Below are 72,089 nucleotides of genomic sequence, written 5' to 3'. Positions count from 1 at the left end.
TTTGCTTGCTTACTTGCTTCACGAATTTTGAAACTCAATTATTATGTGTGTATGTAATTGTATTATTATTTTATGATGGATTGAACCTTTTATCATTAAAACAATTTCTCTTTGTCACTTATAGCACACAGGTATTGTCTATTTTGATATTGAAATGGCCATACTAATTTTTTTATGTTTACTCTTTGCTTGCTGCATATTTTTTTTCCATCCACAAACTTTAACCTATTTGTGTCCCTATATTTAAATTGTATAGATAGCAAATAAGGAAATGTGGGGAGGGAGGAGAGAGTAGGATTACAAAGGGTCACAAGGAAACTTTTGGGGATAATGGTATGTTCACTACCTTGAGTGTGGTAATAGTTTTACAGATATATACTTATATCAAAATTTTACCAATTTTCCTTTCTTCCTTCCTCCCTTCCCTCCTTCTTCCCTTCTTCCAATCATCTGTCCCTCCCTTCTTCCTTTCTTCCTTCCTGCCTTCTTTGTCTCTTTCTTTCCTAACTTGTTATTCTCCTCAAGGATTAATTTTCCTTTTTTGTTATCATTTATAAATTTTTTCAGCTTTATTGAGATAAAACTGACAAATTTGTAATATATTTAAAGTGTATGACATGATGATTAATACATGGACACATTGCGGAAGGATTCCACAATTGACTCAATACATCTATCATCTCACATATTTACCTTTTTTGTGAGAACACTTAAATTCTACTTTCTTAGCAAATTTCAGTTATATAATATCATATTATCAACTAGCCACCATGTTTTACATTAGATCCTTAGTACTTATTCATCTTATAATTAAAAGTTTGTAACCTTTACCAACCTCTATTTACCTAACCCTTCAGACTCTGGACCCTGCTTCTATGAGCTCAACATTTTTTTTCTCACATTCCACATATAAGCGATACCATGTACTATTTTATCTTTTTCTGTCTGGCTTATTTCTCTTAGCATAATGTCCCTGAGGTTCATCCATGTTGTTGCAAATGACAGAATTTCCTTCTTTTTTGAGGCTTAGTAATATTCCACTGTATACCACATCTTACTTATCCATTCATCCATTAACAGACACTTACATTGTTTTTATATATTGACTATTGTGAATCATGTTTCAGAGAACATGGAGTGCAGATATCTCTTCAAGATAGTGATTTTGTTTCCTTTGGATATATACTCAGAAGTGGGATTGCTAAATCATGTAGTACTTTTATTTTTATTTTTTGTTTTTCATTTTTGTATTTAAATTCAATTAACCAACATATAGTACATCATTAATTTCAGATGTAGAATTCAATAATTCATCAGTTGCATATAACAACCAGTGCTCATCATATCACGTGCCCTCCTTAATGCCCATCACCCAGCTACCCCATCCCCCCCCCAGCAACTCTGTTTCTTTCCTATAGTTAAGAGTCTTTTATGGTTTTTCTCCCTCTCTGATTACTTCTCATTCAGTTTTCCCTTCCTACCCCTATGATCCTCTGTGCTGTTTCTTATATTCCACATATGAGTGAAACCATATGATAATTGTCTTTCTCTAATTGACTTATTTCTTTTTTTTTTTTTTTTAAAGATTTTATTTATTTATTTGAGAGAGAGAGAATGAGAGAGAGTGAGTACATGAGGGGGGGAGGGTCAGAGGGAGAAGCAGACTCCCTGCCGAGCAGGGAGCCCGATGCGGGACTCAATCCAGGGACTCCAGGATCATGACCTGAGCCGAAGGCAGTCGCTTAACCAACTGAGCCACCCAGGCGCCCTCTAATTGACTTATTTCACTCAGCATAATACCCTCCAGTTCCTTTCATGTTGATGTAAATGGTAAGTATTTATCCTTTCTGATAGCTGAGTGAGTAATATTCCATTTTATATATACATATATACATATACCACATCTTCTTTATCCATTCATCTGTTAATGAACATCTCAGCTCTTTCCATAGTTTGGCTATTGTGGACATTGCTGCTATAAACATTGGCATGCATGTGCCCCTTCAGATCATTACATTGGTATCTTTGGGGTAAATGCCTAGTAGTACAATTGCTGGGCCATAGAGTAGCTCTATTTTTAACTTCTCGAGGAACCTCCCTACTGTTTTTGAGAGGGTTCCCCTTTCTCCACATCCTCGCTACCATTTGTTGTTTCCTGACTTGTTAATTTTAGCCATTCTGACTGGTGTGAGGTGATATCTCATTGTGGTTTTGATTTTTATTTCCTGGTGTTGAGTGATGTAGAGCATTTTTTCATGTGCCTGTTGGCCATTTGTATGTCTTCTTTGGAGAAATGTCTGTTCATGTCTTCTGCCCATTTCTTGATTGGATTATTGGTTTTTTGGGTGTTGAGTTTGATAAGTTCTTTATAGAGTTTGGATACTAGACCTTTATCTGATATGCTTTTTGCAAATATCATCTCCCATTCTATAGGTTGTCTTTTAGTTTTGTTGACTGTTTCCTTTGCTGTGCAGAAGCTTTTTATCTTGATGAAGTCCCAATAGTTCATTTTTGCCTTTGTTTCCCTTGCCTTTGGAAACACTTCTAGCAAGAAGTTGCTGTGGCTGAGGTCACAGAAGTTGCTGTCTGTGTTCTCCTCTAGGATTTTGATGGATTCCTGTCTTACATTGAGTTCTTTCATCCATTTTGAGTTTATCTTTGTGTGTGCTATAAGAAATGGTCCAGTATCATTCTTCTACATGTATCTGAACAATTTTCCCAACACCATTTGTTGAAGAGACTGTCCTTTTTCCATTGGATATTTTTTCCTGCTTTGTCGAAGATTAGTTACCATAGAGTTGAAGGTCCATTTCTGGGTTCTCTATTCTGTTACATTGCTCTATATGTCTGTTTTTGTGCCAGTAACCATACTGCCTTGATGATTACAGCTTTGTAATATAGCTTGAAGTCTGGCATTGTGATGCCACCACCTTTGGGTTTCTTTTTCAACATTCCTCTGGCTATTTGGGGTCTTTTCTGGTTCCATACACATTTTAGGATTATTTGTTCCAGCTCTGTGAAAAAAGTTGATGGTATTTTCATAAGGATTGCATTGAATGTCTAGATTGCTCTGGGTAGCATAGACATTTTAACAATATGTATTCTTCCAATCCATGCGCATGGAATGTTTTTCCATCCCTTTATGTCTTCCTCAATTTCTTTCATAAATGTTCTGTAGCTTTTAGAGTACAGATCCTTTACCTCTTTGGTTAGGTATCTTACGGTTTTTGGTGCTATTATAAAGGGGATCAATCCCTTAATTTCTCTTTCTTCTGACTCATTGTTAGTGTATAGAAATGCAACTGATTTCTGTGCATTGATTTTATATCTTGCCATGTTGCTGAATTCCTGTATGAGTTGTGGGAATTTGGGGGTGGAGTCTCTTGGGTTTTCCACATAATGTATCACGTCATCTGAGAAGAGAGAGAGTTTGAATTCTTCTTTGTTAATTTGAAGACCTTTTATTTCTTTTTGTTGTCTGATTGCTGAAGCTAGGACTTTTAGTATTATACTGAACAACAGTGGTGAGAGTGGGCATCCCTGTCATGTTCCTGACCTTAGGGGAAAAGTTCTTAGTTTTTCCCCATTGAGAGTGATATTCACTCTCAACCAACTTTTCATACATGTTTTTCATACATGTTTTTTGGGCTTTTCATACATGTTTTTTGTGATATTGAGGTATGTTTCCTCTATTCCTACACTGTGGAGAGTTTTAATCAAGAAAGGATGCTGTATTTTGTCAAATGCTTTTTCTGCATCAATTGAGAGGATCTTACGGTTCTTGTCCTTTCTTTTATTAATGTGATGTATCACTTTGATCAATTTGCAAATGTTGAACCATCCTTGCAGCTCAGCAATAAATCCCACTTGGTAGTGTTGAATAATCTCTTTGATGTTGGATCCTATTGGCATCCATGTTCATCAGGGATATTGGCTATAATTCTCCTTTTTGATGGGGTCTTTGTATAGAATTCTCCTGGGGAGCCATCCAGCCCTAGGTTCTTCTTTGTTGGGAGATTTTTTTTTTTTTTTTACTTTTGTAGTTTTTTTTTTTTTTATGTTATGTTAATCACCATACATTACATCATTAGTTTTTGATGTAGTGTTCCATGATTCATTGTTTGCGTATAACACCCAGTGCTCCATTCAATATGTGCCCTCTTTAATACCCATCACCAGGCTAACCCATCCCCCCACCCCCCTCTCCTCTAGAACCCTCAGTTTGTTTCTCAGAGTCCATAGTCTCTCATGGTTCATCTCCCCCTCTGATAACCCCCCCTTTATTTTTCCCTTCCTACTATCTTCTTTTTTGTAACATATAATGTATTATTTGTTTCAGAGGTACAGGTCTGTGATTCAATAGTCTTACACAATTCACAGCGCTCACCATAGCACATACCCTCCCCAATGTCTATCACCCAGCCACCCCATCCCTCCCACCTCCCACCACTCCAGCAACCCTCAGTTTCTTTCCTGAGATTAAGAATTCCTCATATCAGTGAGATCATATGATACATATCTTTCTCTGATTGACTTATTTCGCTCAGCATAATACCCTCCAGTTCCATCCAAGTTGTTGCAAATGGCAAGATCTCATTCCTTTTGATGGCTACATAATATTCCATTGTATATATATACCACATCTTCTTTATCCACTCATCTGTCGATGGACATCTTGGCTCTTTCCATAGTTTGGCTATTGTGGACATTGTTGCTATAAACATTGGGGTGCACGTACCCCTTCAGAGCACTACATTTGTATCTTTGGGGTAAATACCCAGTAGTGCAATTGCTGGGTCATACGGTAGCTCTATTTTCAACTTTTTGAAGAACCTCCATGCTGTTTTCCAGAGTGGCTGCACCAGCTTGCATTCCCACCAACAGTGTAGGATGGGTTCCCCTTTCTCCACATCCCTGCCAACATCTGTCTTTTCCTGACTTGTTAATTTTAACCATTCTGACTGGTGTGAGGTGGTATCTCATTGAGGTTTTGATTTGGATTTCCCTGATGCCAAGCAATGTTGAGCACTTTTTCATGTGTCTGTTGGCCATTTGGATGTCTTCTTTGGAAAAATGTCTGTTCATGTCATCTGCCCATTTCTTGATTGGATCAACTCTTCTTTGGGTGTTGAGTTTGAGAAGTTCTTTATAGATTTTGGATACTAGCCCTTTATCTGATATGACATTTGCAAATATCTTCTCCCATTCTGTTGGTTGTCTTTTGGTTTTGTTGACTGTTTCTTTTGCTGTGCAAAAGCTTTTTATCTTGATTAAGTCCCAATAGTTCATGTTTGCCCTTGCTTCCCTTGCCTTTGGCGATGTTTCTAGGAAGAAGTTGCTGTGGCTGAGGTCAAAGAGGTTGCTGCCTGTGTTCTCCTTTAGGATTTTGATGGACTCCTGTCTCACGTTTAGGTCTTTCAACCATTTGGAGTCTATTTTTGTGTGTGGTGTAAGGAAATGGTCCAGTTTCATTCTTCTGCATGTGGCTGTCCAATTTTCCCAACACCATTTGTTGAAGAGAGTGTCTTTTTTCCATTGGACATTCTTTCCTGCTTTGTCGAAGATTAGTTGACCATAGAGTTGAGCATCCATTTCTGGGTTCTCTATTCCGTTTCATTGATCTATGTATCTGTTTTTGTGCCAGTACCATACTGCCTTGATGATTACAGCTTTGTAATAGAGCTTCAAGTCCAGAATTGTGATGCCACCAGCTTTGCTTTTCTTTTTCAATATTCCTCTGGCTCTTCGGGGTCTTTTCTGGTTCCATACAAATTTTAGGATTATTTGTTCCATTTCTTTGAAAAAAGTTGATGGTATTTTGATAGGGATTGCATTAAATGTGTAGATTGCTCTCAGTAGCATTGACATCTTCACAATATTTATTCTTCCAGTCCATGAGCATGGAACGTTTTTCCATTTCTTTGTGTCTTCCTCAATTTCTTTCATGAGTATTTTATAGTTTTCTGAGTACAGATTCTTTGCCTCTTTGGTTAGATTTATTCCCAGGTATCTTATGGTTTTGGGTGCGATTGTAAATGGGATCGACTCCTTAATTTCTCTTTCTTCTGTCTTGTTGTTGGTGTATAGGAACACCAACAACAAGACAGAAGAAAGAGAAATGTTGGGAGATTTTTGATTACTGCTTCAATCTCCCTATTGAAGGAGATTGTGGACATTGTTGCTATAAACATTGGGGTGCGGTTTATATAATAATATAATATAAACGGTTTTCTATTTCTGCCTGTTTCAGTTTTAGTAGTTTATAAGTTTCTAGAAATGCCTCTATTTCATCCAAATTGACTAATTTGTTGGCACATAGTTGCTCATAATATATTCTTAAAATTGTTTGTATTTCCCTGGTGTTGGTTCGTGATCTCTCCTCTTTCATTCATGATTTTATTAATTTGGGTGTTAAGGAGGGCATGTGTGGTGATGAGCACCGGGTGTTACATGCAACAAATGAATCATTGAACACTACATCAAAAACTAATGATGTACTATATGCTGGCTAATTAAACATGATCACAAAAAGATTATACAATATAAAAAAACTTAGAAACTATAAATAAAAAAACTTTTCTTTTTGATAAGTCTGGCTAGGAGTTTATCAATCTTATTAATTCTTTCAGAGAACCAGCTTCTAGTTTTGTTGATCTGTTCTACTGTTCTTTTGATTTCTATTTCATTGATTTCTGCTCTAATCTTTATTATTTCTTTTCTCCTGCTGGGTTTAGTTTTTGTTGTTGTTGTTGTTTGTTTGTTTGTTTGTTTTTTAATGTTCTTTTTCCAGCTCCTTTAGGTGTAAGGTTAGCTTGTGTGCTTGACACTTTTCTAGTTTCTTGAGTAAGTCTTGTATTGCTATGTACTTCCCTCTTAGGACTGCCTTTGCTGCATCCCAAAGGTTTTGAACAGTTGTGCTTTCCATTTTCATTTGCTTCCACAAATTTTTAAATTATTCTTTAATTTCCTGGTTGATCCATTCATTCTTTAGTAGGATGCTCTTTACCCTCCAAGTGTTTAAGTTCCTTCCAAATTTCCTCTTCTGATTGAGTTCAAGTTTCAAAGCATTGTGGTCTGAAAATATGCAGGGAATAATCCCAATCTTTTGGTACCAGTTGAAACCTGATTTGTGACCCAGTATGTGATCTATTTGGGAGTATGTGCCATGTGCACTCAAGCAGAATGTGTATTCTGTTGCTTTAGGATGGAATGCTCTGTATGTATCTGTGAAGTCCATCTGGTCCAGTGTGTCTTTCAAAACACTTGGTTCCTTGTTGATCTTCTGCTTAGATGATTTGTCCATTGTTGTGAGTGGGGTGTTGAAGTCCCCTACAATTATTGTATTATTATCAATGTGTTTCTTTAATTTTGTTATTAATTGATTTAATAATTGGCTGCCCTCAAGTTAGGAATATAAATATTTATAATTATTAGATCTTCTCGTTGGATAGACCCTTTAAGTGTGATATAGTTTCCCTCTTCATCCATTAGTACAGTCTTTGGTTTACAATCTAATTTGTCTGATATAAGGATTGCTACCCCAGATTTCTTTTGACGTCCATTAGCATGGTAAATTGTTCTCCACCCCGTCACTTTCAATCTGGAGGTGTCTTTGGGTCTAAAATGAGTCTCTTGTAGACATAATACAGATGGGTCTTGCTTTTTTTATCAAATCTGATACCCTGTGTATTTTGATTGGAGCATTTATCTCATTTACATTCAGACTAACTATTGAAAGATATGAATTTAGTGTTAATATTACCTGTAAAGTCACTGCTTCTGTATATTGTCTCTATTCCTTTCTGGTCTATATTGCTTTTGGGCTCTCTTCCCTTACAAGATGCCCTTTAATATTTCTTGCAGGACTGGTTTAATAATCACAAATTCTTTTAGTTTCTGTTTGTCAAGGAAGCTTTTTTTTTTTAAGATTTTATTTATTTATTTGAGGGATAGAGTGAGCGAGAGAGAGAGAGAGAGCACATGAGCAGAGGCAGAGGGAGAAGCAGACTCCCTGCTAAGCAGGGAGCCCAATGTGGGGCTCAATCTCAGGACCTTGGGATGATGATTGTAGCTGAAGACAGACGCTTAACTGACTGAGCCACCCAGGGGCCCCCAGGAAGCTCTTTATCTCTCCTTCCATTCTGAGTGACAACCTTGCTGCATAAAGTATTCTTGGCTGCATGTTTTTCTCATTTAGTACCCTGAATATATCATGTCAGCCCTTTATGGCCTGCCAGGTCTCTGTGGATAGGTCTTCTGCCAGTCTAATACTTCTACTCTTATAGGTTAAGGACCTCTTGTTTCGAGCTGCTTCCAGGATTTTCTCATTACCTCTGAGATTCACAAACCTCACTATTATCTGTCAGGGTGTTGATCTAATTTTAATGATGGGGGAGGGGTTCTCTGTGCCTCCTGGACTTGAATGCCTGTTTCCTTCCCCAGATTAGGGAAGTTCTCAGCTATGATTTACTCAAATATACCTTCTGTCTCTCTCTTTCTTCTTCTTCTGGAACCCCAATAATTCTAATATTGTTTTGCTTTATGGTATTACTGATTTCTCGAAGTCTTCCCTCATGATCCATTAACTGTTTTTCTCTCTTTTCCTCAGCTTCCTTAATTTTCATCATTTTTTCTCCTATGTCACTGACTCTTCTGCCTCATTTACCCTAGCCATCATCAGAGTGTCCATTTTAGACTGCATCTCAATTAGAACATTTTTATGTTTGGCCTGATTAGATTTTAGTTCTTTTATTTCTGCACTAAGGGATTCTCTAATGTCTTTTATGCTCTTTTTGTTGTTTAGGTTTTTTTTTGTTTTTTTGTTTTGTTTTTTTGTTGTTGTTGTTGTTATTGAGTTGTATGTGTCCCTTATATATTTTGGGTATTAATCTCTCATCAAATAGGTGGTCTGTAAATATTTTCTCCCATTCCATATGTTGCTTCTTCACTTTGTTGGTGGTTTGCTTGGCTATGCACAGCTGTTTTGTTTGACAGAGTCCCATTTGTTTATTTCTGCTTCTGTTGCTTTTGCTTTTGGGGCAAAAGCCAAAAAATCATTGCCAAGTCTCATGTCAAGGAGGGTTTCCTTATATTTTCTTCTAAGATTTTTACAGTTTCAGATTTTATGTTCAAGATTTTTTTCATTTTTAGTTGATTTTTGTGTATGATGTAAGATCAAGACCTAGTTTCATTATTTTGCATGTGGATATCCAGTTTTCCCAACACTACTGAAGAGACTATTCATTCCCCATTGAGTACTCTTGGCTCTTCTGTCAAGAATTAATTGGCCATATATGCATGGGTTTATTTCTGGGCTGTCTAATTTGTTCCATTCATCTATGTGACTGTTTTTTTTTTTTTTTTTTTTTAAGATTTTATTTATTTATTTATTTATTTGAGAGAGAGAGAAACAGCATGAGAGGGGATAGGGTCAGAGGGAGAAGCAGGCTCCCCACTGAGCCGGGAGCCAGATGTGGGACTCGATCCCAGGATTCTGGGATCATGACCTGAGCCGAAGGCAGTCGCTTAACCAACTGAGCCACCCAGGCACCCTCTATGTGACTGTTTTTATTCCAATACCACATTGCTTTGATTACTATAGTTTATAATACAGTTTGAAATGAAGAAGTATGATGCTTGTAGATTTGTTCTCCTTTCGCAAGACTGTTTTGACTATTTGGGGTCCTTTGTAGTTATATACAAATTTTAAGATTGCTTTTCTATTTCCATAAAAATGCCATTGAGGTTTTGATAAGGATTGCATTGAATCTGTATATCACTTTGGATAATATGGACATTTTAACACTTTCATTCTTCCAGTCCATGAAGATGAATACTTCTCCATGTGTTTCTGTCTCCTTCAATTTATTTTATCAATGTCTTATAGTTTTCAGTGTAAAGATTTGTTGTTTACTTGGTTAAGTTATTCCCAAGTATTTAATTATTTTTGATTCTATTGTAAATAGAATCATTTTCTTTATTTATTTTTCAGATAATTTGTTGTTAGTGTACAGAAATACAACTGATTTTATACATTGATTGTGTATACTGCAACTTTACTGAGTTCATTTATTAGTTTTAATAGTTTGGGGTGGAGTCTTTAGGGTTTTCTACATATAAATCATGTCATCTGGAAATAGAGACAATTTTATTTCTTCCTCTTCAATTATGAGGCCTTTTATTTCTTTTTCTTGCTTAATTGCTCTGGCTAGGACTTTCAGTACTATGATGAATAAAAGTGGCAGGAATGGATATCCTTGTCTTTTTCCTGATCTAAAAGGAAATGTTTTCAGCTTTTGACCATTGAGTATGATGTTTGCAATAATCTTGTCATATGTGACTTTTATTATGTTGAGGTACCTTCCTTTATAACCAATTTGTAAAGAGTTTTTATCATGAGAGGACATTGAATTTTGTCAAGTGCTTTTTCTGCATTTATTGAGATAATCATAATTTTTATACCTTGCTTTGTTAATGTGTTGTGTCATATTTATTGATTGGCATACATTGAACCATCCTCACATCCCAGGAATATATCTCATTTGATTATGGTGTATGATCTTTTTAATGTACTGCTGAATTTGGTTTGCTAATATTTTTTGAGGATTCAAATATTACACTTTAAGTAGTTCTGTTTATTGTATATCAATTATACTTTGAAAAAGCTGTTTAAGGGAAAAAGATTTACCTTCTTACTTACTAGCTTCAATTTGTTTCTGTTTAAACTAGGCACAGTCACCTAGTTTATAGTTTGGCAACTATGGTTAAAGGAAAAATATATGAAAAGTGTGTTGAGTGGTCAATAAATATTTGTTTTATTTTATAAGTATTTTGGAGTTTCTATTATATACATTTCTCTGCTTATGTATACATCATCACTCCAAAATTTTTTAAATGTATTGTAATTTTATACATTCTAAATATATTTGTTAGGTTTCCTTCTCTATTATTATTGATTCCAAAATGCATTTTCTATTCTTGCTTGGAAAGATTCTCTTCATCATCACAAAAAGGATAATTTTGCCATTTATATCGATAGCTATTTTCATTGAAATTGCATTAAACTTTAAATTATCTTTAGGACATATTATTATCATAAATTTATTTTTGCAATTAGAATTGCAATTATTTTTAACCAAAAAACATTAACTTTAATTAAATCATAGAACAATTATTTGTTGATATGTTGCCAAAAAACTGGTTTAACTTAATTTTTACTTAAATTTGTTACTCAAAATTACTATACTAGTTGGGATTTAATATACTGATTAAATATGTGCAATAGAATCACCTGTTTTGAATTTAAAAATTGCTTCTGTTATTGTTTGCCATTTTATAGATCCTGTCATTTTAGCCTTGCTTTGCAAAGATTCTGTGGATAGATGACAAGGATCACCGCATTTAGTTATTAGAAAAGCATTTTTTCCTAGATTCCTACTGAAGTCAAACAAAAGACCTGATCTTTATATCATCGTCCATAGCTAAGAGTTAACATAACAGAAAGAGTTTTTAATGAAGGCCAACTAGTATCTCACTAGAAAATTACAATAAAACTGAGATGTTAAGTGTGTTCATGTAACAAAATAATCAGAATACAGAGACTCAGCTTATTATGGTACCTGCTGTGGCTCAGACTAAAGTCAAGAGGCTGATAGATGAGCTTAGCCTATTCAGGTCTTAAGGGCCTTGAAGTCACTTAGATGGATGACTGCTTAATGAGAACAACATAACATTTTTGTACAGGACAAGAAATCTAACTTGGCGCCAATAGACTGTGATGCTTGCCTAAACTCAATATTCAGATCATGACTATTTAATTTATCTGTCAATGACTTGCTCCTGATTTGCATTACACCTATTTGGCATCTCTATGCAGACAGTACAGCACAGCAGTTTTGTATTCCAGGTAATGTAGAAGGAGGGTTTAGAGCATTTAAGAAACATTATGTTTTTCTAATCCTATTTTTACTTCATTGAGATTTATATATTTTAATTGATGTGGCTGGAAATCGGATATGGTGACATATAAAATGAAACCCATAAATATTCCAATAACTTGGCAGTCTCAAGGTAGTTTAAGTTAAAATATGGGTTTCAAATATTAAGCCAGTACATCAAACAAAAGAGGGTGAGAAAGAGAGATTATCACAAAACACGTCTAATATAATGTAGAGCAAATGTTAAATTTTTATTTAATAGAATCCCATATGTAATTAAATAGAATATGAAGCCATATTCCTACAAACTTGTGGCAAAAATATGCTCCTAAGTTAGTGCAGAACTATGATAAATCATGCATTCATTATGTCAAATAATGTTTATCAAAGACCTGGAGATATAAGAGCACTTTTGATTATAATTAATTTAATAATCTATGTTTAAGATAAATTATTATTAACTTGCTTCCTAGTAAGACCACAGATATATTTAAAGCTTTGAGAAAACAGAACTGGCATATAAAATGATGGTTAAAGACAATAAATGCTGATAAATATATTTATCATTTATCTTCTGGAGCTGCCATAACAAAATACCATAGACTGGAACTTAAACAAAAGTGTGTTTGTGGGGAAAGATAGTCTCTTCGAGAAATGTTTGGAAAACTGGACAGCTACATGCAAAAGAATGAAATTGGATCACTTTCTTAACACCATACACAAAAATAAACTCGAAATTGATTAAAGACCTAAATGCAAGACCTGAAGCCATAAAACTCCTAAAAGAAAACATAAGCAGTAAACTCTTGGACATTGGTCTTAACAATATTTTTTTGGAACTGTCTCCTCGGGAAAGGGGGACAAAATCAAAAATAAACAGATGACATTACATCAAACTAAAAAGTTTTGTCCAGCAAAGAAGACTATCAATAAAACAAAAAAGCAATTTGCTGAATGGGAGATAAGATGTTAATTGCCAAAATACATGAAAAATTCATACAACTCAACACCAAAAGACAATCTAATTAAAAAATTGGCAGATAACCTGAATAGACATTTTTCCAGAGAAGACATACAGATGGCCAACAAACATGTGAAAAACTGCTCTACATCACTAATCATCAGGGAAATGCAAATCAAAACTACAAGGAGATATCACCTCACACCTGTCAGACTGGCTGTATCAAAAGGACAAGAAATAACAAGTGTTGGTGAGGTTGTAGAAAAAAGGAAACCCTTATGCACAGTTGGTAAAAATGTAAATTGGTGCAGCCACTATGGGAAACAGTATGACATTTCCTCCAAAAATTAAAAATAGAACTATTATCTACTTTCAGTTATGTATAGTTCCAGTAATTCCACTTCTAGCTATTTATCTAAGAAAAATGAAAACTCTAATTCAAAAAGATATATGCACTCCTATATATATTGCAGCATTACTTAAAATAGTTAAGGTATAGTAACAACCTAGTGTCCATTGATGGATGAATGGATAAAGATGTGGTATACAGATACAATGGAATATTACTCAGCCATAAAAAAGAATGTAATCTTGCCATTTGTGACAATACGGATGGACTTCAAGGCTACTATGCTAAGTGAAATAAATCAGACACAGAAAGACAAATACCATATGAGTTCACTTATACATGGAATCTAAAAAACAAAACAAATGAACAAACAAAACAAAGCAGAAACAGATTCATAAGTACAGAGAACAAGCTGATGGTTGCCAGAGGGGAGTGGGGTGAGAGGATAGGCAAATATAGATGAAGGAGACTAAGAGGTACAAACTTCCAGGTACAAAATAGATAAGTCACAAGGATGTAATGTACAGCATAGGGAATATAGTCAATAATATTATAATAACTGTATGGTAACAGATGATAACTCGAATTATTGTGGTAATCATTTCTTAATGTATATAAATGTTGTACACCTGATGCTAAAATAATATTGTTTGTGAATTACACTTCAATAAAAATAAATAAATAAACCAAAAAGCACTGCATTTTAACTCCATTTTCAATATGACTCATTACTTTTGCTCTTCTGCAAATTAATCAACATACATACTAGTAGACAGCCACAAGTCAGTTGTGGTCAATAGGAGGGAAAAAAAATTTTTATTACTATTTGTGCTTTTATTCTCTTCTCAATACATATTTAGTAGGATTTTTAAAATGTTTCTCACTGAAACATGTGTTAATATATTGATAAATAAAATAAGGTTGGTTGTATGTTGGTTATCTAATGTGTAGCCATCTTGCACAAATTACTATATCTGTAGAAATTAATAAAAGAATAATGATAGGGGTAAGTGGAAAATGTCCTGTTGACTCTTATATAAAAGTCAGAGATTAACCACCTACTAATTTAATCAACCTTTAAATTTATTTTTTTAAAAAAACATCTGGAAAAAAAGGTTTAGTATCTTATAGAAAGTATGACAGTTTCTGCACCATTTGAACCTTGGTGGTGATTCTTCCAGGATTGGTTTAATATGATTTGAGGTGGTCAATTAAATAATCCCTTCCATTGTTCTGGCTGAATAAAGATTTGATTTTCCAAGTCTTGACAAAACTATTTAGAAGACCTTAAGCTGTGACTATGAGCCTATTGCTCCAAAATGTTAAATCCCTAAATTTAAAATTCTAAAATTAGTGCTATGGTGGCATGAGAAAGCAATGTGTTTTTAAAAGTTCCACTTACCTTCTTGGTTTGTGTATCTGTCAGAGGAAAATTTAGGGACAAATAGAGTTATCTCTCTGGACTAAACCAGTCCATGATATGTGCTGTGTATTTTAAATTTTCCTTCCTTACAAAATAAATGTGTCATCATTGCAAAACTATTTTTAAAAAGTAAAATGAAACAAAAAGAACATGTAAATGCCACTAATCCCATTCAGAGTTGTCATTGTGTATTCTCCAGTTACTTTCTGTGAATGTATATAATGTTTAACACACCAGATACACAGTTTTGTTGCCAGATCTTAAACACCTTTTCCTGTCAATATTTTCTACTGCATAGTTACACAGTTTCATTGTTCCAATGTACCTTAATTTATTTGATTAACTGTATAACAGCTGAACATTTAAAATATTTCTATTTTTTCTCTATTATAAACAACAGTGTGATGAACATTCTTATAATTAAATCTTTTACACACTCTTGTTTAACACCATAACATTGATTTCTGCAAGTGAAGTTGCCGGAAAAATATTAAACACTTTTAGAGACTTTAATATAGTCCACAATTGGCCTCCAAAAAGATTGTTAGTATATGCTGTAAGCACAGCATATAAGTACTTATTTCTCTGAACCTTCACTTGGTTACAGCACACTTCAGGTGGTGTCTATCTGCTGAAAGAGCCAGATGCCAGTATTTTTTTTTTTTTTTTTTAGATTTTATTTATTTATTTGAGAGAGAACGACAGAGAGAGAGAGAGAGAGTGCATGCACACAAGTTGGGGAAGATGCAGAATGAGGAGAAGCAGACTCCCCGCTGAGCAGGGAGCCCAACACAGGGACTCGATTCCAGGACCCTGAGATCATGCCCTGTGCCAAAGGCAGATGCTTAGCCAACTGAGCTACTCAGGCTTCCCAAGATGCCAGTCTTGAAAACAAATCTGATGAGTCAGGTATTTGTTGAACCCCGTTTGGTTTGGTTTGCTCTCCTCAAATCTTTCTAACTTTCCAACACCAAAACATTTAGTCAGTTTATGAAAATCAATAAACATATAAAATCTATTTTTCGTTTGTTGTATGGAAACAGATGTGATTGATATGACTATGAAGAAATATTTATAAAATTACAAGGTTCAAACATGAATTTTATAAGCCATGACAAATATCTTTCTGTTTTATCATTAAATGTCACTACTTTCCTAATAGAAATTTCTGCCCTTCATAATCTTAATCTTGGCAGAACAAATTACGACCATGGCTGGAAACTGAATAATGGCTATGATTCACTTTCACTATAGCCACTTGTGCTGACAAAGAACACAGTGATATTATTAAACCCTACTCTGAATCCTGCTTGATTTCCATACTATCAGTTGAAATTACTGTCTGTAGAAATTAATAAAAGAATAATGATAGGGGTAAGTGGAAAATGTCCTGTTGGCTCTTATATAAAAGTCAGAGATTAACCACCTACTAATTTAATCAACCTTTAAATTTATTTTTTTAAAAAAACATCTGGAAAAAAAGGTTTAGTATCTTATAGAAAGTATGACAGTTTCTGCACCATTTGAACCTTGGTGGTGATTCTTCCAGGATTGGTTTAATATGATTTGAGGTGGTCAATTAAATAATCCCTTCCATTGTTCTGGTTGAATAATGATTTGATTTTCCAAGCCTAGTAACCCATTATTTTAACTAGCATTAAATTCATAAAAAAAGAAAACCTAAATAGGTTTTAAAGGGTCTTAAAAACCCTGAAATAAATACCACAAATGCAATAATCAGAAGGAAAGACAATAATAATTCTCATTTGGGTAATAAAGTAGAACTGCATTTACAGAAAATAATTAAAACAATAAACCCACATTTTAGATGTATTTGGAAGTGTTTGAATTCCACTTCAATTACTGCCACCCTTAGGAAGATCCTTGGAAATGTAGTTGACAAGGAAGGTATTTATTAATTTATTCAGTCCATTCTACAAAAATTCACATACAAGCAGCAATCTAGCATGAATTAGAAAACACCAAAAAGCTCTAGATACTAAAGGGGAAAAACCCACAAAAAACAAAAAACTAAATGTTCATCTATATTTGCAGAAAGGCATTCAGAGGAAATATCTTAATCCAAGGAGTTATTTCAATGTTGGAGGAATATAAGGCACACAGTAGAGTGATGGGATGGTTTATTTACACATTTAACTATATATTACTACAGCTATTCCTTTCCAGAGGAAAGCATAAAATACGGAGAATATGGGGAAGGAGACAAATACAGCCTAGAGCAATGATAAGTAAATAATAACACTATCACTATTTTTGAATGTGTCGTCCACACTTATTATTTCCATTTTCTCATTACCTCTTGACTTTTGGCTCACATCAAACCTTTATTTTAAAGTATTTATTACTTTATCTTGATTTTTCCTATTATAAATAATGTTATAATAAACGTTACTTTCGCTAAATATCTATGCACATTTTAAATGTTTCTTTTATAATAATAAGATAAATTCTTGGGGCACCTGGGTGGTTCAGTTGGCTAAGCGTCGGACTCTTGGTGTCAGCTCAAGTCATGATCTCATGGGTTGTAGGGGGATGGAGCCCTGAGGCAGGCTCAGGGCTCAGCAGGGAGTTTGCTTGAAAGATTCTTTCCCTCTGCCCCTCCCCCACTCACTCTCACACTCCCTCTAAAATAAATAAATCTTTTTTTTAAAAAAAAGATGAATTCTTAGAATGGTTGGGATGACATTAGTGCATCAATACAGGCATAGAAAAGACAGGTGAGCTTATAAAAAGCAACAGACCTCAATTTCACTCTGAATAATTAATAGGGGTTCCATGAATCAAGAAATTGCTGTAGGATGGGTCCCAAATGTAAGAACTGCCTGAATCAGATTGGCCCACAGTCATGTGGAAAAAACCCTGATTAGGTCATTTTCCCCACCAGATGCTGAACTGAAGACCCATGTACAAGAGGTCAACTATGGAACGTTCTCAGTGGTAAAACCTGTGAGGGAGTGGGGCGAGAGGATTGGGCATGGAGAGAAGACCAACTTTCATACAGTTGAAGAGAGGCTGCAGCTTATTTCATAGGGAGTTCTGGAGTAGGTATGGCTCTTAGGAATTGTTCTGAATTGAGGTAAGACAGCTGATCCTTTGTATCTCTGCATGGATCAGTTATGGGAATGGGACATCATCTTAGTCTAGGTAGCTCCTGCCTTTGGTCTGGCTGAAAGGGGGCAACAGCCAAACCTCTAGGCAGCTGGAGGAATGAGCACCTTCATTCTCAAGGGGAGATCTTGAGTGGTCCCACAGCATCCATCATGAATACCAACGCTCAGCCTTCTCTCATCCAATGCACCATCGAAGGCTGATGTTCGTGTCCAGGCATACTTTCTGTATAGGGTACATTTTTCACTCAACATTTTAAATGATAAATGTGTATTATGTTCTTTCTTTCCAATGATCTCCTTCCCTTCCTCCTTCCATCTGCTAGCTCCTGACCTCTGTTTTGTTGAGGATTCCAATATCTTACGGGCCTTTGTTTCTAAATTCAGAGTTCTCCAACATAAAGAATATTAAATTAACTCCTAAGCATTATTATTACACAAGTGTTCCCTTTTTAAGCACCATCTTGATTACTATATCACATCTAGGCACCTCCAAAAAGGGGAAAATTAAATGTATTGTACATTTTGGTGTTAATTGTTACTTTATTTTTTTCTAAGACTCTTACTGCTCTAGTTCATTTGTTTGTTGTGTTTTTTTTTTAACCTAGCCTTGAGTTTTGGAAATGACTATAATGAAAATTAGACATTGTTTGAAAGTTTAACCTTTTCAAATATGTTTAGTGTTTAAAAACAAAACAACACTTGTGAATACAGTGCTATTTGCTAGGCAGTCTTAAAATTAATGAACAGACAAAACTCAGCAACACCTCAATAGGAAAGCAAAAAGGAAATCAAGGAATAGTTAAATATAAATGCCAATTCTTATTAGTATTCTGTTACATTTAAATAATTATTTCACAAATCTTTTCAAACATTTATTAAAAGGATTTCCAAATTATGAGGTCATTAGTATATAATATAATTTTTTAAATATCAGCATTCTTTCTAGAGTCATGCCATATTATGGCATACTAATTTGTATAATAGCAGAAAAAATATCATATTACATTCATGACTTTGAACCTTACACATAAATATTAATGAAGAGTCTCTGTTGCCTTCTATTCAGAGAAAACCAATATTTACTCTAATGCTACTTACTTAGAAAACAGGACACCATCATGTCACCCTCATCAACCAAAGCATTTATTAAACACTCATATAATGCTTTTCTTTGGGGATCATCTGAGCTCAACTTTTTTCACCATGGCACTGCCTGATGCAGGAAAAATAGCAAAACCACAGCCTACCATGCCCATGACAGATACATGCATCCTTATGTAATGGGACTATCTACAATTCAGAGCTTATACCAAGCCCTTCACCATCATTATTATATTAATAACCAGTGACTGTGATTTTTACAAATCTTAAATAGGTCTATGAAAAGCATAAGCTAGGGAATTATCAGTCCCTAGAATAAAATAGCTAGAAGGGGATCGACCAGTATCTGATGAAGTCATCCTAACTCTATGCCCACTGATTCAGTCTTTTTCTTTTGATTGAGATATAATTAACATGTAACATTGTATTAGTTCCAGGTGTACTGCATAATGATTCAGTATTTGTATATATTGCAAAATGATCACCACACTAAGTCTAGTTAACATACATCACCTCACTTAGTTACATTTTTTTCTTGTGATGAGAACTTTTAAGATCTACTTTGTTAGCAATTTTCAAATATACAGTTCAGTATTATTAACTGTAGTCACCATACTGTACATTTCATTCCCAGAGCTTATTTATTTTATAACTGGAAGTTTGTACCTTTTGACTACCTTCTCTCCCTTGTGCCCTTCCCCCCACCTCCATCAACTGACTCAGTCTTTGACTTTATTGAAACCTCTTATTCATTGACCACATTACTTCTCATTATCTTTCAGCTCCTTTCAGGTAACGCCATCTTTCTTATTAACACAAATTTCACAGTCTGTCATCATCTTTAATTTTTTTCAAATACTCTCAATTTCCTTACCCTTTACTACCATTATTTTCTATGGAGAAAGCCCCAAGCTGAGATGATCCCTAATAGCCATCTTTTTGCCAGCTTTGTGGACTTGTTCAAGAAACACCACACAACCACCTCTCTAGCTGACCTCTGATTTAAAGATCATACCCATCAATAGGCATTCAAGACTGTTTTCCCTATTTCTAAATTTCCTAAAAGCCAAATAGTCCTAAGCTCCTTTTTCCACTTTTCTTAAACCATCCACCTATTCTTCAGTCTCACTTTCAACTAATGATCAGTTCTTACCTTATACTTCTTTGAAAAAATAATCATCATCAAATGTGAGTTCCCTCATCTTCTTGCCACCAAATTTAGAAATCTACTTGCATCTCTACTTGTTTCTCTTTTTCCTTTTCTGATAGAATAGTGGTGGTATCCATCATTTTTGTGCCAAATCTTGATCCTTTCTGCTGTACCCAGAGCCCTCCCTTCCCACCCTGACCAAGAATTTTACTACACTATTCTACTCAAAGATTTCTTTTTCTTAAAGCTTATCTTCTTCTGATTATCAATCTCTTACTCTCTTTTGGTTCATTGGCATCATTCTCATAGGCATGTCCCATGCCTTAATGAACTATGTTCATTAATACAACAGCAAAAAAAAAACCCATCCCTTTATCCCTAGTCTCCTTTCAAATACCATTTCATTTTCCAGCTCTGTCTCCAGATAAATCTTCTTAAATGTGTTGTCTTGATTCACTGACATCATTTCCTCACCTCCCATTGACTTTTTGACTTAATCCAACTTAGTTTCTATCCCCATCATATTGTCAAACTGTGGTTTTCAGAATACCAATCACCTCTGTGTTGCCAAACTGAAAGGGACCTTTTCTATCTTTAACTAAATCTCAAATCAAAAATTAAATATTTCCTATTCCTTTTGCTTGAAAGATTCCTTACTCTTTGCTTTTATGACACTGCATTTTTCTGTTTTTCCTCTTTCTTATTCCTCTGTATCTTTCCCTAGTTTCTATTTCTCTAACAGTCATAAATAAATGTATTTCCATGGCCATGGACCTGGGTCCTCTTTTTTTTCTTTCTATATTCTGTATGATTATCTGATATTATTCGATAGTTTTAATGCAATTATATTATGACAGTTCATAAATTTATATTTTTACCCAAAATATCTCTTCTGAGTTCTACATTAATCTACTCAACCTACTATTTAACATTTCCAATTATATATCTCACAGATATCTCATCACCTAGACTGTTCAAAATGGAACACATTATTCACAGCACTGTACCACAATCAATCCACATAGAGATCTTCCTCCACATAAGAAAATGATGAGAATCATAATTTCTCCAGTTGTTGAAGTTAGAAACTTAGCAGTCACACTTCCTCATAATTTACACATCCAGTTAACCAAAATATCTTCCATGCTTCCTTCTCAATATGCCTGAAGTCCATCCACTTCTTTCCATCTAGTCTGCCTCCATCCAAGTATAGTCAACATTAATACTTGCCCCTCTTCCCAAGGATAATCTTTTTGCCACATAAGTTGGATCATGATATTTCCCAGCATAAAGCCCTTCAACAATGTTCCATTGTATTATAAATACAATTTCTTCTGGTTTTTCATAAATACATACTAACGCCTTGAAGACATTTTAGTCTTACCACATGCTGCAAATAGCCTTCATGATTCACCTCCATTTTGATTTTTAGCATCCCCTCTGGGCCCACTCTGCTTCAACCACAGCGACTTTCATTCATTTCCTCAATCTTCTTTCCCACCTCATGGTCTTTTCAAACTGTATTAAAAACATGTCCACACGATCAGCCTGAATTTTTCATAGCTTGCTTCATCTTACACAACCTATCTCAGTTTAAATGTCATTTCTCCATCTAAATATAAATTACCTATCTAAAATACATTCCCTCAGTTTGTGATCTATCTCAAAAACTTGTTCTTTAAAATCTTGTTGAATTTTTTAATTTATTTCATGTTTACTTGAATTTGTTTTATTCCATTTTTATCATTTTTCCACTAACATGTAAGTACTATGAGTGCAACAATTATGTCAGTTGTTTTCAACACAGCAACTCCAGTCCCATAGTTTCTTACCTTATACATACCATGCACTTAGTATTAGTTAAATAAATAATGATTATCTGACTATTATAATTATATATATGATGATAAACTATATACTATGTGTTTTAGTCCATCCTAACCACTTTAACAGAATACCATAGACTGGGTGGATTATAAACAGCAGAAATTAATTTCCCATAGTTCTAGAGGCTCAGAATTCCAAGATCAAGGTGCTGGCAGATTCAGTGTCCGGTGAGAGCCTGCTTCCTGGTTCATAGCTCACATGTCAGAAGGTGGTAGGCAGCTCTCTGGGGACTCGTTTATAAGGTCACTAATCCAATTCAAGAGAGATCTCCCTCAGGACATAATCACCTCCCAAAAGTCTCACATCTAAATACCATCACACTGAGGATTAGGTTTCAATATATGAATTTGAGAGAGACACAACATTCAGTGTAGAGTACTATATACTCCATCATTAGTGTTTGCCATAAGGTAGAATGTTTCCACGGGTGGTATATGATATAATGTTAGATGCACATGAATAACCATTATTTTTCTTATTTTAATAAGTAAATATAAAAATTTTATATAATAACTTAGTTTATGTAATCATGTACATTATATAGTAACTCATTTATTATATAAATAAATTACATAATAAATACAATAAATGAATGTTTATTTTACTATGCTTAGGAAAAAATTTAGATCACTTCTGAAACCCATGATTTTACAGATAAGAGTCATGAGATATCATTGTTCCTCAATCTGAAGGAAAAATATCAGATACGTTATAGTGTAGGTAAAGAGCAGTCAGGCGTAAATTTTGAGAGTAGCATATATATTTTTGAAGTATGAGGAACATGGTCTAAGATAAGATGAAAACTTGATGCTATAGTATAGTAAATCCACTTAGCTGAGGAGAAACTGGGCAATTAAAGGTCTAGTGCATAAGTTTCTAACCTGCTTTCGTAGATTACATTATTTTGCTAGTATTCACTGCCCATTCCATTCAGGTTAGGCTTGGGCCTGTGACTTGCTTTGAAGGATGAAAAGTGAGCATAAGTTATGGGTTTAAAAGAAGCTGTAAAGGCCAAAACATCACTACGATGTTCTCTTTTTACCCTTTGCTACAAGAACGGGCAGCTTTCCAGATGGAGGCTGCTTTATCAGCCGAAGTCCCAAAATGAAGTTAACATGGAGGAGCACTCTAGCTTATGAAACATCTGAAATTTTGCTCTACTTGCAAACTGACAAATTAGCCTACTGGTGTCATGCGTGCTGGCAAAAAACACAGGGCTGTTGGATCAAAGACAAAGGAATTATTTACAATAATAACAACAGCAGCATTATCATCTTTGTTCAAGTTCGTGGCCATCAGTTCTCACAGGGTGACACCAAGACCAGAGATGCCTGCATACCTACTGGGGCATTTGACAGAAGAGGAACCACTAGGTTAGGGAACCCGAATCTTTTTAACAGTCTAACATCTGTGCTGGAGAAAGACATTATCTTTATTGTACTGGACAGTAAACAAGCCTGTCCTTTTCTCTGGATAGATACATACCTCAGTCTTTCAAGATTGTTGAAAAGATATATAAGAACAAAAGCAGTCAGTGCCTATTGCCAGACTTCCAAAAATGCAAGAGGCTTATGGATAATTGTCATTTAGCCTAGTCACATGATAATGGACACGTAGCATGAATGAGAATTAAATCCTTATAATTGTTGGCCCCTGAGATTTGGGGATCATTTCTAACCATTCATAATCTAGACTACTCTGACAAGTATACCTAGATTTATTGATTTTATTGGGATCTATCCATGAAATTTAGGAATTCCATAAACCTCCAAAAATTATAAGAAAATTTTTGTGTACATCTATATCCAAAAACGTATTTTTCTTTAAGTAAAAAGTTTATAGCATATATCAGATTTTGAAGAATTATGACCACCCTCCAAAATTCTAAAACAGTCCAAAAAATATATTTGATCATCCTGAAGTATAGACGTTTTGACTTTTCATTTATGTTTAATCAGAAAGAAAGTGCATTTTTTTAAATGCAAAAGGAAATATACATATGTGTGCTGAGAAGATGGAAAGTCCAATTGGAAACTAGCAATTTTCCTATTAATAAAAGTATTTCTGATTCATTATATCAATATAAGAATATTTTCTTACACCCAACAGTCCATAAAATCTTTACATGTTATGTACAGAATATGAATGTTTCTTCAACCTCTCCCATAATATTCATTTGGGTTGTATTTTTCTCTTTCTAAAAATATTTGTGATTATGCACACTGCTTATAAAATAAAATACTGAAATATGGTAATATAAGACAAGCATTCTTTGTATGCATGTTAGACAACCAATTCTTTCTTCAATTTACTTGAATTGCAATTTTTTCAGTGAAATTTGTCCTAAATTGAAGCATTTCTCTTTCAATCTGGAAGTATTTTAATAAAATTAAAGAGTCACACAGCTTCTATAGGTAAATACATAGAGATGACATACTTTTTTACTTACTGACCTTTTTTTTATTATGTTATGTTAATCACCATACATTACATCATTAGTTTTTGATGTAGTGTTCCATGATTCATTGTTTACGTATAACACCCAGTGCTCCATGCAGAATGTGCCCTCTTTAATACCCATCACCAGGCCAACCCATCCCCCCACCCTCCTCCCCTCTAGAACCCTCAGTTTGTTTTTCAGAGTCCATAGTCTCTCATGGTTCGTCTCCCCCTCCGATTTCCCCCCTTCATTACTTACTGACCTTTGATTCAGAAGACAGATGAGTGTATGTTTGTGCACATGTGTGTGTGCATGCACGTGAGAGGGGTGCGGTGAGGAGAGCGAGAGAGAAAAAAGAATTAGAAGGACAGAGAGCAGAGTGAATCTCGAGTTAGAGGGACAAGCCAAGTCAAGGTCAGTTAGGAAAAGTGGAGATTAAAATTCCGTAGTCACATATGTTACGTGAATGCAAAGGGCCCGAGGGAAGACTACCATCTGGGTAATAAGGCCAAGCAGGAGCTCTCAGGTAGCGGGTTTGGAGCTGGGGTAACCAGGACCTCTGTGAGGAGACACAGCGGTTTTCTGAAACAGCCCTGGGCTCTCAATCTCTTAACCCTCCATGTTGGGTGGGTTTGACCTTGGTTTTGAAATACCAAAAATATGGAAAATAGTGTAAATCATGGGATTCTCAGATGGAGTCCTGAAATTTGGGGAAAAAAAATAACATCTTTATGTTTATGAGCTTCTAGCTGAAATTGAGCATTTTATTCAAAATGAGTATAGGAAAGAAACCACAAAAGTATTAATATTAGCAGTACCTGTGTCTTTGTCACCAATACTAATCAGATATATATATTTTTAATATTGCAATATAGTTGTTGCATATATCTTGAAATATCTTGTATATTCGTGACCACTTTGAAATTATGGCAGCTGTTAAACTCACTAGATATTATTTAACGTTAACAAGTAAATAAGTAAGCGCATATTATTTTATGGAAACTGATTTCTTAAATAACAATAACATTTACATAATTGGCTTCCTCTGTAGCTTTGCAATGTTTTATATCATGAATTTAAAAATTTTATCCTGGGAATTGATCTATGGCTTCACTAAATTATCAAAGGGATGGTTGACACACAAAAAGATTAAGAACCTCTAATGCAGATGTATAAAATTTCAGACTATTCAAGAATCAAAAATACTTCTCATTTTAAGAACTGGATTGTTTTTACTTTCTGAATTCATAAGAGATAGCTTCTGAATTTGCATTAAAGTTTAAAATTGAAAAATGAATTCTGATAAATGTTGAAAATTCTGTATTTTTGTCAAAAAACATGCTCTTCTTGCATATGCACAAATATATTAGCAAAGAATATTTTCAAAAACGTTAACAATCTGAATAATGCTCATAATTGCATCAGTACACTCTGAAAAGAATCTTGGATTAGAATTCAATATTCCGCAGCCCCATTTCTACCTCTAATAAACTTATTCCCTGGGCCTCTGATTTTTCACCTGAGTAGACTGGGATGGGTGATCTCAAAGGCATCTTCCAATTCTATGATTTAGTAATTTTAGTATTTACCTTAAAAAAAGAAAGAAAAAGAAGAAAGAAAGAAAGAAAGAAAGAAAGAAAGAAAGAAAGAAAGAAAGAAAGAAAGAAAATGAAAGAAAATATCCAATTTAAATTTAATAGCACAATGGGTAAAAAAAAGGATTAAAAATCTTTCAACTTGACATAAAATAACCAGTTTGATTCAAATAGGGAAATATACATGTACATATATTTTTTGGTTAACATCAATTTATAGCTGCAAAGCCTGACCTTTCTTAATTATATAATCAACCTACAGGTTGATTTGGTGTCCTATCATGTTACCTCATAGAGACTAGCAGCTTTACAAGAAGTTGTCTTTGCTCTGCAAAGATAGACAATCCCTTTAAGAAAGACCTTTTCTGAGCTCAATGCTTCATGGAATAAGTATTCTGGTTCACATATGTCAAATAGACATTTCTTACAGTTGCAAGATCAATTTGACATTCTAATTAAATAACCCCTTAAAAAAACCCTTAAACTCCATGGGCTGAAACTGATTCAAGAATAGCACTAAACTTTACCTATTACTTGAGCTTTAAGAAATACATGTTGATGAAAACTGCAATTCAAATACTAAGTTAGGTCTCTGTCATGCTTAATTCTCTGTGTTGTTAAATTAAAAATTACTCCTCCGAAATTCCATGATACAGAGCACTTGCAGACTGACCTAGATGCGCAATCTAAAAACCATCAAAGAAAGGATGGAAAAAGAATTTTAAGAAAGTGTATGAAACATTTTCCTTCTAAAATTGACAAGAATCAGTGTTATCCAAATGAAAGGCCTCAAAACCTGTTAGCAAAGCAAGATGGAGAGAATTGCAGTTAATGTATCTAAAATTGTAAAATTGTTTTAAAAAGTGTCTTTCTTATTAAATTCAAATGCAATTTTCAAGACAGAAGCATTGTAACATGACTCTGTGTGCTTTGCTGTGTGTACAATAAAGCAGCAAAATTAATCCCTTCCCCTGAAGACCTCTGGAAATGAAAACCCATTATAATAATAATATTTGTACTTAGGTCTTGATGTTTCTGTGCTGAATTTGAATGCCATGAAATAATTATATATAGTGGTTGACGGGGACTTATATCCAGATAATTATATAAATAATCCTCTTTACATAGGTGCAAGGTGACTTTTTAGATCAGGTAGAAACTAGTTGCAACCTAAAAAAAACTCTTAATATATTTCTTTACTGCCAAAGCGGGAATCTTTCTATCCCAAAGGTTGATTAGAGGTATTTACTTTTCATAAGGATCCAATGACACAATTTGACTAGAAGCCCGGCAACTCTGAGGCCGTTGGCTAGAGTTACACACCAGACCCTATCCTCAAGATAGAAGCATCCACTTGACTCATGAACATCCTCTTCAGTAGGGTCAAGGACTTACAGTGTTGCTTTGCTTTGAAAAGGAAAGTAACTTACAATATTATGAAGACAGTCTTTATAAAATTAATGTTTGAGAGCAGGGTACTTTTCTCACATACAAAAGATTCCCCCCGAACCTCAACTCTAAACTGCCCTTATTGACTCACTCAAGCTACTTTCTACCTTTCCTTAGCCATGAACTTTTTTTTAGCCTGTTAGATGAAAGCTTCTTAGATTCTTCACACAATTTGTGAAAAAAAATGTATTCTAGTTGGTTGTCTTCATTTTCTTAATTTTCCTTTTTTAAAAATCTCATTATGAATTAGCTTTCTCTCCTACTGACCAGAATACCTACTTTAAAATAGCCCATTATTTTCTAGTACAGCTCATTGTCTTTCCCAAGCTTTCATCCCCTTGGCAGCATTTGCTATGTAAACCTCCTGCTTTCTTTAAATTCTCTCCTGCTCTATTTTTCATAAGCATCCAATATTTATTTGTTGAATGAATGAATGAATGAATGGTTACATTCTCTTCCTTCACCTTCTCTGTTTGTTAAGTGTGCCTTGCCTGTCTTGATACATGCCCATAGTTTTAACATTTGCCTTTATACATGATGCTTAATTATATTACTGTTTCCTCTTCAGGCCTCTTTACCAAATTCCAGATCCTTAAGTTCTAATGCCTATTAAAAATTCTCTGTATAATTTCCTCACCTGTAGATTAAGTTCAATATGTCTCCTGATCATCCCGACCCCAAATAACTTCTATATTTTCTATTTTTCTTAATGAAATTAATATCATCTCAGTCATTCAAGCTCAACATTTCATTTATATTCTGAACTTCAGACTTTCCATTCAGAAATGCAGTATTGAAGATTCTGCTTCTGTTTTTTTCTCCTGTATTTATTTTCCTTGCCAACATGCTAGTGTAGGTCAACTGTAAATTCTCTCTGAGCCTTCATCTAATTGCATACTTAGTTACTTCTCTGAATCCCCAGTGTAAAACACTACATATAGCATAAAGTAATTGTTCAATAGGAAATGTATGAAATGAATGAATTTTCCTACATTGGCCTCAGCCTTTTCCAAATCACCTCTAATAAATTATTTTTCCTAAAAATGCAGCTCTGATAATGTTATTCTCCAGCTAAGAACAAAACCAAACATTGAAATAATTCTGCATTTCTTAAATAACAAAATCCCAAACTATTTCATCTAGTATTTCACAATCTTTCCCTACTAACCTAATTTTCTGAATTCTAATCCTGTTTACCTTGCTCTCCATTTCTGAACCACTGCTATTAACTTGTTGAATACTCCAATCCCCACCAAGACTGGAACTCTTACCTAAATCTTGCCAATCTCTTTTCCAGAGATTAGAACTTTGATTCTGATTCTAAGGTTATGAGTTTGAGTTTGTGCAATTTCTAAAGAAAATGTATTACTAGCCTGGACCTCCTAACTCACAACTGGTATTCCTGACACCTCGTTCTGTAAATTTCCTTACTTTATATGCACCACAACTGGAAAGTGCCATAAAATTTGAACACCAAAATGTTCCTGTCCACCAAATTGAACTTCTCTTTCAGCACATGGAATAAGTTAGTCTCCCCCAAGAGGGTAAATGTAAGTCTGAATCCCAGGTCTCACCTCTACAATGGTTGCCCAACTTACTATCAAACTGTCCGCAGGTATCTTTCTTCTGCTAAAATATCCTAGAACATGTTTCATTTGATTATTATAACAAATATCACAAACCTTCGTGAGCCCAGGTGACTATAAACTTATTATGCATGAAGAGTGTGATTTGGTCTTTATTGTGTCTTTCAATATAATTTATATATTATCTCATATAAAGAAGATACCCAAATATTTATCAAATGAGTCTTGTACCCCTCTCATCACCTCTTTTTACCCCTACTCACCATAACCAGGTTGGAAGGGCCTTTTAGCTCTTGACTTAGGAATTTGGTACAATTACTGTCGTCATGATGGGTCCTTTACAGAAAATGTGTCCTAAAATAACTTCGATATTAAGAAATGAAGAATCAGAGCTCTTGAAGATTATAAAAAAGATTTATTGACGAACTTTTTATGAATTTTGAGAATAAATTTGTCATAAAACATTGTAAAGTTGCTCAATACTATATTTTAAATTGGGGGACAATTTTATGCTTCTGTAAAATTATTTGGGGTCTGTATAGTTAACACATTTTTTTTATTTCTTTTACTTGTAAAACAAAAAAAATCACAGAATTTTAGTGACAATAAAATTTTGTAATAGTTAAGTTCAACCCCCCACCCTGTTTTTTGCCAAAGAGAAAACTAACACACAGAAGTAGAGTGACTTCTAAGGCCAAATAGAGCTGGAATTTAAACAGCTCTAAGGAAAAACTATTGGGAGTCAGGGGTCAGAAAAGAGAAGGCACTTTGAGAGAAGTCCTTGAAATCGATATTGCTAATCTCCCTCCTGGTCTTTATTCTCTCTTTCTTCCTAGTAGCTGCACGTGCACACAAACCTAAAGACTACATTTTGAGGTGTCCCTTATAGTAGCTGTGACCATGCAATTAAAAACCTTGTGCCTCCTTCCTCTTTTTACACCTTCCCATCATTTGGAATACAGACCTATTTTAAACTGAAAATGTTAGAGCAAGAAGATAGAAAGAAACAGGGAGCCTTTATAGACTTATTCGGAGCTGTCTGCGTACCCTGGATTGCCTCCTCTTATCTGGACTGTTCCATGAGGAATAATCCTTCGAATGTTGGAACCACGATATTTGGATCCCTTTGTTATTGCAGCTTAGCCTACACCCTTACACAGTCTTCAGGCCAGCTGTGTGGACAAATAAAACATAGCATTTTTGTGGTAAATGACAACTTAAGGAATTCCTGATCTAACCATTTATCTGCTAGTTGATGGATATGCAGTTAGGTAGAGTGTTTCCTTGAACATTTACACCCTACAATTCAAGGGAAACATCCTATCAACTGATTATCTCAAAGTTGAGTTGTCATGTTTTTCTCCACTGAAACATCATGTTAAAATTTTATGTCAATAAGAGCAGCAAACTAAAATGTCAGTTAGAGAAATTTATGCTTTAGCACTACCTGCCATTCCTCTGAAGCATATATAACTTTTCTTCCAAAATTAAGTTATTAATTCTGTTCTCAGAACTATTCATTCGTTCATATATTTGCTCACAAATAGTTAATGAACAAATTGCCACACATCAGGAACTGTGTTTAATGAATGAGATAGACAACGCTCCTCTCTTCATGTCTGATAAAAAACACAGTCATTGAAAATAATTAAAGTAGCAAGCCCAAGTCCCAGATTATTAAGAGAAATCACAGGGTGGTATTGGAGCAAGAAACAAGAGGACCTAATGCAGTTGGTGCTGAGAAGGCTAAACATTTTGTTTTAAATTTGTTTTAGTATGGGTCTGTTGCGGCAGTAATGTTCTCTTATTTTTTTCCTCTATCTTGGAAAATCAAACATTTAGAGGACACAGGGAAGAATGTAAAGACAAGATATCATCTTTCATGGTACGGTGAGAAGAATCAGAGCTATAGAGAACAACAGCAACCAGAGTTCATACACCTCTTTATTTATAAGGGAGGATGGGAGGGGGAGAGAATAATTGAAGCCAAAGCCAGAAGTTGGGGAGAGGAACACAGTAAAGGTGTTTCGAGGGGCACCTGGGTGGCTCAGTCAGTTAAGTGTCCAACTCTTCATTTAGGCTCAGGTCATGATCTCAGGGTCATGAAATAGAGCACTGCATTGGGCTCCGTGTGGGCCTTAGCTCCGGCTTAAGATTCTCTCTCTCCCTCTCCCTGTGACCCTCTAGCTCTCTCTCTTTTTCTCTCTCTCTAAATAAATAAGTCTTAAGGGGTGGGGAAGAAAAGTTATTTTGAGCTATCTACCCAGAGAATAATACCTCATTTCCAACTGGCCCATTCCTAGGTTAAATAAGCATGATTACATAATGCTTTGAGTGTGTGATTGTCATAACTTTGGGTTTTAGGGCTATTGGAAAAAAGAAACAAGGTGTGTGTGTGTGTGTGTATGTGTGCATGTGCATGAGTGTGAATGAATCTTATGTAGAATGTAACCATTATTATGTAGTAAGCTGACTAATTTTATGGATAAAAACTTGACCTCAATAATTTAAAATAACTTATAATAATGAGTTTTATATTCTTAGACATGAAAATTTGGTGAAGCACTGAGTTAAACTATGACTAAAGGCATCTATTGCCTAAATCTTGGCTTTGACTTTTGAACTCTACTTATTTCTAAATTAATAATAATAATAACAATGAGGGAGAGGAGAGAGGAGAAGCCGATAGTCCTTCATGCTCATCCCTTTAAATTCATCATTGTGTCTGTACTGTAGAATGGTCTGTAGAAATGAAAGAAAAAAAAAAAAAAGGACAGATGGGAAAGCAGAACCCAACATAAGCTTGGAGAGTATCTACTGAGAGGAAAATGCTTTATAATTGGTAAATACTATAATGAAATATGTTAATTCATATCACAAGGATTTAGGAGTCAAGGCCCATCAGTGTGAAACAAGTATCACCAGTAAAGATGTTTTCCCTCCTGGATTATCAAAGCATCATATAGTGATTTTTTGACCACATTTGAGAAATGAGCCGTGTGTTGAAAAGTCTCTCACTTTTCAAGGGTAGTCGCATGTTATGTAGACATATTTTCAGAAAGAAGTGAGAAGGTGCTTTCGGGCAACTTCATTATTCCTACTATTTTAGTTTTCAAAGTCTTCTCCCTAGTCTTACGTGGGTTGCTCTTATCTTCTTACTCACCAGGGCTTAAGAGGTACTGTTGAAACTCTCGAGAATTACACGTTAGCTCATAATTTCTCATTTTAAAAGATCGCTAATGGGGCTGGTCTATCCCTCTTCTCATATCAACTTCTCCTCTCCTTTATTTTCCTTTAAAATATTTCTGGAAGCCTAGGAAAACTCCTACTATTTGGCGGGACAGTGGGGGGGGCACTTTGCAACACAACTAAAAGTATCTTTTGAAGTACAGCATTGCTCATGCAAAGATTGTTAGTAAATACCCCCCCAAAAAAAGTCTGCTTGTTAGGGTGCACATTCTGTGCAGAAAATGCTGTAGTAGGTGGACCACTTTCTCTACTGATGGAAAACATGTACCTGCTTACAGCTATGAGTCCAAAGGCCCAATTTGCTAAAAATTAGTGATCCATCAGATTGATGGGCATAAAGCAATCTGCACTGTTGGCGCCTTGAAATTTCTTGCATCAGTCACCAGATCATGATTTACTAATAGGGTTTCAGGGCTTGCAAAATAGCACAACTCTAACCACATATTAATATTTAATCTGGCATTTTAAGTGCACCTAACAAAAGACCCCAGAGCTGCTGACAGAACCCTAAATTGTGAATTTCTTAAAAGGGAACTGAGCAGGTCCATAGTGATTTCATGAAAAAAAAAAGAAAAGGGAAAATAAATGGGTTCCAACGTTTCTTATGTAGACCTCCCAAGCAGGGACCTCATTTTTCTTAAAAGTATTTATCATGCATTTTTAGATGCTTTATTAGAAAATTACGTCTGTTTCTGGCGGCTGGCTGCAAAATCCACAATTAGATGACAGCAGATGCATTTTGGTTAATAAATTTTATATTAGACAATTTGCTCCTAAAATAATTCATTGGCACTTCCAAAATGTTGCTAAATGAGAGAAGATCTAGCCTATAAATCACCTGAATCACCTTATTACATGCTTTTAAGCAACTGTATCTGTTCTGAAGTAGTACGTTGAAGAAGGTACTTAGTCCGCAAGTGGGTTTGCTTTGCAATCTGGCTTTCAGGGTTCAGGATGACCATTAATGCCAAGTTCCAGAGATATCAAGACCCACTACAAATGAGAGCCCAAATGAAGAGGGAATGACTTTACCTGCTGATGCCATTGACTACATATAATCATTATATCTAATGTATACGATGAGTGTGCCGAATTAGGTGCTGAATTACATCCATTGGTGACAAAAATATACCATAATTTGTGAAAGATGTTCCTGTAATAACAGGATGCCACCTGTAATAACAGAATGTTTATTAGTGTACAAATGAGGGTTATAAATGATGTTTCTTATCTATGGAACAAAACACAAAAGACAACTTATTAGCAAAAGATAAATTGCTTAGCAAGATCTCAATGAGATGCTACGTTTGTCAAAAAAAAAAAAGCTTTTTATTTGCACAGACTAATGCCTTTATAATCCATTTAAAATAATATACTTGCCACTAGGTGGCTATTTCTGATCAGATCATTTTACCATTTTAATTACATTTTTAATATCCTGGCTGCATAAACAAAGATAAATTACAAACCCTGCACAATCTGGCTGCTAGCTCAGGCATAGTCAGTAATAATATCAGCTTTTGTTTGTGCCTCCTCTAATTAGATTCTGAAACCTAGGCTTTGTCAATCAATAATTTTAATTTTAGAATCGCCTTTTGATCTTGCATTTCATGTTTGTTTGGGAAAATGATCAGTAGGACAAAGCTGATAATTTATGCAGAAACAATCTCTCAGCAGAGCTACAAGCACATTCCTCCCCATCAAGAGAAGCCTGCAGACTAAGCCTGACACAGGTCTAATTAGCATGCAGATATGTGTCGCCTCATTGGCAATTCAAATTGCTTTTTTATAATGTACCTCAAATTGTGCTACTCAAACATTGTATTTGATTTCCAAAGCCCCCTGGGCATCCCATAATGTCTCCCTTCATCCTGGGTATGAAGCATTTATTGAACAATCTGCTGAGACTGGCTGTCTTTTTGAAAACACCCAAACATCATATCCCTGGAACCAGCTTTTCTTCTTGTCAGAGAGAAACTTGTTCTTCTGCAGAATTCCGTGCGCCCCATTTGCAGGTTTAGAGATGATATGTTACCTCGTGAGTTGCTTCTCCCACGTGGTTGATCTATAGAGGGCTTCACTTCTGTGCCACTCATTTTTAAGGTGGGGGAGGCTGTCTGGTGAGCACACATTAATATGCGGCACATAACCACATCTCTGAATGCCAGTCTTCCATTCTTCATTAAACAAAAATGGCTGGATTGCAAGGATTGTTTGTCCTTTCTCCCACATACATATGCACACACACATTTGCTTCTCAGGCACACGTACATGCACACAACCTTCTCAGGCAACTACACACCCACCCAAGACACCCAGAGCGTATCGGTGTCAGGATTGAGTTGTGTGTGAAAGTTGTCTGCCACACACATGACAAATAAGGAGATTCCAGCATACACTGGGGCTTTTTTTTCCCTTTTTTTTTTCGCCATGCAGCAACAAGTGGCAGAATCAATGGTGTACAGTTATTCAGCAATGGAATTCATTTCACTGGCTTTGGCTCCTAGCCAGATCCGCCATCTGTCTCTAGCTCTCCCTCTCCCCCTCTCTCTCCCTCTCCCTCTCTTTTGCTTGAATTTGTCCTACATTTCGTAATATTACGTGCCTGCCATCCTTATCCTATGCCAGAGGTACACCACCAGTCTCACCCCCATTCCGGCGTGGAGTTCTCTGAGTTCGGTGGCACTTGGGATATTCCACTTCAGTGCCATGGGAAGAAAAGGGTAAGCAAAAAGCAAAAGGATTAATGCAAAAAAAAAAAAAAAATATATATATATATATATATATACACATATATCTGATGTTCTGGTATCCAATTGCTCCTGCTTCAGCCTTTTATCCAAAGCCTGGAGATGGATCTGCCTCATCCAGGAACTTTTCCTGCTTCGTTAGAGTATCTTCGTTTTCTCTATCAGACGCTGGCACTCGCCAGCGCACGGCTCCATGGAATGCCTGCTGTTGGACACTTGCAGAGCTCTGCCACCAAACAACCTCCTGCATTGGAAATCGGGGGACTCCTCCAGGATCTTATGCGTGCTTGCTGTTTGAAGCTGCAGAAAAGTGAATAATCAATTAAGTATTGATTTCTTGTAAGATTTGGTAAATTTCAAAGGCAAGACAAAGAGGATGGCTTAAGGAAACACTGCAGGGACTTGGCGTAAATTAGACAACTAACGGAAGCGCAGAATAAAATAACACCTCAACTGAAGATTTCCTTGGAAGAATTAGCACCAGCTATTGGAAGACAATGGTGGATTTAATCAAAACAGCAGGCATGCAAGAATTTTACCCGTGAACCAGAAAAAGGAGCTAATTATAACCACCTTTTTAATGGAGTTAATTTGACTGAATGGATGCAAATGTGCTTTATTTATGGATGAAGAAGCAAGCCTTACTGCAATGATCTTGGGATCATCGTATCTGCTAAGCTTTGCAGCTCCTGTTACCTTCAGTACATTTTTATTTCCGGAGAAGGTATTTATATGTAAACAACAGCTAACCATGCAAAAGATTCATCGGAACAATATCCTATGGTATTTGAGATATAATCATAATTTTGCAGCCTCTCAGGGTTTCCCCTAACTTGGGGGTTTTGCAACCTTTGCGTGCAATGGGTTATGGTAAACAATAAATGAATGATGTTAAACTGTTGTGATTTTTCAATGTGTAGTGTATTAATTTTAGCTTTCTTAACATGTTGATTCAGAATTATTTGGCAATTAATCCATTCGGAAAGGAAGGGAATTGTTGGGTGGGGTTTTTTAAATGCATCTGTAGTCTTCTTAGAGATCGGAATGTGTAGGTCCCACCAGCCCATGAGCTCTATAATTATAAAAGAATGGTAAAAATTTTTGACAATTTGAGAAATTGGTTTTATAATGGGAACAATGTGTTATAATCAGTAAAAGGAGAATTGTTATGTTTTCTCTCTGGGTAGAATGTTCTTGAGTGGTTAACTCCTCTGTTGCTGATGAGAAGTAAATATCTTATAACTGGCAAGAAAGAGAGATTGTAATGACAATGCTTTGTTCCTATGCATCCTCACATTTCAGGCTGAAGTGCATTTTAAACATTTCCTTCTATTTCTATTGTTTTCTTTCTCTATTTTTCTTCTTTTCATTATTTTTTGCTGTCTTGCAATCTACGTTCCCTGAGCAACCATAGGAACCAAGTTACATTAAGCTTCAACACAAAGACCTTGTAAGAATAATGAATCCTCATTTGCATCGACATTTGTATTCAGATTTGCCAGGCTATAAACTTGGCAGATCAAGCGGAATATTAAGTAGAGGCTTCCATGGTAAATTGTGGCTCTTGAAATTGCTAAGCTCCCCCCCTTTTTTTTCTATCTGTGGTGGCAGGTGAAGTCTCATGACTACTTGCTTCTTAAGAAGCACATTGGCCCCTTCATCTTTCAGTATCTGATGTCAATTTCAAGCAGAAGAGGGAAAAACCAGTAGTAGGTATTCGAGCTGAAGGTACAATATGACATGTGGCCAGAACATTAACTAAAGGCCGGAGACCATGAGAGAGGCGTCTTTAAGCAATTGAATGGTATAGGAAAATTAATTATCATGTGTGGGCTAAGGTTTGATTTTTCTGGCATATTCAAAAATATGTTAATCTCACAAAAGCTCACACTCATTTTTAAAAACTCCTAAAGGTGACGTAAGAGGACCAAGGTAGCTCTTTACTTGTGAAATACCTGCCATTTGGAGTCATCATCACTGGTCTACTCATGCCCATTCTTGAAATACGTAAAATGCCTTTCTTTGCTAAGTCACTAGGGATAGACTGACTCAGTCCTTAGCTTTGCTTGATTCTGAAGTGGTCAAGTAGGAACAGTCACAGTTATTCCTGCATAAGTTCAGAAATATGACCTATAAGGGCAAATCGCCAATATAGTAAACAATGGGGTGAAAAATGTAGACTTTAGTTTCCATGTTTGGTTCAATCTATGCAATGCCAAACAAGTGAGTAATTGGAAACATTTGTGCATGACTTAATTTTTCATACATTATCCCATTGTTTCAGAATCTTGTAAACAGAGTCCAAACCTATGACCTATTAACAAACTCTCACTTCTTACAATTTTCTTTTTCTCTTAAGGACCCTTCACTAGTGGGAAGCAATAAAATGTATTAGAAGATCAGCCTAGCAACAAACTTACAACAGACATCTTAACAATGGCTTTCCTTTTTAAATCTGTTTGTTTAAATTTAAATAGTGTAAATGATGAAATGTAGACTCGGTCTGCTATAAAGACTTCCTTTATGGTATATCACAAAGAATTGTGAAATTTTAGGAACTACTATAAGTAACTGACTTGACTCTAAGTTGAGGTAAGCTTTAATTGTGTGTGGTGAAATGGGAGAATGTTTCATGAAAGATGCTGGACTTTTCTTGGAAAACGTGCACCAGTAAATATTTAGACTGAAGGATAACATTTCATAAGCTTTCATAAACTTGTAAAAATATTTATGAGAATCTTGCCAAAAACATGTATATTAGTATGATTTATATTAATATACTACAATGTAGCATATTCTAAAGTAGGTATTAGATATTCTTAATAGTAACTGGATTTTAGAATCTGAAAAGTAAGATGCAAATCATGACTTTTTGAGAATTACATGCTTGCATTTCACAATCTCATCATTTTTAAGAGAAATAAACCATTAGATAATTTAATACTAAGCACAACTATACTGAAAAACAAGAATATATCACTAAGTGGCAAAATTTTACTTTTATATTTATTCTTTAATATGAAAAAGATGGAAGCATGGTAACTACCATAAAGTTGTCTTGACCCAAAGCAATCAAGGATAAATAACATTAAATAGAATTCTTTTCCTGAAGGGCCTTAAGGATACCACATTATGATGAAGCATAACTGTAAACTCTATATCAAAATGCAAGCAAAGGTTAGAAACTGTTACGTTACACTAAAACAATGTCAAGCTAAGACATCAACGCATCTTTTTTTTTTAACATACTTGCTATTTCACATAAATCTGAAACTCAATTTAATAGGTTCCAAAATGGTATTTTTACTGTTGTGTATGGGTGCGGGGATATGTATTGACCCCTCTTTCATAGAAAGAACAAAAATACATTTAATTGTACTGCAAAACACATTTTACGTATATATTCAAATAGGACTTAGAGAGGAAGAGATTTATATTTATATCTTTCTTCCATGCTGCCCATCAGTTTGAAACTGTCTTCTTTAATAAATGCTAATGATTTGGTTGATTACGTTTGTGCATGTACTTACCATGCAGTTTTGGGAATCAACCGCTGATGAATCTTATCAAGAAGAGAAATTATAGCATTAGCTCATTTGCTTTCCAAACAGCAGGAGTGAGAGTTCTATCCAAAATGATATTAGAGATATTGTTTTAACATCCATGCAGAAAAGTACATACTATTTCTGACCCACCTACACGGTGTTTCTTAGACAAGGGTCACATTTATTAGAAAAGTTCTCTTCTTTCTGTGTAGGAATACAACTGGATGTATATTCTAAATCAGGAAATCAAAACTAAAACCACAAACAAATGGAAACACTTATTTAAATTGAAGTAGCTTATCCAAGTTTGAGAAGGGAGCAAGCGGAGTTGTAAAATCTTTTTTATTTTTTCCCCTACAATAGGAAAATAACAAAATGACATGTGCTCATGTCAATTTCATTATGTTCTGTTTCTATTAGAGGATTTCTTACTAACTGGCAAAAATGCACATTACCATAGGGTTTTTCCCACCATAACTTATATAAGCCACTGTTATATTAACCAGCAAGGTTGTTATAGCCACAGACACAATGCCCAAAGGACAGGCAGGGCTTCCCACAGCAGGCTAGTTCTTGTCTTGTATAGATTAGAGCAGCAGAGCCCTGTGTGTGTTATCCTGAGAAATTGGGCTTCACTGAATCTAAAATCAGCATGTTTCATTGGTCTCTTTTAGTAGGATGGCTGAGGGATTTGCCATATTCATGAGGCACACAGAATTGAGACTTAGGGCACACCGTAGAGCATGTGTGTTCACGACTTGACCTTTAAAGTCAGTTCGAGGTTTTCACTTCTGCCTAAAAGGGAAACAACCAAAAGATCATCTTGATTACATTTTCTTCATCTTCTAGCCAAATAACGGAGGGCAAATTTATAGAACCATAGATACAGACATAGGTATAGATTTATCTCCTTATATTTGAGAGGAAAGATTTGGATCTATGTAGAGATACATATCGATTTATGTAATATATATATATATATATATATATATATATATATATATATATTGCTTTCCTCTCTGATTTTAAAGTGTATGCATCATTTTTGCTTAGTTCATAACCACAAACTCTTTCCATCAAAAATAGAATATATGTGTAGGCATATATGGCATAAATATTTGTTTGCATATACACAACAAAAATATGTTTCAATAATAAGGATGGACAAAGGATATATAGAAACATCATGAAATTAAGAGATAGGAGAAGAGAGAAAGCAAACCAAATATATAGCATCAGTGAAATATGGTATGGTATCACTTGATGGTTTCTATACTTAAGTAAAAACCAGGGTTTGATTTTTATATTTAAGTATTTAGTCAGCTCTTTTTATAGATCATTCATAGTAGAGGCCATTCCAAGAGTGAAGAGAAAGGCTTACTAATATTTCAGTAATTTGGAGATTATTTGGGGGATTTTTTTAAATCATTAAATAATACATGATATTTTGTGATGAAAAAATGACAAGTGAATTAAATTAATGTACATTTAACTCTTTGCCTTAAAAGTTTCTTTGAATACTATAGTTACCTAGCAATAAATTGGAGTGAGATTTTACTCAAATGCTATCTGCTTTCTTGCCCAATGTTAACGTAAAAAATTTTGCACTTGATCTTAGCCAAAAGGCCGAGAAGCGATAACGTAAAAAATTTTGAACAATAACTCAAGTAGTCTGTTTTATAATATCTCTGTTTGGGGATATACTAAAAATTGTTAAGCATAGTTTAACACTCATCTAGGTAACCATAAGGAAATAAATAGAAATTCCTTTTTCAAATTGGACTTACAGTCATTCTTTTCCAACTACCTCAGGTGTAAGGTCAAATATCTCTCCCCTTTTATTCCCTAAAAAAACTCACCTAAATCCAGTTTGATAAAATAATCATGAAGTGGATTCTCTTTCACCTGTTGGATAATCTGACATCAGTAGGCAAGCCTCTATTTCAGGACCCACTTTTAACTTGCTTCTCAGAAAACAAATCTGTTAATTTTTTAAAGTTTTGATTAACCTCCAAGATAGTGAGCTAGGTGAACTAGCTATCATTTCAGAGGTGTGTGCCCTAAATTTTAACATACCATGCAACCAACTTCACAGTTTCCAACTTCACAGGATGCTATGGACTCTTGTCTGTACAGATAATCATTTCTCATCTGACTCAGTTTTACATCTTCAACCATAGCTATGCCTTTCATCCCTTAGTCCTCTCTCTAAATGAGTTTATTTTCTTCCTCCTGAGCTAAACTATTTACTCTTTTGAATATTATTTCATAGTGTCCCTTAGTCTTCTATTCTTCTTACTGCTATTGATGCCTAAAAGCACCCTTTTTTTGCTTTTAAAATTCCCTTTCATGAAACTTTTACTAATCGAGTAGATATAGGGTAACATTATGTCCTCCATTTTCAAACAACAAAACTCACAGCAATCATGAGCTACATGTTCATGATATATTCATTCATTTGCATCTATCCACGTCATTATGGTGGCTATGAGATTTTCATATATATTAGTCATAATGCCCCCTGTGTGAATGTCTGTGTGCATTCAGTTATTCTTCCAACCAACATAGATTTATTAAGGCCCCATTTGTGTCATGCACTTTTGTGGAAGCAATAAGACTATAAAGATGAACTAGACAGATGGGGTACACAAAGTAGCAAGCAAAGGGAAAATCTGCCTCGGAAGATACACAAAAAAACTTGCAGTTAGGAATTTTGTCATTCTTATGCATCTGTGAATGGCCTTTGGGGAGTCAAATTACAATTTAAAATGTTTCCTAAATAGAATATAAACTTTCCATTCCAATTTGATTTCGTAATATTATGGTGGTTCAAACATCCCTAGCAATCACAGATTAGAACAGACATTCTGAAACTTTTTGGTCTCAGAATTACTTTGCACTATTAAAAGTTATCAAGGTGACAACAGCTCTTATTTATGTATATTAAAGTTATTGATATTTTGCATATTAAAGTAAAACAAATTTTATTTCTAAATTATTTAGTAATTCATTAAAAATAACAACTACAAACTAATTAAATGTTAACATAAATAATATGCTACACTAAGATAATCATATTTTCCAAAATTAAAAAGAGCAAGGAAAAGGGTATTGTTATATGAATCTTTTTAATATGTGGCTTAATAGAAGATACTGAATTCTCATTTCTGCTTTTACATTCAGTCTTGCAATATATTATTTGGGTTGAGGATCTCAGGAAAACCAGCCCCTCACAAATCTGTAATTGGGAAGGGGACAAAAACGTTAAGTAGACTTTTCATCTAATTGTGGATATTCTTCTCTGATATACATCAAATATCGACAAGTAGTAGTTTCTTAAAAGTTGCAATATGGAATTTGAGAACATATCAACAAGCTTTCCATTCTTTTTATGTTAAATTCCATTCTTTATCTTTCATTCCTAATAGATCTTTGACTGATGCATGATTTTATAACATCATGAATTAATCTGTTGGAAAATATTGGTTCACTGGGTTATGCAGATCTTCCGATTATTGACACATTTCATTATACAGTATGGAAAAATAATCACACTCACTAAAATCACTATCGTGATTCCATTAGAAATTTCAGTATTGGGAATCTTTCCAGCTCATAATGGCAGATAAAATTTTCCAAAATTCTAATATTCCTTGAAAGCTAAAATTTTATCAGCAACAAATATTAGAAGTGGTTTCCCTTGGTGTTACAGACTCACTTTGTTTATTAAGGATTGACGGGTTTTTTTGTTTATTTTTTTTTTGTTTCTGCTTTAGGTTCAAGAGTATAACTCTGAGGAATATCATGACTGGTGTGTGGTGCTACTTGATTCATGCCAAGAAACCAGGACTGCTAAGGCTCCAGCATTGTGTACAAATTTCAACCCACATGAAAAAAGAAAATAACAACGGTATTATTATGAAAATAGCTTTGATTTCAAGGACTTTCTGAAAGTAGCTCAGGGTTTTTAGAGGTCTGGGGACATCCTTTAAAAAAACACAACTCAGGGGCGCCTTGGTGGCCTTGGTGGGCCTTGGTGGCTCAGTCGGTTAAGGGTCCCACTCTTGGTCTCTGCTCAGGTCATGATCTCAGGCTGGTAAGATCAAGCCGAGCTCCCTGCTCAGCGGAGAGTCTGCTTGAGATTCTCTCCTTCTCCCTCTGCCCTCCCACCCTGCTCATGCTCTGTCTCTCTCTAAAATAAATAAATAAATAAATAAATAAATAAAATCTTTTTAAAAAATTAAAAAAAAAACACTGCTCAAAGAACCTAAAACACAGCTGCAGATATTCAGTAATCATTATTTGATATTCAGTATCATCTAAGGATTGACTAGGATTCATTACCAACTACAATAGCAACACCTAACATATCTAAATGGCTTTGTGGATAATTTTATGTACATATTATTTTGTTTAATCCTTCCAATAAGTTATCATTAAATTTTAAAAGAGAAAATTACAGCTTTATTTAATGACTTTTCCAAGGTCACAAGACCTGTAAATGACAAAATCCAGATTTATATCAGGTTTTATGAAGTCCAGTGTTCTCATTATACCATAGCTGTTTAATATAACTCTTTTACAGCCTCCTCTAAGTAAGGGAATCGTGAATAAATCTTGTGTCATCTGCTTGATGGCCAGGCTCTATTTAAGCGCTATTACAATTACATGGATATGTATAAATCTTATTCCTATTCCAAATCCTTCATGGCCTGGGAAGTCCAATTTCATATCTATTTAATCACAATCCAAAACTGCGCTACAGTTATATGATGCCCCTCAACATACCTAGTTAGTTTTCTTTAACTGCTATAATGCCTGATTGCTTATTTGGTCATTCTACTGGCTAAAATAATCACTGACCATTTCAGTGGATCACTGACCAGTTATTCCAATCTTCCAAATGAGCTTATCCAATCAGTCTTGCGATCTAATCAACTACATACAGATCATTGTTAACTGTGCTAACTAAAAAGAACTTATCTAAATCTTAGGAGGCCACAGGAATTCAGGGAACAGTTTAAAAAGTAATTCCTGAAACTTATGAAGGGTTCTTGTATAAGACTTTTTAAGTCAGACCAACAGAAGCCCTTGGATCCTTGCCTTGATGCTAACAAATTAGCTTTATGAGTTAAGGGAATACTCAGCATCACCATGCCTTGGTTCTCTTGTTTTAATAAGAGGGAATTACTATATGACCTCTTGTTTTGCTTACAATTTTAATGTTGTATGATTTTTATATAGAAAAAAAAAAGCATTTCCCTTTTTGGCAGTCATGATTTTCTTCATTTGTAAGTTCTCTTTTCATGCCAGTCTGTCTTCACACTCTATGCTGAAAGTCTTCGAAATCCAATTAATTGCTCAAACTTATACATAAAAGGTTTATAGAAGCTATCTATCTATCTATCTATCTATCTATCTAACCAGCCATTTAGACCCCTTAAGTATGGTATTTAATAAAATCTACTCAAACTCTTTGTGTTTTCTTCCACTAAACAAAAATTAAATTGCTTTTATAACATTTATGTTATGATAAATTTGGGGCGGGGCTTATAAAGATTGATCTCCTCCGCTAATGATTAATTATAATCCATCCTGAAATATTAATAAGTATCCCGTATGAGCTATGTTGAGGGAGGGAGGGGAGAGAAGGAAGCTGTAATGTTTGTTTGCAATTACTGAAATTACAGAAGCAAAGGTCTTCCAGAGACAGAAATATAATCACAATTATCTGACCTGTAAAAATGGTTTTTATTTCTGCAGCCAAGGAACAGCAAATTATTGGCATTGGGAGTCCTTCTTATAAAGGCTTTTTATAAAATCCTCCTTTGCATAGCTATATTTTTTATTTACTCTACAGCATTCGTCCCCTTCTATCTAATATTGAAATCAGAGACATTCTATTATCACTGAGAGTGTGTTTTAAATAAACTGCACTGGAACCTGGGCTTGGCAGCTTGTAAGCCACCTGAGTGTGGTCAGGTGACTTGTCCTTTCTAAATCACCATGGAAGAAAATATATCAGGTGTCTCCTGACTGCTGAGGGCCATGTGGAAAGTACATGCATGCCTCCAACACTTGCTTAATTCAGCCCTGGATGATGAGAAGTGACAGCACAAGAAAGGGGCTGGCCGTAGTAGGCAATGTATGCACCCCGGAGTGGGCATGTGTCTAAAATTTAATTGCGAAGTGCCTAAAAAGAGAAATAGCATTTTCATTTACAGAGTACTGTGAAAACATGGTCATGGAAAACATTAAATAAAGGTAACAATAGCTATTATTTCTATTAGATACATAAAGCAAAATAAACAGTGAGGGGAGGACATTGAAGGGCCACCAACAGGAGACTGTTCAAATAAATAAAGGTGTATCATATAATAGGATACTACTGAGCAATTAAAAATAATAATATAAAGCTATAATTTGTTTATATGGAATAATTGCCAAGATATGTCAAATGAAAAAAGCAAGGCACAGAAGAAGATATATAATATGCTCCCATGTGTGTAAGGATATGTGCATATGTACATTTAAATATACAAATGACAGAAGGATTACAAGCTGATAAAACAGTTGGCTCTGAAGGGGGACAGTATTTACTAAATACACTTTTATGTAGTTTGCCTTCTTTTTCAATATGAGTACACTAGTTACACTAGTTTCAAGATAAATAATAGTTAATTTTTAACGTAAAATAGAGATGATTTATATATTTATAAGGCAAATCATTGACATGCCCTCCATCAAACAAACAAACAAAAATTGACAAAGGATCAGTTTTATCATGAGTTTCTTAGCATCCTGTAAAACCAAAGAAAGGCTATTTTTAAATATTTCAACTCATGAAGGCATTAATTCAGAAGAGACAGAGCCATTAACACAGAACAGAGAGAGCCAAAATACATTGTTAATAGGATTGCCAGATAATATACAATAGTTTTATTTGCTAAATCTGGCACTTTCAATTATTGAAAAGAGAAAAGTGTTCTGAATTCTTATAATACTATGTGTATTCGATGCCAAACACTGACAGTTTGCAGATAGTCAATTTTCTATTATTGTTTAGGTAAAATACATTGACCTTATAACTGAATTTTTTAATAATATTTTTGAAAAGACACAAAAAATAAAAATGTTTCTCCCTAGTTTAAAATACTAACATCCATACAACATGGGATGTGGCTCCAATCTATTCTTTCACATTAATGTTCCAATACTTTCTTATAATACCATTATATTACATGCAAAATAAGCCTATCTACCGTTCAGTGAACATGACTTATTCCTGAACATTCACTCCAACACTTCCTCTTTTCCCTTCCTGTCATGAATCTGCAATGTCCTCATGAGATCTTCTAACTGCTTCAATGAAAAGGTTCTGTTCATTTGCATACAGCTTTTTTTACAATGTCTTTGCATATACATATCAATGTCCCCGATAGATAAATAAAAGCGCCATGAAAGTAGGAAGCCATCACTTCATCCACATCTTTCATCTTCAATCACTGTGTGTGCTCCAACAGCCTGGCCTAGTACTTTACACAAAAGGTATATCCAACAGAGTCCAATCAATGTGTGGGTGAATGGCAGGAGATAGTCCAGTCCCGCTGAAGATTAAACTCTAGTTAACTTGGAATCTCATAAAAAATAATAATAACTATCTTCATCCGACATCATAATCCCTCTTTATAGTTGAAAATAATTCCTAAAATGATCCTTGGCCATATTTTTTCCTGGCTTAAAAAAAAAAAAGTTAAATTCCATGTCCTTTACTTAAGATTTTCATTTTATTTTTATATCCCTTAATCATTCTTACATTGCTTATATGAACCTTTAAGTTCTTGAATCGTCCTTTAGGCTGGGGAGTGCAAAGTTGAGCATTATATTCTAGCAAATCAGAGCAGTGCTGGATGATTTCCTTCTTTGTATTAAAGTCCTTTGGAATCTTCTTAGTATAATTTTTTACAAAATGGCATATTAATTATTCTTTAGACCTATACATAGTCAATTTCTATATCATGCTTGAACAATTTATTCCTAAGTGATTCTCCCTAATTGATGCTTGCAGATTAATTTAGTTCTCTTTTTTAAGCAAGGGCATTTGATTGTTATCCCTAAACTACAAGGGGATATTTGTCTATTACCTTGAAGCTATTATAGAACACCCTGGGCATGCAATTTATCCTGCCTTCCAGTCAATGATGTTTAAAACAATGATTCTCAAATCCCAGATTGGTGCTTCATGATGACGTTTCCACTGCTCCATGGTGAATTAGAATAATAAATACATTGTAATGAGCTTTTTTAATAAAGCCACCTTTGTTCACTTTTTTATGTCTTCAAATATTTATCTCATACATGTGGTAGTAGATGGTAGTAATTATTTTTCTACTGGCACTAAAATGCCAGATACCTTATGTGAGGCCCCTATTTTGTTTTATTTTTCTTTTTTATTCTATAGAATACCAACTTTGAGGACCACTAATAATAGCCATAGAAGTAGCAATAAGAATAGCCAGCAATTAAAAGTTGTTTATATGCAAAAAAAGTGTTCTAAGAACTTTAGATGTATTAACTCAATGCGACAACTCTCTGAGGAACTTACTACTATTGTTCAAACATTAGATTTTGGAAAGTGAAAAAGAGAGAAGTTTAAAAATATGTTCAAAGTCACATAATGAATTAACCCAGGAAAGGGCATCCAGAGGTCATGCCCCGAACCACTGTATGAAAGTGAAACCAGGGTAAGATTTTAAGTCAATTTTTATGGCCTGATACTAAAATTGAGCTATTAAACCTTTAAAATTCTACTGCGTAGGCATGTAATAATGTTTTTCTACATATTTTTGTTCACATTTTTAAATCTTTCAGGTGGGACAGAATCCAAAAAGACACTAGATTTCTATCCATATCTTTAATATGCATGCCCACCCCACAATGTCATGTAGAAGTCTCTCTCTTCTAAAACTGCATGTTGATCTTTAAGATAATTCCTTCAAGAATTTTCTCTATGTACAAAAAAAAAAAAAAAAAAGAACTTCAGCTAGTCTGAAGAAAACTAGAAATGTATCCTAAGGTTCTAAAATTTGCACACATAAGCTTTTAAAATAAGAATTTTGAAAGATTACCATATCATTAGCAAAGACTGAAAAAAAATAGGGACCATATAAATGTTACATCAAAGCTGCAGAGCAGGGGCACCTGGGTGTCTCAGTCAGTTAAGCATATGCCTTTGGCTCAGGTCATGATCCCAGGGTCCTAGGATCGGGTCCTGGGATTGAGTTCCGCATCGGGCTCTGTCTGAGAAACTTACATAGGATGAGACATGAAAATGTGGAAGGATTTGAGGTGTGTGAAGAACAGAATAAGTAGGATGCAATATATAGTTAATGGTTAAAAGAAGTGAGTACGGGGCGCCTGGCAGGCTCAGTTGGTAAAACATGTGACGCTTGATCTCGAGGTTGTAAGTTTGAGGCCCACATTGGGTGTAGAAATGACTTAAAAAATAAAATCTTTAAAAATAAATAAATAAAGAGGTGAGTACAGAAAATGGGAGAAGAAATATGAAAGAAGATTGAAAATTCACAGAATTGAAGAAGCATATTAATAGTCAGATATAAGAATTACACATTGCATAAATTAAAAAGCCCACATTCAGATATATCTAGTGAAACTCATAATAAGGACAAAAAATATTAAAATTAATGAGAATAAAAAGACTGATTCAATAAAGAAGCAACAATTATGCAGATAGCAGATTCTCAACCGTAATAGCAGAAGCAATAACAGAAATGACAATTTCAAACTGCCAAGAGCAAACAAATATCATATGAGAAATTTATGCCCAGATAAACTACCATTCAAAAGTAAAGATGTTTTTACACAAAGGGATATAATTTTCTGCAGAGATCATCACTGAAAAATTACTGAAGTATATACACTAATTTAAAGGGAAAAAGTGAACACAGAAGAAGGTAGAATACATGAAGAAAGGTTTAGAAAAAAAGAAAAAGCTAAATAAACACTAAAAAGCAGTAAAAGTAACAATTGCTTAATTTAAAAATAGTTGAAACTGTACAACCATGATAACGAAGGATGAGAATGAGAATACCGGGTATTAAATTTACGATCTTCATGTTGCTCACTCTGATTGGTTGTTCACTGCTGTCTCTTCAGTGCAAAGGAAGTGGTAGGAACTCAATAAATATTTGTTGAATGAATTACAGAACCAATGTTTCATAGCCAAAGGTAGTTCTAGATACAATCTCTAACTATGCCCGTCAGATTCTGAGAATACCATGCAGTTTGGGGATCATCAAAGATGTGCCAACAGGCTCAGTGTTTGAGGTTAGGCAGGTTGTTACTAAAAAGTGTTCCTAAAAGTGTGGTGGTCCTTGATGTGCACATTCAGATCTGCTTTTGCAGGAACATGCTGCACTAGCAGATTCTGCGGACAACCTCCAGGTGCCACCCGTCTACTCACCTGTGGCGTTAACACCTGAGCTATGTTACACATGGCCTGCTCCCAAGCTTCACTGAGCACAGCAGACGGAGGTCCTAGAGCAGGCCAGGTCTGGCCAAGACAGGGCTACTCAAGTGGGTAACCTTTGCTCTGGGCCATCCCAGCAACCTGGCCAAGATTCTCTGAGTCTCACTGTAGACTGAGGCTCATTCTACCCAGTCCTTCTTTCCCTCTCTTCTCTAAGGTGTCAGACATGCATTGAGGTCTGAGGTCTTTCTCTGCCTTTTCCTGCTCCCTTCCCCTTTGTTTCACAGGAATTTCCAGCAATCTCTTTCACGTGCAATTCTATCTGCCTTTTGGAGGAACCAAACCGGCATATGAAGGCAAGAGGGTGGACAAAGTCAGGTCTACCGGATCAACAGGATGGTCTCTTCATCTGAAAGAACAGTAGTCATGAATAATGATTGTGCACACCCAGGAAACAGACTTCTTCAGTAGAAAACTGTGGTATATCTCTTACTCATACCTCATTGCCTTAACTTTAGGAGAGCTGAGATGTCCTTTCAGGAAACGCAGTCTCCCTGGGCTAAGACTTGCTTATTTACTTACTCAAAATATCCTCTAAGTTGGGAAGATGGTTCAGTCTTAAGAACCTTAAGGCCTATTACCTTTCTGTTTTCCTTGGGGATCTATGGCAATGGGCTGCACCATCTAAAAACTCTCATATACTGACATCTTTCTTATGCATTAAGATTATGGACACTGGTCAAATCTTCTGGCCCATTCCAAATCTTGCCAGCCTCTGGTGAAATCATCGTATTTGTGAGTCATCCCTACAACACACTAGCATCCAAATCCCATGCCCCTTGTCTCTGCTGTGATGTAGTCACTCAGTGCTGTCGTGACATCTGGACATACATTATCTCTGATACTTTCAATCCAAATTTCCCATTTCTGAACTCAACCTCTTTTGCCTTCAGCTTGCTAACATCATCATGGCACTGCACCTGTTCTGTATTTTTAGTACCTCCAGCCATGCACCCTTCTGTATTCTTATATGCTAGTACCCTGTTGTCTTCACTTCCTACTCCATCTAGCCTGTATTCTATAGAGAGTCATTTCAATCATTCTCACGTTTTGGGTATTTTATGTCCTCGAAACATACAATAAACAGCAAATTGAGTCACGGTAGAATAACAAAGTATTAGTAAATAAAAATAAAAAATGTGGGATTTGTTCTCTTTTGTTTTTGATCACAATGGGATAATAGCATCTTGAGGGTTTAATGGGAGGTAAGAATCACTAGCCTACATCTCATCTTCTATGGAAAACATATGAATTTTTTTCTATTTCTTACTGTCCAAAACGATATTATTTTCTTGTCTGTAAGTTCCATGTATCTTTACTGAAAAGCTATTATAGTTTATACTATGTCAAATTTAGAGTCTAGTGAAAAGTCCCATGGACAAGGAATTCTTCAAGATGTTTCTAAGTTGTAACTTGTTTGAATATTTTCTCATTAGTTTTTTTTAACTCAGGTTTCTTTCTACCATTTCCAGAAGATGCCAGGTTTAGTTTTAAATTCTTAACTCAATCATTAGTAGAGATAGAGTTAGTTAAAAATAAATCACTGGAGAGCTTTTTTTTTTTTTGAAGTGCCTTTTTTTCACGCACTTTGTCAAAGTACCAAAAGTTGATTTGACATTTTTATAGTTGCATTTCTCTCTGGTGTATTACTGGACCCACAGGACTGGAACACTGAAAGTAAAGATATCTCTTGTACTATGCTTATATGACTAAGATAAAAATACTGTCCAAAATAATTCAATCTCAATTTATACACTTTTTCACATTAGTTCAGAAAACATTGAAAAGCCATTGAAAATTTGTGGTCACTAAAGTGGCTCATATTCACCAACTTCTTGGAGTTTATTTCATCACATAGAGAAGCACATCACTGTTAGAGTTATTTATGAAAATTCTAGTTTGCTAAGGTCAAGGTACTCTAACAATGGAATATTTTTAAAGCATAGGTTATCCAGATTTCATGAGCTATTAAAACTTGCTATTTCTGTCCTGCCTCTTCTGACTTTAATTCATAACAAGCAGAGTGGCTATTGCTCTGTCCCTTTACATCTACTGCCCCCAGTAAAATAGCTAGCCTGGGAATTAGAAACTTCTCAGAACTTTTAAATTTTTTTCTACAAATTATAAAGTAAATCTTATAACCTCCATTAAGGTAATTTGGTAACCCTAATACATGAATGGAAGCTTTTATTTTCTTTAAAAAGAACCCATAGGTAGCAGGAAGAATTAGTCATACTCTTAAAAATATATTTTCTTAAGATTTTATTTATTTATTTGACAGAGAGAGACACAGTGAGAGAGGGAACACAAGCAGGGGGAGTGGGAGAGGGAGAAGCAGGCTTCCCGCAGAGCAGGGAGCCCGATGCGGGGCTCGATCCCAGGACCCTGGGATCATGACCTGAGCAGAAGGCAGACGCCTAACGACTGAGCCACCCAGGTGCCCCTATACTCTTAAAAATATAAGTGAAATTAGCAATAGTCATATTTGTTCTGGTTAGAAAAGTGATGTTTTTTCTGCACACCTTTCTTTAATAGAACATTATAGCTTTATTCAGTAAAGTAAAGCTAAGGCTCATAACCAAAGGCAAAACCTCCAGATATAGAAGATCACACAACAAACACTTAAAAGACAAAGTCTTGTTCCAGGGTGTTCAGCCAAGAAACATGTGGAGTCCAGATTCTTACTTATAAATTACCTCAGATTAGCTTTTGACTCCTATGCCTAAAATCACCATTTTTAAGGAGGTCAAACTATATATACTGTTACTCTCAGTCATATGATAGATACCTAAAATAATATCTAAAGGTAGATCTTACCTGAAAACTTTCACTTGCAATTCAGTTTTATCATGTATACAACTAAAAGGAAAAAAATCTCCAAGTAACTGCCCATGCAGCCTACTGGGCTGCAAATGTTTTACTGCTAAGAGAATACGTAAGAACTTTTCCCGACTTCTGATACATTTTTATAACCCACACACGCAGAGTGAATCCTTGCTCAGAGAATCACCAATGCAGAGTACACAAAACCTAGATGCACTTACCACACTATCCTTAACCCTGACTCCAGACCTACTCTTGTCAGTTACAGAACAAACAAATAAATAAACTGAAATTTCCTCTATTGCAATAGCCTTACAGAGTCATGTCAGAAGGTCTCAGAAACTAGTCACTAGATTAAAGAAAAAAAAATGGTTGATCATGTGGTATGTGGTTAATCTCATTTACAAATTTTATACTTTTTGGGGAAAATCCTCAGATTTTCCAAATCAGAAAAACAAAGTTTTAAAAAAAGTCATCATGGGCACATGCATTTCTAGAATAATTGTGGTTTCTATTTGTATGAAAACCTAAACTTATTTGTCCCAAGTTAATACATTTGGTAGAGATTTTTTAAAAAATTTATAAGGAGAAAATTGTGAGAAAATTCTTACACTTTCTATTTCACAGTATAGCATATTTTCCTTTAACTGCCTTTTGGGTCATCATTTTACCATCTGAAACATCGGATAAATTATACATTCATTCCACCTTGTACATGATTAGTTTACCAAATATGTGTGTAAACAGCCAGTTAATCATACTTGCTATGAATTATCATTTATCTATTTCATAAAAAAATAAGTTCCTACACTGTACAAAATCCTAATTGGAAAGTCAGACCGAGGTTTCAGTGACCAATAATTTCAAAAGGATAACATTTGGGGCTACTGAGCAACTTTATCCCAAGAATAGCTCTTGTCTCTTGCTTCTGAGTCTGTCAACATTCCCCTGGCTATCATCAACTTTTTTAAATCTTTACCTTATCATTTGTTTGTTGTCTTTCCACTAAATGTGAACTTAGATTGGTGGGTGAATAAACTGCCATGTTTAGCAGTAAATGCAGACTTTGGTTGTGGGCTAGATGCATGCGTAGCTGGTTAGAATTAAGGAAAGACACAGGTATTAGATGAGTGAGCCTGGTAGTAATTTAGGTTAAAGGATGGTAAATAGTACTAGTATGTGGTATGTAAATATTTGTTTTGCATCCTATACTGCTCTAAATGTTCTACATATATCAAGTAATTTAAAACTCTACCAGGAGGCAGGTATTACCACCATTTGCAGATGAGGAAATTGAAAGATGGAAGTTACTTGAGCAAGAACACACAGCTAATAAGCTTTCTTTTCTTTAATCTAGGGACTAGTTTCTGAGACCTCCCATCATGTATTAATGCATTTTCTTTTTTTGTTTGTTTTTTGTTTTCTGAGGGAGAAACACACTAGAGCATAATCATATTACAGAAAAGACGATGGATTTGAACCTAGGCAGGCTAACTAAAGAGCCCATGTTCTTAACTCCATGAGACTGCCTCTCAAAACCAGACACTCATGAAGGTTTCCAGAATGAAGTTTTTCAGAGATAGTTCTTGCCACATTTGTTGTGCAAAAATAAACAAAACAAAGGAACAAACAAACAAAAAAGCAGCAACAGACCCATGAATACAGAAAAGAAACTGATGGTTGCTAGAGGGATGGGGGCTCCGGAGGATGGGAGAAATAGGTGAAGGGGATTGGGAGGCACAAGCTTCCAGTTACAGAATGAGGAAGTCATGGGGATGAAAGCTACAGCATAGGGAATATAGTCAACGGTACTGTAATAGTGTTGTATGGTGACAGATGGGAGCTACACTTGTGGTGAGCAGAGCATAATGTAGAGAGCTGTCCAATCACTATACTGTATACCTGAAACTAATGTAACATTGTATGTCAGCTATACTTCAATAAAAAAAATATTGTAGCAAATTCGACCTTTGACACCTCTCCCTTAAATTCTCAAATCCTAGGCACCATTTTAACCAGAAGCATGAATTCATGATAAGGAACAAGAAAACTGTTTCTTGTTTCAATTAGAAGCTATGTAACTAGAAGCCAAAGAGAATTTTTAAAAATAGTTATTTCCAGAAATTAACATAAAACAAGTTTATTTATCACTTTTATTTATGATTTTAAAATCTTCTTAACAATGCTAAGTCAATATGGCATTTTATTTAACATTGTCAACTAAATAAAAGGAAGGTGCAACCCCTTCCTTAAGCCAGGCTGAGTGCAGTGGTCCAGGCATACGCACTAAGCACACCTGTGGAGGGTAGAGTATGGCCATCTAGAGAGGCCATGCTGTGTCTCACAAGCACAGCTACCACTTTGCTCTAAAAAGATGAGGTTATCTGGAAATCTAGGCACAGTGTTGATTTTTGGTTTTTAAAGCTGGAAATCCAGATTTATATGTGAAATCTGATGATTTTAAAATTTTGGTTCAAAATTTTGAAAACACCAAGAACGATAAACATAGGATGTCTATCAAACTAAAAAGGATCTTCGTCTTTCATATTTCCAACTATGTTACATTTTTTATGGATTCACTGACTAATAAGTCTTGTTCCTTATTTGGACTTTGAAAAACATTACAAGAAATGACTGTTACAGAAGCATAGAAACATCCAGTACATACCTTCAAATTTGACAAAACCCATTTTATCCATTTCTTATTGCTGCTGTAACAAATTACCACAAATTTAGTTTCGAACAACACATATTCATTACCTTATAGTTTTAGAGGTCAAAAGTCCAAAATCAGTATCAATGGGCTAAAATGAAGATGTTGCTAGGGCTACATTCCTTCTAGAAACTCAGTGCAAGAAGCCCTTTCTTTGTCTTCACCCACTTTTAGAGGCCACTTGCATTCATAGGCTTGTGGCCCCTTCCTCCATCTTCAAATCCATCAATGTAGCATCTTCAGATCTCTCACTGATTCTAACCTTTTGTGTCCCTCTTCCATTATTTAAGGATCCTTAAGATTAACAGTGGAGCCACTTGGATAATGCAGTAATGTCTCATCTCAAGATATTTACCTTAATCATATCCGTAGTCTCTTTTGCCAGGTAAGGAACATATTCACAGGTTTTAATGATTAAAACATGGGGAACCTGGGTGGTTCAGTCAATTAAGCATCCGACTCTTGATTTCTGCACAGGTCATGAGATGGAGCCCCGAGTTGGACTCCAAGCAGGGTGTGGAGCCTGCTTAAGATTTTCTCCCTCTCCCTCTGCTCCTCCTGCCTCCTCTCTCTCTCCACTTCAAAAAAAAAAAAAAAAAAAAAAAGGACATCTTTGGAGAGCCATCATTCTACCTAACATATTCATCATGTATTAATGCATTTTCTTTTTTTGTTTGTTTGTTTTTTGTTTTCCGAGGGAGAAACACACCAGAGCATAATCATATTACAGAAAAGATGATGGCTTTAATTGAGGAGAAAGAAAAAGAAAAAAAATGTGTCTTAACTGAAGAGCACTGAAGATAACCCCTAGTAACTTCATGTATCTCCTGATGGTAAGCTTTTCATTGATTTTATATATTTTTATTTATTTTTATTTTATATATAAAATATATAGTACATATGTAGAGAGAGAGAGAGAGGTTGAGAGGGAGAGAGTCATTCAGCTATTCATAATAGGAAAAGTTCAAAGAAATAAGAAAATAATAGATGTAACTCGGGCTTTACTATCTGCTATAGACTGAATGTTTGTATCCCTCCCAAAATTCATATGTTAAAATCCATTCCTCAATGTGACGGTATTTGGAGGCAGTGCCTTTGGTAAGTGATTAAATAATAAAAGCGGAACCTTAATGAATGGAATTAGTGCCCTTATAAAAAAGTCCCCAGAGAATTACCTTGCCCCTTCTACCACGTGAGGACTCAGAGCCAAGATGGCCATCTATGAACCAAGAACCAGGCTCTCACCAGACAGAATCTGCTGGAGGCTTGATCTTGGACTTGCCAACCTCTGGAATTGTGAGAAATTTTATGTGTGTTGTTTATAAGCCACCTCATCTATGCTATTTTGTTGTAACAGCCCAAGTGGACTGAGAGGCAATCTAAGGCAGAGGAAGGATAAACTGGATATTTCCAGAGCTGGAACAATTAATAGAGATAAGCCAGATATTGCCTATTGTGCTTACTGACCTCTCCTCATCCCCACCACCCCCCGGCCCAGTCATTGTTTCAAGGATGACACTGCAGGGATGACACTTCATTGGAAACTGCAGTGGATGCTGTGGGGCATGAACTAGATGTCTCCTTTGAGGACCAAAGTATCCATGTCCCCAGATGCTGGGGACATTGCCTGTCTGTGACATAATGGTTAGTCCCTCCTCAGGAATTATCCTTGGCCAAGGAGAGATGCCTTACTTATTTCGCCTGGAGAAGGGGGAAAACCTGTGGAAGGGGAGAAATCCATAACTAATGACTGGATGATGTAGTAGACAAAGTGATGGTTCCCTTTCCCCATTTGGGACATCTCTGAAGCACCAGCTCAAGTCCAGAGCTCTTTATGAGATCTAATATGGCCTTTCTTACAAATGCATTACAATTCCACTCCCCCCTCTGCCTGTTCATGCTTCCGTAACTCCCTCCCAAGACTTATTCCTCAAATCACTTGTCAATAAACATGCTGCATGCATTTCTCAGAGTCTATTTCTCAAGGAATCTGAACTATGACAGAGATGTTCCTTGATAGAAAAACAAATAAGTAATTAAGATATTCAGTTTTTCCTGTTTGTTCACATGCATTTGGATTTGAAGGAGTTGAGAAAGGTTGGATAAACAACTGAATTAAAGACATTGATTTCGAGGCTTGGAAACTGTTAGAGAGGCCCAGTTCAGAATTCTTTAATCACTGACCCAACCTCTGTACCAACATACACACACATACATACATACACACACACACACACACACCTGTCAGAAGTCACACCAGTTAAAAATCTGAAAGAATAAATTAGGTCAAAGATATTCAAAGAAATGATTTTCTTTCTGACTTGGCTTTCAATTTTGGTTGCAACTATTAATATCAAGCAATTGACGATTTAAGAAGAAATCGAGCTGAAACAAATATTTGAAGTCAGGGAATCATTCATTTTGTGAAATGACAAGTTAAAAATTTAACTCAGTGGATGGGAATGTTATGAATTATCAGTCAATTTGGTTATATTGTTGTTACTAATTTATCAATATTGTTCTTCTCTGTTCCACTTCTTAATTACTTTACACCTGGTACATTTACAGGGCAAAAGCTTATTGGTGGGTGGGCAAGACTGTTTTCCTAAAATTAATTTTGACCATCTTGCTTTCAGAAAGTATGCATATTATTTAGAAATCTGCAAACCTTTAGATTTTTTCTATCCTCCTCTTCCCATCTTTTCATGGAATTTCATTAAGAATTACTATGGGGGCGCCTGGGTGGCTCAGTCGTTAAGCGTCTGCCTTCGGCTCAGGTCATGATCCCAGGGTCCTGGGATCGAGTCCCACATCGGGCTCCCTGCTCGGCGGGAAGCCTGCTTCTCCCTCTCCCACTCCCCCTGCTTGTGTTCCTTCTCTCGCTTTGTCTCTCTCTGCAAATAAATAAATAAAATCTTAAAAAAAAAAAAAAAAAAAAAAAAAAAGAATTACTATGTATAGTATAAATATATAATAGTATAAAAAGTAAAATTACACTTAATAATAAAGAGGAAGCCCTAAGAGATGTGAAGAAGATGACCTTATTATGGGAGTCTAAATCAGCTTTTGAAAATTGCCCACCATACAATCAACTGGATTGCTGCCTGGTTGATGCAGCAGATCAAGTAAGATAAATGTAAATAATCAGTCTCGTATTTTGATGATTTAATAATGAATATGACCAAATATACCACATTGCAAATGATTGCTCAGAATTTAATAATTTTGTTGTTTGGGAGTTAAAAAAAAAAAAAAAAAACAAGGAAAAAAAAAACCTGACCATGTATTTTTGTTTTAAGATTTATTTATTTATTATGAGAGAGAGAGAAAGAGAAAGTGCATAAGCAAGGGAGAGGGGGAAAAAGAGGGAGAGGGAAACTTCAAGCAGACTCCCTGATGAGTGTGGAGCCTGATACGGGGCCAATTCCAGGAACCTCTGAATGTGGAGCCTAATATGGGGCCAATCCCAGGACCATGAAATCATGACTGAGCTGAAATCAAGAGTCAGATGCTCAACCGACTGAGCCACCCAGGTGCCCCCTGACAATGTCTTAATTGAAATTTACTAGACAAAGTCTAAGTGACAAAGTATCAACATTTGTACTGATATTGTTGTACTGATATACCTACAACCATTTACTAAGTATTTGTTATCTGCCAGATACTTTAATAAGCAACAAGAGACACAAAGTCTCAGAAGATACTATTCTTAGCTTATAAGGAATAATACTATAAAAATTTACAGTATAATACATGTATGTTGCACATAAAGATATCAGGAAAGGGACTCCGGGGGCTCACAGAAGAGAGACCAACGTTTCTTAGGAGAGTTGAGAGAAGAATGGAGTAGGATGAGTGGGAATTTGCCAGATGAGTGGGAGGGTAGGAATTTGACCCTAAAAATGGTTCAGAAGGGCAGTTTTGGAAGTCCATCCAGAGCAAAGAGAGCAAGGGAAAAGATCAGAAATATATTTTGGAGTAAACACATGAAAGGTTTGACATACCTTGCTAAGAACCTTGTGTTTTATCTTGCAGACAACAAAGTGGCCCATAGTAGCTTAAATGAGTTAAGGGTATTCAGTGACTCCTGAGCCTAGGGGAAAAAAAAAAAAATATGTAGACAAAACCCTATAGGGGCTACAGAGCAAGGACTTTTCATAATAAAGAAAAAAGAGAAATTTATTTATTACTTTTCTTTTTTTTTTTTTTTTAAAGATTTTATTTATTTGACAGAGACACAGCAAGAGAGGGAACACAAGCAGGGGGAGTGGGAGAGGGAGAAGCAGGCCCCCCGCGGAGCAGGGAGCCTGATGTGGGGCTCGATCCCAGGACCCTGGGATCATGACCTGAGCCGAAGGCAGACGCTTAACGACTGAGCCACCCAGGCACCCCTATTTATTACTTTTCATAATAAAAGAAAGAGAGAGAGACAGAATCAATCAATCCCTGGACCATGTAGTTATTCCATAAAAATTGTGGAATACATAGATATACTTTGGCAGATAATATCAATCCATCATGTGTACCATGTGTAAAATGTAGATCAGATGCATAATATTAAAGCCTGATATTTATATAGATCTTTATAGTTTACAATCTGTGTTCATACTTATAATCTCACTTATTTATTAGAGTTTCTATAAAGGAAGGCACTCTCTCCAGGTACACATGGAAGTCAGAGAATTCACTTGGAGTCACCTAACAACTAAATGACAGAGCTGAATTCTCAACTCAGTTCCTAGTCCCAAATTCCAGGTTCTTTCTATCAAAGCAACAATATATACACAAAGAGAATACATTCAGGAAAATTTTAAATGTGCATAAACTCAAATTTAATTATGTAAGCCAGTGCCAGGTACTCGGAGCACCAAAATGTGAGCAAAGGAAGGAGCAAGAAGAGACCTGGGTACTTTAATAAATGGAGCAAATAATTCAGAGTTCTGTACATCGGTCACTAGAATTTGCTCTCTTTGTGGAAATAAAATTGAATCTTCTATGTCTTTACTTCTCCCCATCCTCACTTTCTTACACCAACTCTCTTTAGTCCACATTGATGAAACATTATTCTATGAACCCTGCCTCACAAACAGAACTTGAAGCTTCTACACACACACAAGGAGAAAGAGAGAACTCAAAATTCTCAAATTAACTCGACCAACTCTTTCATTTTTGTAATAAGAAAAACAAAATCCAGGCTAATGGCTTGACAGATGTGGCACCCTCACTGGTGGCCCAACTGAGTCTAAACCCTAAGCCTGCTAACCTTCCACCCATGGAGGTTTCCACAGCCTGTAGCCAAAAATCATAGGACATATTCTGCCAAGAAGGAAATTGAAAGAAGGACGGATTCACAGCAGTGCCCATCTGGGACTAGGGAAGGAGAGGGAGGCAGTCTACTGCCGTGCTTCCCAGACTTTTAGATTTCATGGAGCAGTGAAATTTCAAATAAATACATAAGTTCCACTGCTGGGTTGCCAACATTTTAATTTTGCCAAGAAAAGACATTTAAAAACAAACAAAGGCAAAACAAGTAGAAACTGCTTTCACCACCATTTCACACAAGAGCAGACACCGCCACACCGAAGTTTAAGACACTTTCTTTTTTAATGAAATAAAGTCAGCTCTATGAAAAATTCACCTTTTTGTGGCTTTTCTTCATTTAGCTGAGGACGAATGCGTACTTCTTCATGGATCAGCCCCAGGCTGATGGCCAATATCTAAGGACTACCAAAACGTGGGAATAAGCCCTCTAAACTGAGGGTCAAAGGACTGGTCTTAATCTGTCTCTCAAAGACCGTGTGGCATGGCCCGAGTCATTCCACCACTCTGGAGCCCAGACTTTGCACTTTCAGAAAATGATGAGGAGCTCTGCAATGCTAGTCTCCAAAGAACACTTAAGCTCCTGAATCAGACCAACTCTACAGATGCTTTTGAGAACCTCGGTCCTCTTTCTCAGGTCTCGTTCACTCGAGCTTTGGGAGAAAATGCCAGCAGGTGAGGACTGTTTGTTCGCCTAAAGCTGTTCTACCTGGCATTGGACATTCCACATATATCTGTTAGTAGCTTTTAAATCGACTTTCATGAGAAACAAAATGGCCAGGTTTGTTCGTTTTTAAATTATCCACCATCCTACTTTTGCAGTAACTGATTGTTCCTCGTGCCACTATTGCTACTATCTTGGTAGAGGAAAAGAAAGAGAAGGAAGAAGAAGGTGTAGGGAGCAGACAAGAGGGGTAGTGAAAGGAGTGGGGAGGATGAGTCTGACAGCATGAACCTTACCTAAAAGCAAGATACAACGGGCACACTGTTCTTCAGGAAATGTCCCCAGCCTCAAACACAGTCACTGCTGGTCCACTCAACCTTCTGTGTGTCCATAAATAAGAAAAAGAGAGCAGGAAGGGAACTTTACAAGCTATCAACAGAGGAATACTATTTCACCCTTACAGTCCTGGCGTCTACTTGGGAGACTGGAAACCTGCACCTTCAGTTCAACCTTTAATGAAGTCTTGAAGAGCTAAGTTAGACTCTTTGGATCAAATACCGTTTAAAAGTTGAGAGAAGAAACCACAGGAAACCTAGAAACAACAAGGTAGAAGCAGATTTAACTAAGAATTTCCTTCCCTCGGTCTGTTTTAGTCACACCCATAATATAATTATAACCTAGCATTTGAATTTCATTACACAGTGTTGAGAAACACTGGATTTTATAGTGAAGCTGAACCAAAGACAGAGCTTTATTGCCAGTAGTTTTTGTACTTGTATCGTGAGGACTGAATTTCAGAGCAGGCAAACACAAATCTTGGCTAAATAAGACAGAATGAAGATGTTTACAGTCATGCCAAACATAGACATATTTGCACAAAAAATGGTACAAATAACCAAATGTTACAAATTTGCTTAGGCAAATAGTAAGCTCTCAATAAATGTTAGGTGTTACTATCATCCTCATCTTTGCAAAAAAAAAAAAAAAAAATGATTCAATATTTTTTTTGGCTTCCATGCCTATAAAATAAAATCTCCAGAAGGGTTAGTGTAAGGTCTTCAAGCTACTTTTTTACAGAAAACCCACAGCATTCAGTGGAGCCATATACACCTCCTTTGGTGTTATATCACTTCCTTTTTTTCCTGTCCTAAACTCCAGAGGTGTTAAAAAGAGGGTAAGGTCCCTCCTTAGGGTGGATTTTGTGGTACCAACCACAGGAATTTCTCATGACTTTGGTGCATAGGTAATTGCTATCATGAAAATTCCTGATTTTTCAAAAATAAATGATGCATAAAAGGCACATAAAAGTTCAGTTAATAAGTCCCAACGCGTTCAAGAACATATCTTCGCTCAGCCAATGGAACTAGTTTTTTATTCAGTGGAGACCTCTTAAATGCATTGCCTCAGTGCACAGTAAATCTATTCTTTTAGCAGGTTTATTCCTTTATCTGGTAGTCAATTAAGTGGCCTTTCATGAAATGTAGCAATGACATACATTTGTGGAGGGAGGTATATTCTTATAACTTGTCTGATTATCTTTGGGCTTTAGCATGTATTATTTATGAGTATTATTTCTTGAGCGGGTTTATGCCTTCAAATAATCATGAACACATTTTAAGTATAAATATGAGTCTACAGCAACTGGAAACCACCATGGTTTTAACAAGGTTCATTATTGCACAAATATCTCATTTAATTTTGAAGGAATTGTATTTTGAGAATAAAATTTATTTTGTCATTTTCCCTCTTCACTTTCCAAATTGTAATACCTATGCTACAAAGGAAAGCAATCATCACTGTTGCATGCGTTCAACTAAATATCTCTAGCTATAGAAATGCCATCACCTTGTTTCATACATCTCAGGTGAACTTAGAGAAAAGCTTTATAAATGCAACAGCACCGATGATAATTCCTCAACCTAAGAGGAACGTCACAGAATAAATGTCAGAAAATGTGTTGATATACTTGTGGGAGACCGAATGTAATCAGATTTTTAATGTTCTGGATATTAGAGTTTGGTTGCCTCTCATTTTTGTTAAACTTTCAATTTGACTGATAACTCACTTTCTCCCTTTTCCAAAAATAAAGAAAAATAAAAGTAAGTTATTATTTTATCTTCAGAGATCAAATCTTTAATTCAGTTTTGCACACAAACCAAACAATTAAAATACTAGATGGGTCAAAAATTGACATTTTTCTCTTGTCTACTCTGGTCTTTAAGCTACCACTTTCAGCAACCACCTTTTGTTGAATTGAACAGTTTTTAAGTCACCATTATCTCAGAAATAATCAAGGTAGCAATGTGGCTGGACAATACTATAACTCAACACTGCTATCATCTTTAAATGTAGGCACCAAGCCCAATCTATAGATGAATTAGCTGCTCTGAAATTAAGGAATATTATGAGTCAGTAATGGTATGACATTCTTTTTTATGACTACAGCTTGGGTTATAATGTGACAAGAAAAAAAATATAATGTTTCCAAAATGACAGTTTTTTTAGATTTGTGTTGCCTGAGGTAGTTCAGCTGAACAATAAACCATAATTTGATTGATGGAAAATTGAAGTGGTTCATCTAATCTGCCAGTCTAGCCTAGCACAGCTTTGGTTTTGCATGTATGATGATGTATCAGAGTTTTAGAGATAATGTTGTTTGTATTAGACAAGAGATTTTTTTTTTCCTCCCACATAAAAAAAGAAGAAACTCATTATGTAGGAATGATCAAAATATGCCATGGATTAGCATGGAATCATATTTGTTGGGGGTATAAATTTGTATAATAGTCCAAATGTAGATAACTCAATGACATAAAGAAAACCTCAGAACACAGATATTTGTCGGGAGTAAATTGGCCATGTACTAGCTGTAGAATTATTGGGTCTGAGGTAGAGTGACATCTGCACTTGAGAAAAGTAGACTATAGTTATTTCACATGGATTTTAAGCAAATCCTGCCTTGATCAAAAGAAGTCTTAAAAGCATCAATTATATTAAGACTCCTAAACCCTAGAGAGAAAAATGCCTTTGAAAAAATAATAAAAGAGTAATAAACAAAGCTAAACACCTTAACCATATGCAAATTCAAATAACACATTGGTAATCAAAGAACATGAGGCTATTTATAATGAACTGCTGAATATTGATGATTTCTCAGATTTAACCATGACAAATTGAAATTAAGATTCCTGAATTAATTTCTGAGTATAATTTTAAACAGGATGGTTTTAGTTCATTTGTTATTAGCAGACATTCAAAACAACTTCTGTATATTTGTATATAATTCAAAAATAATAACAAAAAGTATCCCACTATTTTTTGCCTTTAAATTAATACAGAAAATTAAACATAATAAATTAGTTTCAAAAAATTTCTAAAATTTTACCTTAAAATATCCAGATTGAATTTCAGTGTACTCCAGTTAGGAGATATTACATCTCCTATATATTACATCTGTAAGCAAAGAAGTATTTTAAAAGGGAAATTATAGGATTGGAATGAGAAATTTCATATATCGTTTTCTCCTCTATTTGGGAATTAGTAATGATAATCAGAAGGGAAATCGTAAAAAAAAAATGGGGGGGTTTTGATATTTCTAGCCTATATGATTTATTCAAAGTTAAATAACAATGGAAGCATTATTAATTAAATAAAACACTTTAAATGTTTAAGCAGTCAGCCAGTTTAATGTGAGATGACTGCCCGTGTAACTTGGACGTAAGTGCAAACTATCATCACCTTTCTGTAGAGCAATTTGAAAACATAGATATCATTTCTTGAGTGTTTACAATGTTCCAGGCAATGTCCTATCCAGGTATCCCTGTATTATCTAAGTAAAAATTTTATCAATTTCTATCAAGAACCATAAAAATGTTCATAGCTTCGGACTCATTCATTCCAATTTTAAGAACATACTTTAAAAGAATTGAAAATAGCATGATGTGTGTGTATGAGTATATATATATATATATGTATCAACACTACTTACATGGGCAAATTGAAGATAACCATTGTATTCAGAAACTATTTAATTGTGTTATATCCTTTTGACCACATATTATGGTTATGCAGCCATTGAAAATTATTTTATGTAGAATATTGTATTGCATGCAAATTGCTTACTGTATGTTAGGTTAGAAAAGCAGGAAACAAAATTGTATTCGTTACATATATTAAAGGAAAACTGCAAAATTAGAATAGCAAAAAAGCTAAAGAAATAGTTTGTGGAAATACATACTTTTCCTTTCCTTCTTTAAATTTTTCTCTATTCCCAAATATTTTTCAGTCAACATGCTCTATTTTCATAATTAGAAAAGTCATGACCTCCACTACTTTGACGTTATCCCTACCTGCCTATGGTGTCATATGTCTTTCACGAGACAGTGAAAGTGGTATAAGCTTTGGGGTCAGACAGACCTGGCGTGGAATATCAGCTCCATTTCTTACCAGCTGTGGCCCTAAGCCTGAAACTGAGCCTCAATTTCCTCATCTGTAAAATACATTAATAATAAATTTACATAAAAGATTCAGAGAGGAGAGAATGATCAACATTAACGTTAAAGAGGACCAGGGTCCTAGGAAAGGTGTTTTTTTTTTTTTTTTTAATGATTTTTTAAAAGAGTTGCCACAGAGAGAGAGAGAGAACACAAGCAGGGGGAGCGGCAGGCAGAGGGAGAAGGAGAAGCAGGCTCCCCACTGAACAAGAAGCCTGATACAGACTCCATCCCAAAACTCTGGGATCATGACCTGAGCAGAAGGCAGACACTTAACCAACTGAGCCACCCAGGCATCCCTAAGAAAGGTTTCAACAAGAAGATACTGTTTAAGCAGTCCCGGAGGCCGAGCTGACTGTGCATATATATGACACCAGAAGAAAAGTGTTCCAAGCAGAGGGTACATAGTGAAAACTGATGGAGGCAAAGGATAGAAGTAGTCTGTAACTGGCTGCCAGTCTTTTAGTATTGCAGAATAATACATGCAAAAGGGATACACAATTAAAAGAATATAATGTTCCATGTCAAGACATTAAGGAAGTTTCCTTAAATGGATTTAGACATCAATCTTCAATTATTTTAGTTTCTAAGTAAATTTGCTTGTGTTGTTCTGGAAACTTTGTTTTGATTTTCCCTCTTCTGGAAATCATAACACATAATTCAATCATGGAAATTTAGAGATAGAAAAGACATCGTACTACCACCAAGACCACCACCAACAGATAAAAGAAACAAGACCTAGAGATCTAGGATTTGCCACAATGCTTGACACTTCCATAACTATCTGCTATATGAAGATTTTTGGTTTTGGCATGTGTTGTTTGTTTGTTTTGTTTTGTTTTGTTTTGTTTTTGTTTTCTCCTATAATGACCCCACTAGTTTACCTTTTCTTAGAATTCCAATTAATAATCTAATATGCCCCTTTAGAAAGTTCAGTATTTATTGTGATTAATCAATCAGTTTTTGCTTTTATAACTAGCAAATTATCCTACAATTCATGAGAATTTATGATTTCCTGTTCTAGCTATTTATTTTGCACAAAGTTACATTGCATCAACGTTATTAAATTTATCATAGTTACTTAATGACATTTTATATTTATTTATATTTTCTTTGCATTACTCCAACAATTTATCCTACCAAGGCTGCATTTACTTTAGTTCTCCTACTTAGATTTGGAAATTGAAGACCTTCCTAGGATGGCCAACTTGGTTCAGGTATAAAATTTTGAAATAATGTTTTCATGGTAGAAGAACAATATCTCATGCATATAATTGAGACAATATTGCAATGTTTCTACATTTTGAGATCCATGTGTTTTAATTTATATGATGATTATTGATTTTATGGTTAAGATTTTCATAGTTTAAGTGAAGGGTGGGCAAACCACAACCTGCTGCCCAAATCCAGCCCATGCCTCTTTTGTAAATAAAGTTTTATTGGGACACAGCCCTTCCCATTCTTTATTTTATCTCTTACCTTCTTTCTCACTACAGTGACAGGCTTGAGTAGTTGTGACAGAGACCATGAGGTCCACAAAGCTGAAAATATGTATAAACTGGCTTTTTACAGGAAAAGTGTGCCAACCTCTGATCTAAGTAATTAATACTGTTTCATTATATCTTAATAGGTAAAAATAATGTCTTTGAATAATTTTTGGAAGCATTAATTTCAACCTCAGGAAAGTGTTTCACCACCAAAACACTAAGTAATCAGTAAAAACATTACCTTTTATGGAGTCAGAGTTGTTGCAATTGAAAACTGAAAGCAACTTATATAATGAATTAAAAATAAGTGTTTGGCCAAACCAAAAGTTAAAACAAAAATTTTTAGTAGCAGAAAACCACCTACAAAAAAACAGTTCATAAAGAAACTCAGTTAAAATATATAGAGAGATATAAAATATATATATAGAGAGAGAGAGAGAGAGAGAGAGACAGAGAGAGCTGCTTTAGTGGACATGAGAAGAAGCTTCAAGACCCTACCTGCCCCACCTTCCTCTCATCCCCAGGGACAAGTTTTGACCCATGACAGTGGAACTCAGGGTTCTAGAAACTGTGACATGACATTTGCTGGCACAGAAATGCCATTACAGGAATTTAGCATCAATTTCGTCCTAGGAATATTTGTCACTAGACAACCAGAAATAGGTTATTAATTTGATTGTCATTCTCTACAGTGCCTCTACCCTTATTTCCTCCACTTGGCCACTCTTTGCCTACCTGTATATCTCCAGTCTGCTTTAATATACATAATTTACAACTAAGGGATGTGCTCAAACTCCCTTTTGTAACACGTTCTAACTACTGTTAGAATTCAGCCAAGAGTCAGCCAAAACCTTTACGTATCTGCTATGTGTCTCAGCCGTTCTAGAAGTAAACAGCATAAGAATCTGTCACTTTCAACTATGAACATCCGTAACACCAATAATTTGTTGACCAAGAGTTAAACACTAACTTTTCAAATTAAGTTTAAAAGTATTCTAAGACTGTGTACCAGTAACACATCAATTCTTAGTTATAGTTAACAAATCTGTATCATTCCCTTCTACTAACCATATTTTTAAAATAAAACCTTATTGTAATTTCCCAGAACATTCCAGGCTGGCATAATGGCCTTTAAAAAAAATTGTTTTCCTTAATTTCCTTCAGTGCCTATACCCTGAGGACACAAAACTGGGTGCTGTAAGTAGGCGAAGTCATGCTGCAGCAGACCTGGGAGGTATAAGGCATATCTTCTTGGAAACTTAAATGTATTTTAAAAATATTTTAGAAAAACAACAGAAAACAAAGTAGCACCCTTTTACATGTATAACAATACTGGAAAGTAGAATTAGACATTCATCTTACTTTTTTAAGAATACCCAAGATAAAGACAGGCTTCATGGACTGTGCCTTTAAACCTCTCACCTTCTCACCAACTTCTTCCCCTCCCCCCACTAAGAATGTCCCCTTTGCCTCAGGATGCACTTCAATGCAAAAGCTTGCAAAGAACATCTGTATTAAAGACATTTTAGGTCTGGTGGTCCTGGTCAAGTTATTTAGTTTTTTTACTCTTCGGCTGCCTCATTTCTTAAATGAGAAGATAGTATGACTCACAAAATAAGTCAATCACTAAACCGTTATTAAAAGGCATGTAAAAATAATAAATAATAAATAATTAAAAATAAATAATAAATAAATAAAATAAATAATAAAAAAATAATAAAAATAATAAAAAATAATAAAAATAATAAAAAAAAAACCCTACCATCTTGGGAACTCACTTGTGTTCTACAAAGAAATAGAAATTAGAAGGAGGATTTAGAGAAAGCACTTTGGAACCCAATAAGCTGAGAATCTCAAAACACTGAATGAAAGGGGAAAAAAGATCACAAATAACATATTGCCAATTTCTCTATCAGGCTGACGTTGTGTACTCATATCTTTCTATCAAAAGCCACTGTAGCTATATACACATGCGAAGATTTAATTTCTAAAAGGCATATGCTTGTTCATTGGCATCATATAAAAATCAGTTGTTCATACTTTTGTATACTTTAAAATGCATGTAAAGTCTACTTATCGCATGAGGAAATCAATGGACTGTGTTAGCTTGATCTCGGCGCAGATACTCAGATAAAGAATCACAACAGTCGTTTTAATCTTTTAAGTACAGGGACTGACTTCACATCTGGAAGTTTTACAGGGCAGGTATTGAAAGTTGCTGAGTTAAAGAAGGCCTCTTATTATTCAGCACAAAATAAGACTGACACAATAACATTTGGATAAGCCATTTTTTGTTCATTTTAGAAAACGTATGCTCCAAAGCAATTTAGGCTTTCTGTGTTTGTTGATATTACCTTTTAATGTGACAACCATGACACCATTTTCCAAAACAGATGGATTAATGTCATTTTTTTTTTAGAAATTACTTCACCTAGACAGGTGTTTCCTGTGTATGTTTCACATGAAATTAAACATAGTTCCAGATGTTCTGTTTGTAGCAAAGCCAGTTAATTTTATTAGAACATTTAATCACAGATCAACAGTGTAATAGAAGGGCAGCGAACGTGAAGCAGAGACTTAACAGAACTTCCTAATGAATTGTGAATTAGTTTATATAGGCAAATCTAGAGAAACACAATGCTGCTTATGTGAAGCCCGTAAATGCATTGATTTGAGCCTGTTATTTTTCCTGAATTTTAATACTGTCCGTATTTAGAAGTTTCACTAGAATTGTAAAGTTGTGTGTGTCTGACTGAGTGTATGCGTGTGAGCGTGTACACGTGTTTTCAGCTGGCAATGCAATAATTCTGCAGCTACTTGGTGTCAGTAGAATCGGTTTTCTGAAGTCCAGCGTTTGCGGTGTTTTGTAAACACTGCTCCTTAGGCATGGGCCTGGAAGTACAGTAGGAGTTTCTGATATTCACAGTGACTACTCTGCTTGCAACACACAGACTCAAGAGACAGAGGCACGGAGTTCGGCTCTGCCAGGCTTAAACATCATTATGTGCCTAGTTATTTTTCCTCTAAGATTAGCTATAGATTTCCCATTAATTATAGCATCAGGTTGATTCATCATTAATAAAATAAATCTCAGTGAACTGTCACTGATTTCTTGACTAAAATGAAAACAAATGAAGAAAAACCAGTTCCTGTCTTTGTTATACTCTTATCAAATTTGTCTTTGCAGCAGCCTGGTCATTCCAGAGCCAGAGCAAAATATTCATAATTTTCTACTTTGAAATATTAGTGTGCCCATATGCACTAATAAAAACTTAAAGCCCTGCTATGATTGATGTTTTTTGTTGGCCCGTCACCTCATTGTATAGAAGTTTGTTTTAATGAGTTTCTCTAATGAATATTTTATATTGCTACTTGGATGAATGGCATATGGTAAATGCAAGGTAAATTACAGCTCTTTAAATAAATATTTTTCATAAATTATTTATTTTGTGATGCCTGTATTGGTAAGATGTCATGTCAGATAAAGATTGGAAAGTATTTACTGTAATACTTATTTGTAACTCGAAGAAGTAAAATTTTTTAATTATTAACAAGCCTCCAATATACCCATAAAACTTATGGCAAAATTAGCATAAACTCTATCACATTACAAATTTGTGTAGACAGCTTCCATTCTAAAATGCAAAAACAAGATAATATCTTACGTTTGTAAGAATTTTTATGTAGTACTACGCAAATAAGAAAAACCATTTTCTATAAGGATGAAAAAGAGAGAACTTGGTAGGAACCAAACTTAAAATGAGATTTAAGGTTGAGACTTGTTTAATCTCGGAATTAGGTTATAATTTTTTTAAGTATCATATTATTTTTAGTTGAATAACAACACATTTTTCATAGTGCTTCTTATTTTCTTTGGGCATATGTAGGTGTGAATGGATTTTTTATCTAATAAATATTAATAGCTAGTACTCACTGACAGCCTTTATAAACATTCTCATTAAATTCTCATGAAAACCATAAAAATGTGGTAGTATTATCCCTATTTCTACAAATAAGAAAATTGAGAACCACATGGCTAAGAACTAATAAAGATCTGAGCCCAGAATAGGTTGTCTGCAATGCCTATGGCTTTCTAGCTAAATTGACAAGGCCCCAAGATATGTCATTTCTAACAAAAAGATTTTAGATATGGGAAAAGCAAATATCCTCTTACACTATTTTATTATTAATAATGGTAACAGCTAACGCTTAGAGTGATTACAATGTTCCTGGTTGGTACTAAGCGTTTTGCCTCCATCAGCTTACCGAATCCCTACAACAATGCTAAGAGATGCCTACTATCGTGACCCCCACTATACAGACAATAAAATTGAGGCATAGATGATTTAGGAAATTGCCCAAGTCACTCAGCTTGTAGGGACCAAAACTAGCATTCAGACTGGGACACTGGGCCAAAGTCTGTGCTCTACATAATGAAGACTACCACATTACATTGAAGCATGGTCATGGGTTTCTCTCTCCCTTGAAAATAAGTACCCTAAAGTCATTAGTGTGTCTTATTCACTTGTGTAACCCCCCAACCCACAGCATTGCTTAGAAAACAGTAGATGCTCAGTAAATATTTGCTGAACTGAACTGACTCACCAATGTCCACTGTTCACACATATATTCAAAATGGAATCTTTTTCAATGTTTTGATTCTAAAAAGAAGAAAAGTAAGCAAATGCTAACAGTTGTGTGCTGAAATTCTAACCACATAGGATCCTATGCTTGCTCACACCAAATTAAATAACAATAATCATAATAATCATAACATATTTTTGTGTAAAGATGCAACAACCGGGGCAAAAAAAAAAAAGATTTATAACTACTTGCATTTTGGCTACACTCATATTTCTAAGCTTATTTACACATTTTTCCATCCCATATTTTTACCTAGAAAGATGGCAATTTCATGTGGTTTAATGTAATATGCAGCTGAGTGTAAACTTTTACACTATACTTGGATTACCGATTTATAATACAGCAAAGCCTTCGTGTTATGCTAGATTATACAGGGAGCAATTTAATCTTTCTTTAGTAACTTAAAAGGAATATGAAGATTTTATAGGAGCTTCAGATACCCCTTTACAAAAAAGTCATTTCTGAAACTGTGGTAAGCCCACAATCCAAAACTTCTAGTTACTCTAACGCTGTCTTGACTTTAGAAAATGGAAATTTACTTGATTGTCGTATCTTTTGGTATTGATACACAGACTACATCTTGCAGGGTTAAAATTTTATCCTGTGCGAGTTAATTCAGAGACCCAAATGGAAGCACTGGCAATAAAGAACGTCATGTAGTCTGGCAACATATTTTGGAACATATTGATTGCAAAATATCTAGATAAACAAAAAGAATTCATCCATATGTTGTTATTGTTGTTTTCTTTCCTCTCTGACAGATGGCATGCTGGAGAAGAAATAAAAACAAATGCCTTAAATCAGAGGAGTCCTTATATTTATATCTCAATTCTGGCTAACAATAT

General features: G+C 35.2%; 1 long non-coding RNA gene across 2 annotated transcripts; it reads left to right on the top strand.

Moving 5' to 3' along the window:
- The first annotated feature begins 34,695 nt into the window (after positions 1-34,695).
- LOC144381848 (uncharacterized) lies at positions 34,696-61,024 on the top strand. 2 transcript variants are annotated; one of them, XR_013447850.1, is made up of 6 exons: positions 34,702-34,980; positions 35,089-35,731; positions 42,329-42,462; positions 54,928-55,022; positions 55,335-55,470; positions 60,301-61,024. It is a non-coding gene; the product is annotated as an uncharacterized LOC144381848 (long non-coding RNA). The 2 variants fall into 2 exon arrangements; XR_013447849.1 differs by lacking the exons at positions 42,329-42,462; positions 54,928-55,022; positions 55,335-55,470; positions 60,301-61,024 and having other exon boundaries at positions 34,696-34,980; positions 35,089-35,908.
- The last annotated feature ends 11,065 nt before the right edge of the window (positions 61,025-72,089 follow it).

Source organism: Halichoerus grypus, chromosome 5 (genome assembly GCF_964656455.1).
Source record: "Halichoerus grypus chromosome 5, mHalGry1.hap1.1, whole genome shotgun sequence".
In the NCBI taxonomy this organism is placed as follows: domain Eukaryota; kingdom Metazoa; phylum Chordata; class Mammalia; order Carnivora; family Phocidae; genus Halichoerus; species Halichoerus grypus.
Note: the sequence above shows the minus strand (reverse complement) of the source record. Positions and strands in the feature narration are given on the sequence as shown.